We start from the raw sequence: 72,089 nt of genomic DNA on the forward strand, positions 1-72,089 counted from the left end.
AATATGCATTCAACATGATTTTTGTATGCGACTATCAAATAAGACAAGTATATCTTAGAATTTCTAGCAAATACTAGTGCTAGAAATATACTGTTACCATCAAATGAAATACCAATATATTTTGGCTATACATGTATACTTCGTTAATCTTTAATTGTCGGTTTGACAAAGTAGATTTGTTTTATGGGAAAATCGAATACCAATCTATAGCTTAATACTAACATGAAGGTGAATTCTAATATTTGGCAATATGTTAGTTCCTTCCATAGAGAAAGTGCAACAATTTCTTTGGAGTTTCCTCAAGAATTATTTGGGCTACACATTGGTTCTACAAACCAAAATGTCCAAGAACAATTTTTATTTTTCTCTCACGCGTGAGCTATAGGTAACCCACGAGCTTGATGGCAAAACACTACAACTCCAAGGTCAAGCACCGAAACTTCAAGGTGGGAGATCTGGTATTATGAAGAGTGCTTGGCGGTACGAAGGATGCATCCCTGGGAAAGCTGGGTCCTAACTGGGAAGGCCCATACAGAATTATCTCATGGCATAGGAAAGGAACGTACTACTTGGAGACGTTAGACGGAAGGAAGTTGGGCCATCCCTGGAACATGGAGCACCTGAAGAAGTACTACCAGTAGTGCGACAGTTATAAGACAATGTCTGCTGCCTTATTTTTAGTTTAATTTTAAACATCCATAAGTTTTTACTTATTAGAGCCCAAGTTTTCTTTTCCATAAACAATTTGGTATGTTGAACTGATATAATGAGAGGAATTTTTATCTAAAAAATATGAAATGCATGGCGTTAAAATTCTACAAGTCCACAACATGGACGGATCATCCCAAAGGGATGAGAAACCTAGTTCACAAAGTGGACGACTCTCAAATCCACTGGTCCACAAAGTGGACGGATCATCCAATGGATGAAATTCTACTGGTCCCCATAGTGGACGGGTCATCTAAAGGATGAAAAATTCTACAAATCCACAACATGGACGGATCATCCCAAAGGGATGAGAAAACTAGTTCACAAAGTGGATGAGCCTCAAATCCACTGGTTCACAAAGTGGACAGATCATCCCAAAGGGATGAGAAAACTAGTTCACAAAGTGGACGAGCCTCAAATCCACTGGTTCACAAAGTGGACAGATCATCCCAAAGGGATGAAAACCTACAAGTCCACAAAGTGAACGGATCATCCAAATGATGAAAATTATACAGATCCACAAAGTGGACGGATCATCCCAAAGGGATGAAAATCTACAAGTCCACAAAGTGGACGGATCATCCAAAGGATGAAAATTCTACAGATCCACAAAGTGGACAGATCATCCCAAAGGGATAAAAACCTACAAGTCCACAAAATGGACGGATCATCCAAAGGATGAATTCCATAAAGTGGACGGATCATCCAACGGATGAAAGTTCTACAAGTCCACAAAGTGGACGGATCATCCAAAGGATGACAATTCTTCAAGTCCACGAAGTGGACGGATCATCCAAAGGATGAAGGTTCTCCAAGTCCACAAAGTGGACGGATCGTCCCAAAAGGATGAAAATTCTAGCCCACAAAGTGGACGGATCATCCAAAGGATGAAAATTCTAGCCCACAAAGTGGATGGATCATCCAAAGGATGAAAATTCTTCAAGTCCACAAAGTGGACGGATCATCCCAAAAGGATAAAAACCTGGTTCACAAAGTAGACGGGTTTCGAAAATAAATATGAAAGTCCAGCCCAAATAAAGGACGGACATCTACATTTCCTCGCAATAGACGGGGTTATCTAGAAGGGACAAACGTACATATAATGTGTGACGGAGAATAAGAAAGCAAATAAGCAATAAAAGTTAAATTATAAAACGACGGTTCAACAAGTTTGTTTACAACGGTAAGAGTTTTAAAAAAAAAAAATAGTACTACTCGTTCTTCGGCGAGGAGTTCTCAATCATCTGACCGTCGTCTGGTTGACTTGGAGGAAAAGCTTGACCTTCGTCAGCTGGAGCAGTGACGGCAAACCCTTCGTCAGTGCTTTCGGACCGGACGGACTGTGCAAGTGTTTGCCCTTGAACTTCAATTGAAATGTGGGATACGTCCAGATCAGGATACGACGATTTCACCTGACGGATGGCGTCGTCGAATCCGTCAGCAAAGGAGCTCCCAAGCTTTGTTAGAAGGAGGTCGGAGTCACGATATTCCTGGACGGCTATCTCTTTCGCATTGGAGAGTTTAGACTTTGTCTCCGTCAACTCCTTCTCCTTGTCCCTCAAAATTTCGCGCAAGTGCTCGTTCTCCTTTTCCACCTCACCTCTGACCTGCTCCGAGCATTTGAGCTTTCTGTCCATATTGATCTTGTAGGTCTTCAGCTCGTAAAGCTCATCCTCCATCATCTTGTTCTTCTTTCTCAGACGGTCCATGGTTGTCTCGTGATTGAGACAACGGCCAAATAACCCTTTCATCATCAGCATGGCCTGGAAGCAAAATACAACGTTATGATAATGACGGGTGAGAAAGAACTTAGCAAAACTAGAGGACGGATTCAAGGTTACCTGTGCAAGGGTGAAAAGACCCGTCTCTCCCATCGCCTCTGTCGTATGGTTGCTGAGGTCCACGTAATCGTCAGTTGTCAAGATGGACGATAGCTTTTCAAGGGCATAACTGGAGTCTTCCCGAAAGAGAACGGGTGGTTTCTCCCCGGTAGGAACGGGGCCCTTCATCAAGCCTTTGCCCTTTCCATGCTTGACGGATGTTTTCTCGGCTTCCAATGCCACGACGGGCTCTGGTGTGGTCTTTTGTTTCTTTGGAGGACGTTCCATTTTTTCTGGTTGAGTCCGCTTTGACGGAACAGGTGTAGCCATCCCCTTTGCTTGACCCACCTCTTGCTTTTTCTTCGCTGCCTGTTGTTTGATGAAGGCCCTCCTCTTCGCAGCGTCCATTTCTGTAAATCAAAGACGGATGTGAAAGGCAAAGTTAAAAATACACTTAAAGAAGACGGAGATGGTTGCGACGAACTTACGTTTTCGAATTCTGTTGTCGTAACGACGGGCGGAAGATGAAGGTTCGGGTCTGTCACAATACCAATGTAGCGTATCAAGGGTGACGAGTTGTGCCCACGTCCTCTCTTGCAGTTTTGTTTTGTTGAAGATTTTTTCCAGAAAACTCCACTGCTCTAAGTTAACCTGTGGACGGTCACGAGCTGCGAAAAAGACGGTTAGACCTTTAAACATAAGATAACTTTCAAAGATTAAGTTGACGAAAACAAAAGCAATGACATACCCGACGGAGGCATTATGCCCCATGTAGTGTCACGGAATACGAAGCGACGCCTCATTTTGGGGAAGCTTCCAATCCATAAGGACCACGTGTCCTTCGTCAGAAATACAGGCCACGTGTCCACTGTCATAGTACACTAGAACTGTCCTATCTCAATATATTGCTTTATGGGTCATTCCATGGATCCGTCATGTTTCAAAGATGGATCCAAGGACTGAAGGGGGCAACTGATGGGGATAAAAAATAGGTGACGGGTATTTCTGTTGAACTGGAATGGACGGAGAGAAAGAAGACGGATTGACATCGGAGTTGACGCGAATAGGACGGTTGAATTTTATTAAGTGTCCGTCATATATGAATTAGTTATGAATTCTTCGTTGTATGTCATTTGATATGTTTTAAATCAACTTTTTCTTTATCCCCACGCAAGCGTGCACACTTGGACTTCTTGCGACACACGTTTGAGAAGACTCCTATATGGAAAGGAACTTGAGAAGGAAGTTGTATCCTAAAAGAAAGGCAATTCTACCCAATATAAATACCCCAGAAACCCTAGATATCAAGGTACGTACAATTGACCCAACTCTGGCACTCTAGGGTTGCGAAGGAATACTAACTTGACCTTCGGAGGGTTTTTGGCCGGCACCACACCGGTGCTCTCTGTTAAGGTTTCTTTGTTTTCTCTTTACAGGTATTTACTCGAGTTGGAAAGTGCTTGCAACTTACTGGTGATTTTTTCGGCTCATCATTTACCCTTCGTGAGACTTTTAGTAGGAGACCCCATGCATGCTTAATGCACCTTAACTTGAACTAGTTTTAAGCTTTTTTTTTTTTTTTTTTTTTTGAGAAGAAAAACCGAGATTCTTATTAAGAAATAGACAAATCTACTTGATAATCAGTAAATTAAGATAAACAACGGGACATCTTTTATCTACACAAAGAAACCAATAACATGACGTGCATGTCTAGTTAAGTTGTGAGCTATAGAGTTACCATCCCTACCAACATGTGAAAAACTAATACAGTGAAATAACTCTGCATGAATTTTAACATCTCGATTCAGAAGGACAAAAGAAGCCAAGGAAGAAGAGTCATCGTTCAATGCTTTCATCACTATCTCTGAACCTCCTTCGAGGTTGACCGAATCAAACCCAAGCTCTAGGGAAAGTTCTAATGCCCTTCCAGCAGCAAGAGTTTCCAGTTCCATAATAGAGAGAGAGAAAGAGGGATGTTTTGAGACATTGAAGCCATAACCATACCTCGGTTATCTCGAATGATTGCTCCAATACCAACTCTATCATCATCTCAATTGTGCATACATATGTTTTCTATTCTATCTTTGAAACCCCAAGACTGATATCTACTTAATTTCCCAAACTGGAAGACCGACTTAATTTTATCATAAAACTTTTACAAACTAACATAATAACCAATATAATTGGTATCATCACATCAATAACATAATAAATAAATTTCTTAACTATTAATTTATTTACTTGTATTTAAAACTTCACACATCAATTTATAAATAAATAAAAAGGCTTAGTTATTTGGTTTATTTGCAATATCCATCCTCAACATCACTCCATATAATTCTCCAAACAATGGTCAAAAAGAAATTCTTTTGAAAATATTAGTTTATCCTCTTCCAATATGCTTTGCATATATTACATTTTGAGCTATATGGTGCCATATCTTTATAAAAAAATATTTCAGCGCGTGGTTTAATTATCGGTCATGCATGCATGTCTACTCGTTCTTTGCTTTCTTACCACATGAAAAATGAAAATGTCACACTAATTAAGCATATATATCTCTTGGCGCTCACTTATTAATTTGTAATCTTACTCTACCTTGATTTGTTTATACTTGCAGTCTCAAATGTGACCTGAGAAAAAAAGCGATGCTTCATGAAAAACCTATGTCATAATTCATATAAACAGTCTAGCCCTTATTTTAAATATACTTCTTTTTACACATATGGTATTTGAACTTCTTCCAGAACACGTAACGGTTGGAACAAAGAAGTGCCCTATTTTTTCATGACCAGGCGACCATCACCTTGTAGAAATGTTAATGCTATTGACCGGTAAGTGTTGCAGAAGCACAAACACTTAATTTGTATTGTTATTACTTGTTTTTTTTTTTTTTAATTTTTAATTTTTATAAAGAAATCTTATCATTGACAAAGACAAATTGTCCACTTCTTACTTACACATATGCATGGAATAGCTCAAATACACGAATGAACAAAAGCTCTTTTTCTCTCTAGAGCATAAACAGTTTGTATTGCTATTGAATTTGTCTTGTTATTGATAAATGTTAAATTATCAATTCTCTCAAAAATTTAAGTTAGTAAGAAATGATAAATTTAATCATTTTATAACATAATTCAAACAATAACTAACGAGTTTCCTAGAAGATTTAAGTTGACAAAAAATAATGAATTTAATTATTTAATTATTATTTTAACAGTTTTGTAAGAACACAATTCAAATTCCCAAACTATGACTGGAGGGAGATGGGCTTGAAAGGCCTTTCTTTACAATAAATTTGTAGAGGATGGGTTTGTAATCTAGATTTCAAGGATGGTTTAGACAATAAGGGAAAGAACGGGCTTTAGGCCCAATGGGACAAATTAAAGAGTTGTTTGCAAAAGTAAGACTGAGAATTCCTCCTCGGACGAAATCCAAGGATAGTTTATAATAGTATTTCCTTAAGTTTGGATACAAATATTGATTATCATATACTATTGGCTCTTTTTCTTCCTGAAAAAGCCTCTTCCTTCCTCGTATGTCTTCCCTTCTATTTATACTCTTTTCCTCCTCTTCATCATCTTCCACTTCATGGTTGCAATCCTGATTCCGGATACTTGTCCCATCCATTCTTCCCTAAAGCCCGCTGGGGTTAGGGACCAAGTTCCAAGCTCCATGCTCAGGTCCCATCCTTCCATCTATGCAGTCAGCGTATCAATTACAGAGCTTTTAATGTATGGGCGGTGGTAGCAGCTTTACTTTAGATATTCCACCGCTCTTTCTATTGTCCTCCACGTGTACTGTGTATTCCCGTAGTCATAGGATTCTTTATAACATAACCCGGGGACACTAAACTTCTCTTCCTATGTCCTCGGCTTAACAATCCGAGGACAAATCTACTCCTCGGACGTATTTGGACATTTAGATACTCCAAAATCATTTTGATGTTTTCGGATTTGGGTTTCTAGCCCAAAAGACTTCGTTGGGCTATCCTTGATAAAGTATTGGGCCCAATACCCCTACAATAGCCCCTCGAGATTCTTTATTTCTTCACCTCGGGAGGAAAATAGGATCTCGACTTAAAAACACCTTTTTATCCTGCAGAATCTTGGCAATATTGCTGACGGGAAAATAACTTTTGAATTACTCATCGCGTGTTCCCGATGCTTCGGTATGCGAAACGCCCCCGAATTAATTATTGGCGCCTCTATGTCTCCCACGTTTCAATGATGTGACACATATCCAACGGTTGAGAGCGATTCCTGTGTTGAGGCGGGAATTCGCCCGCTTCAAAACTCCTTCTGATATATAAGTACTAACTTCCTTCAAAATTCTTCACACTACAGTAACCTTATAACGTACCTGCCACACTTGCCATCTTCCCGTACCTTCTCTTTTTATCAAATACCCTGTCCGAGGTGACCGTGCCTTCTTCTTTTTTAAAGTAAGTTCTTCAATACTCTCTCCCCTCCTTATCAGCTCTTTGTTTCTTTTGTTTCTTTCCCTCCCCATCTTTTTCTTTTTTCTCTGTATCTTTCATCCTCGGCGTAGTTCTTTTTAGTTTTCTTCACACCCCCCCTTTTCAAAGATGGGTAGATTTGCGTCCCTGGTGGATTTAAACGAAAAAATAGAGCAGTTCAAGGTTATGTACAAAATCCCCTCGGACGTATCTATTAGGTACTGTAACGAGGAGGAATATTATGTAAAAAGAAAAACGGGAGAAGTTGTAATTCCGATGATTGCGTTCATCGAAGGGGGAATGAAAATTCCCATGGGAACCGTGACTAGGGATTATCTTAGGGCTTTTAGATTAGCTCTCACCCAGTGCGCCCCAAATGTCTTTAGGATTCTAGGTTCCGTAGATGCTTTAAATGAGAAGATGGACCTAGGGCTCACTCAACTGGGTTTATAACCTCCATTACCTAAGCAAAAAAGACGAATATTACCTAAAATCTAGATACCCAGAAGTTAGGCTAATTCAGTGTCTGCCTGAATCTAATAAGGGCCTAAAAAACGACTTCCTGATCGTATCAGGAAATTGGCACGACGGCCTCCCCTGTCCGACAAGGGAAGGGACTCCAGGTGAAGTTTTTTGGCTTCTATATAGAACCCTTAAAACCATTATACTATTATATACATACTATTATTTTTTGTCTTTTTACTTGTTCTTACCCTCCTCTATTTGGATAACTCTACAGATCCACACGCAGCGGATCGTCACCCTAATCTGGTCGATTTCGGACGGTTGGACAGGATCCTTCAAGCCAAGGTATTCGTGCATACAGACGGCCAACTCCGAGCGGCTCATCTGATCCTCGGCTACAATCCGATATCAAAAGCCTTTCAAGCGCCGAAGTGCGTGATCAAAGCCCACGACCCTCGCCTTCCTCGGATTAGCGTTGCCGTTGAAGGTTTTCTGCTACCGGAGGGGACTCCTATTCCTCAAGGCACTTTGGTCACCCAACCAATTCAACCACAACAACTTGTTCCAGTTGGGATTCCCATAGTCCCTTTCCCCACACAATCAGTCCCAGGTGAAGCTGCGTCTTCCCATACTACCGTAAAGGAAGAAGAAGAAGTAGTTGAGGTACCTGATTCCGAGGACGAGTTTGAAGTTTTTAATCAACCTCACTCCCCTGAAGATTCAATTCCCATCCTCGGCACCTCCACACAAGTCTCGCAGGCTACTACTCAAGAACCTGACAATATGGGCATTCAACGTAAGATTAAGCCCAGCCTAAAAGATGTCCTTGAGGGCGCTGACAAAGGCCTTAGAGTCCAAGAACCTCCTAAAGAGGTGCGCCCTCGGACTCAAGAAAAGGGTGCTGACAAAGGCCCTGAAACTAGGCTCCCTCCTCCTCCCCCTCCTTCCCAGACCCAACGCACCAACACAGCTGACCTTAAAAGGAAAAGGGATCAGTCAAAAGGAAAAGAAGTGGTGGAGGCAGGGAAGGGCTCTCTTCCCAAGGAGCCCGAGATTGAAAGGGGTAGTAAGCAGGCCCGGGCCATGCAGACCAGGTCGAAAAAGAGGATCGAACAACAGATGGCCGTGCGCGCCCCTTTGTGGCTTCCTGACATGTCCATGGATGACCAGGCTATCACCTTGGATGCGTCCATCAAAAATTCCGATGAGGGGACAGCTGCATGCGTCGCAGACGCATTGGAGTAGGCGCTTTTACTCCCTGAGGACATGGGTGAACTTAGAAGAAAAAGGGACCATAACGTTTTTATGATTTTGAAGAAAGAGCTTGCAATGGTAAGTTTTGTTCTCTAAACTTTTGCTATATTTTGTTGTTTTTTATATGTATGTATAAGTCTTGTATCTTCGTTCACAGGCCGTTCAATCTGCCCATAGGGCAGAAGAGATTGCCATCAACTCTTATAAATCCCTGAAGACCGAGGAGTCAAGGTGTGAAACCGCCTAGAAGATTTCGGACTTTCAGAAGAAGAAGTTGCAGGAGGTCTCGGCCAAGTTGGTTAAGGCAGAGAGTGAGAAGGCAGGTTTAGAGGCTGACTTAAAAACGACAACTAAACAGGCCGAGGACCAGAGATTAATGCTCCGCCAAGCCGACGACAACCTCTCTGCAGCACGGAGGCTAATTGAGGACCTCAAGAAAGACCTGATCGAGTCCGAGAGGATCAAAGAGGAGGCCATTAAGGGCAAAGAGGAAGCCCTTGAGGAGAAGGAAAGAGCTGAAAAAGCAAAGGAAGAGGCCGAGATCTCAAGGGACCGAGCTGAACAGGAAGGTTACGATGTAGGTGTGAAGGAGATAACGGAAACCTTCAAGGCTCAAGTTCCCGAGGTGTGTAGGCACTACTGCCTTCAAGTGTGGAATGAGGCACTTTCCCAAGCTGGGGTTGAAGCCTTTTCCACTCTTTGGAAAGCAGAAAATGTCTACTATCCTCCTGCAATTCAAGCTTCTACCATTCCTGAAACTGCCCAAGAAGCTGCCCAGGGATCATCTGAGGATAAGAGAGGTGATTTGGCTGAAGACTTAGCTCTTTTTGAAGATGCTCTTAAACAAGTTGATCCAGCACAAGAAAAGGCACTTGAAGACGTACAGCCCTCAAGTGACCTTCAGGAATCTTCAAAGGATGAGTTGGGTGATCAAGCTAATCCAATAACTTTGATAGATGATCCCAAAGGCAAAGGAATTGCCGTTGAGTCCTCGGTTCAGCTTCCATCTCCTCAAGACCCCAAAGGCCCTCTGAAGATTAAGCTGAAACAGTGACTGCTTCTCCATAGTTTTTGCTTGTTGCCTTTCTCTTTTTTATTTTTATTTTATTTTATTTCTAAGTGTAATTTCTAAGTGTAATTGCAAAAGTACTATTGGAATCTCATATAAGCACGAATGTTGTTTTCCTTGTTAGATGATTCTTACTTTTTGCTTTGTTTTGATCATATCACTCCAAAAGTACCATCTTTTTGCTCTTTACTAAAGTTAAAGCCATAACCTGAATTGAAATTGATACTCCAGGAAGGTTTAATATGCCAGGAACTGCATTAAGATGCATTAAGTAATTGATTCTTCATTTTGGATCTCTAGTTGAACTATGTAAAAATAAGGCATATGGTCTTTTGACTTAGGTATGCAAAGATTTGATATTTTGACAAAAAGAAAAGAAATGTTAATTCTTCCCAAGTAAATGATCCGAGGACCAGGCCTAACTAAGGTTCTGTTTAACACTTGGTAAAGAATATCAATTTAGACGAGGTATGTGGTCCGAGGATCCAGGCATACCAAGTTTCAGTTTGATACTTAAATGAAACAGTTGAAATGTTAATTTTCCCAAGTAGATGATCCGAGGACCAGACGTAACTTAGGTTCTGTTTAACACTTGGTAAAGAATATCAATTTAGACGAGGTATGTGGTCCGAGGATCCAGGCATACCAAGCTTCAGTTTGATACTTAGACGAACGAATTGAAATGTTAATTTTCCCAAAGTAGATGATCCGAGGACCAGACGTAACTTAGGTTCTGTTTAACACTTAGTAAAGAATATCAATTTAGACGAGGTATGTGGTCCGAGGATCCAGGCATACCAAGCTTCAGTTTGATACTTAGACGAACGAATTGAAATGTTAATTTCCCAAAGTAGATGATCCGAGGACCAGACGTAACTTAGGTTCTGTTTAACACTTAGTAAAGAATATCAATTTAGACGAGGTATGTGGTCCGAGGATCCAGGCATACCAAGCTTCAGTTTGATACTTAGTTGAACGAAGATAATGAACGTAATGTAGTTCACAACAAAAAACGACCGAAGTGCCTTTTATTTAGTAATAGTACCTTCGTAGATTATTTACATTCCAGGGACGTTGTACAACACGTTCGTCCAAATCTTCCAGATTGTAGGCCCCTATTCCTGCGACCGAAGTAATACGATAAGGTCCTTCCCAATTGGGCCCCAATTTTCCCCACGCAGGATTCTTCGTCGTGCCCAAAACTTTCCTTAATACTAAGTCGCCAGGTCCAAGAGGTCGAAGTTTTACATGAGAATCATACCCTTGCTTGAGCTTATGTTGATAATAAGCTAGTTGAACCATGGCGTTCTCTCGTCGTTCCTCAACTAAGTCTAAGTTTCTCATTAATAGATCATCATTGCTATCTGGAATGAAGGAGCTTTTCTTCAGGTTGGGAACCCAGTTTCTAAGGGTATTACTGCCTCGGCTCCATAAGTCATGGCGAAGGGTGTTTCATCTGTGGATCTTCGTGGTGTAGTTCGATACGTCCACAAGACATGTGGCAGTTCTTCCACCCACCTCCCCTTGGCGTCACCCAACCTCTTTTTGAGTCCGCTCACTATTACTTTGTTGACAGCCTCGGCTTGCCCATTTCCTTGGGGATAAGCCGGAGTGGAATATCTATTCGTGATGCCCAGATCACAACAGTATTTCTGAAAGGCTTTGCTATCAAATTGTAAACCATTATCTAAAATGAGAGTATGAGGGATGCCAAACTTGGTAACGATATTCTTCCATACAAACTTTTTTGCTTCCATGTCTCTGATATTTGATAATGGCTCGGCTTCAACCCATTTGGTGAAATAATCTGTTCCCACGAGGAGCCACCGTCTGTTTCCTGTTGCTTTGGGGAAGGGTCCAACAATGTCCAAGCCCCATTGAGCAAAAGGCCAAGGGCTAGATAGAGGATTCAGGACTCCCCCTAGTTGATGTATATTTGGAGCGAATCTTTGACATTGGTCACACTTCTTCGCATAATCTTGCGCCTCCCTCTGCATATTTGGCCACCAATAGCCCTGAGTAAGGGCTCTGTGAGCTAAAGACCTTCCCCTTGTGTGACTTCCGCAAATCCCTTCGTGTAACTCTTCCAAAAGTAGCTTCGTTGCCTCGGGGTGCATACATAACAAATATGGTCCCGAAAAGGAACGTTTGTATAATTTCTGGTCCTCGGATAACCAGAAACGAGTGGCTTTCCTGCGAACTTTATCTGCTTCAGCTTTTTCTCCAGGCAGGATGTCATTTCTAAGAAATGTTATTATTTGATCCATCCAACTAGGCCCTGTCCTAATTTGAAGAATTCGAGTGGAGTTACCATCCGTCCCAGTGGGTTTCAACAGATCTTCAACAAGGATAACTCGTGGTAGACTTTGTGCCGAGGATGTTGCGAGCGTGGCTAATGAGTCGGCATGGGTATTGCCACATCTGGATACATGTAATAGTAAAAAAGACTCAAATTTAGATTACATATACCTGACCTGGGTTAGGTATTCTCGCATTCTGGAATCCCTTGCTTCTAGCTTCCCTTCTACTTGGCCTACCACCAATAGTGAATCTGAGAACATTTGCACCGTCTTTCCTCCCATTTTATGAACCATGTTCATCCCTGCGAGGACGGCCTCATACTCTGCTTCGTTGTTGGTGGCCGAGAATCCTAATCTCAAAGATTTCTCAAAATTAATTCCCTCTGGGGATATCAAAACTAGTCCTATACCAGATCCCCTCTGATTTGCTGCTCCATCAACATGTACTTTCCATAATGGAGGCTCTTCGCACGAAATCATGCCTACTGACTTTTTACCCATGCCTTCTTCATAGTCTTCTAACGAAGGCTCAGCAAATTCCGCCACAAGGTCCGCGATGACCTGCCCCTTTATAGAGGTGCGAGGCATATATTTGATATCGAAAGCTCCTAGGACAGTTCCCCATTTGGCAATTCTTCCCATATAATCTGCACTTCGCAGAATTGATTTAAGAGGGAGTTGTGTAAGAACAACAACCGTATGAGACTGGAAGTAATGGGGAAGTCTTCGTGTAGCATGTACCACCGCCAAGATAGCTTTTTCCAGTGGCAAATAACTCAACTCGGCCTCATGCAGAGATTTGCTTACATAATAAACCGGTCTCTGGATATTATTGTCATCTTGGATAAGAACCAAACTAACTGCATGGTTAGCCACTGCAATATATGCAAACAGAATTTCATCAACTTCTGGTCGAGACATAACTGGCGGTCGCGAGAGATATTCTTTAAGCTGTTGGAAAGCCATCGCGCACTCCTCGGTCCATTCAAAACCCTTCCATTTATTCAATAATTGAAAGAAAGGTCTGCATTTGTCCGCGGACCGAGATATAAATCGGTTGAGAGCAGTAGTCATACCTGTTAGCCTCTACACTTCTTTAGGATTCCGAGGTGGGTGTAAGCTGTTTATTGCCTTAACCTGAGCAGGATTCACTTCAATTCCCCGGTGAGTCACCATATAACCTAGAAACTTGCCCGATCCCACACCAAAAGAGCATTTAGAGGAATTGAGCCGCAATTTATACTCTCTTAGCCTTTGAAAAGTGTTGCTCAGATCTTCCGGATGTGCAGAAACTTCTTTACTCTTTACCACCATATCGTCCACGTATACCTCAATAGTTTTTCCTAGCTGTGCCTCAAACATTCTCGTCATCATTCTTTGGTAGGTAGCCCCTGCGTTTTTCAAACCAAAGGGCATTACCTTATAATGATAATTTCCCGTAGGAGTGACGAATGCAGTCTTCTCCTGGTCCTCAACGGCCAAAGGTATCTGGTGATAACCTTGGAAAGCATCAAGAAAACTCATCCGAGGATGTCCAACAGTAGCGTCAACCAATTGATCAATTCGAGGCATTGGGAATGAGTCCTTCGGGCAAGCCTTGTTTAAATCTGTGAAGTCTACACAAACTCTCCACTTCCCATTCTTCTTTTTCACCACCACCGTATGGGCTAACCATTCAGGATAAAACACTTCTTTGATAGCACCTGCCTTTTTAAGTTTGAGCACTTCCTCTTTTACGGCTTCGGAATGTTCTTTAGAGGACCTCCGAGGTGGTTGCCTCCTCGGTACCACAGTTGGATTGACCTTTAAATGATGACATATGAAGCTCGGATCAACCCCAGGGGCCTCATACGCATTCCAAGCAAATACATCCATATTTTTCCTTAAAAATAAAATCAGCTCCATCTTCTCTTCCTGTGGCAATTGAACTCCAACCTGAAAGAACTTCTCAGGGTCATTATCTATGAGAATTTTCTCCAATTCTTCATATACCGCTTCATCTACCTTGGCTGCGGCAAGAGACTTTGATTGCTATGCTTCTCCGTTAGCCGAGGCCGAGGAATCTGGCTCTGGTCGACGCAGAATTGCAGCCGTGACACACTGTCGAGCCACAGATTGACTCCCAAGTAATTCCACCACCTGGTCTCCAGAATGAAATTTAACCTTGACATGCAAGGTTGAGGAAACAGCCCCTAACGCATGCAGCCAAGGTCTCGCTACAATAGCCGTATAGGGAGAATAAGCATCGACCACGATGAAATCTATGTCTACCACCTCCGGACCTGATTGCACAGGTAGTCTAATTTGTCCCTTCGGAACGACAGCTCTCCCTTCGAAGCGTATCAAGGGTGAGTCATATGCCATAAGATCTTCAACTCTTAAATTCAAGCCTCTAAATAGGTCAGGGTACATGATATCTGCGCCACTGCCTTGATCAACCATTACCCTCTTTACATCATAGTTCCCTATTCTGAGGGTTACCACTAAGGCATCATCATGAGGCTGGATAGTCCCCATCTTGTCCTCCTCAGAGAAACTTAGGACTGGTAGGATGCTTGCCTTAATCCTCTTCGGCTGATCCCGTGACTCTTCGGCCAATGTTCGAGCCACTGACATTACCCTGAAAGGAGCTGAGCCAGTCCTTCCAGGTGCTGCAAAAATGACATTGATAGTACCTAGAGGAGGTCTCGACGAAGGGCCGTCGTGGTTTGCTACTCCTGATTGGTTTCCTCGCCCATTAGGTTGGTACAGGAACTGCTTCAGCTTTCCCTCCTTAACCAATTGTTCCAAATGATTCCACAAAGTGCGACAATCCTCGGTGGTATGACCCCTCTAAAGAACTTGTTTACATCGACAAAGACAAATTGTCCACCTAGACATGGAATAGATCAAATACACGAATGAAAAAAAGAAGCCCTTTCTCTCTCCACTAGAAAGTACTCTCCACTAAAGTTAATTAATATAGAGAAAAATGCTTCAACCACTAATGAAGTGGAGAAATTCTCTTGTATGTTTGGTTTAGAAGCAGACATGTAATTGTAAACCTAATAACCATCTATCTTTGTTCCAATTTACAAAATATGTGCAAACAGATTAAGAAGAACAACCAAAAAGACAAAAAATCTTCTGCTTGGTTTTTGCGGACCAAAATCATCCATTCACATATATTTACAAATTAAGAAAAGTAGAATAAGTATTTCTTAATCCATTTTGGTGGTTACCATTTAAAAAAAAAAAAATCTATTTTGGTGGTTGTAGCTCAAATTCGATAGCACCATATGCTTGAATACACATAGTAGTTTGAGTATATAGAATCTTTCTCCAAGGATTGTAATTATTCCACTCATCGCACTACAATAAAGTGTAGTTATTTCAACCCTTTTTTATCGAGGGTTTACTAAAATCTGTCGATACAACCTATAAATAAAAATGCAGAGGGCTTTATTACTAAACTTTATTTCAAATGTTATTTGGTCCCTCAAAATAAGTTAAAGCACCCATGAAATAAATGGGAAAAAAAAAACTCACCAGTTTTTTCAGCCAACAACCCTCGGTAAAATATTACAAATTTTTCAGCCCTTGAAAAAAGCCCACAACTAAATTTAAAACTATAGTCGTATTATATAGATTTAAAACAAATTATCTAACAAAACACACAGCTCTTATCACTCTCAGAGCATAGAAATCGCAGAGCTCGACGATCATGAAGGGAGAGGAGATCTCATAGCTCGTCGATCATGGAGATCTCATAGAGCTCGACGATCATCGATTTTGTACGTAATCGCATAGCTCCGATTAGGTACGAGTTCATCTCGATGATCATCGATTTTGTACGTAATCGCAGAGCTCGACGATCACCGTTTCTCAGCTCCGATTAGGTACGAACACAAACCTTAATTTCGTCTTTGATTTTTTTGTTTTTTTGGTTTACCCACACTTTTTCATCAATTTCCCCATGATTTCGTTTCACATTTCGTTTTACTTGTAATGCGATTGATCTAGGGTTTCATTTCTCACTAAAAATTTCCATAACTGTCAAATCAAATGCTAGGTGTTCCTCTTTTCATTGTGATTCCTAAGCTATAGTTCTCGAACCTACTAGAAAATTAAAGAAAAAAGAAAAGAAGAAGAAAGAGTGCGATTATGTGAACTTTAACAGATTGTGTGATTTTTTTAATGCCAACTTTTACCACACTTCATACAGAACTGATCTGAACCTTTGTGTGTCTTTGATTATAGAATTATGTTAATATTGATTCTTTCTTTGTCTCTTTTTGGAATTTTCACAATTTGATGAATTTTTTTTTATTCGAATTTTGTAGAATGTGATTGTGTAATTAGGAGCTTGTTTTTGAGCTAAATTGGATTCAATTTTTGCAGAGAAGTTTACGCGGTTTCGATCGTTGGACCTTTCCCTACTGCTGTGACTAATCTCTTGGATCTCACTAGGTTGTAAGTTCCTTTATCTGTGTGTTGAACGAAATGTGTATCTGTTTATTTGGTTTTGGAGTAATTGGATTTTTTAGTTGCTTTGGATGAATTAGATTTAAGTGTTAGTAGCTAATTTATCAGAAAATGTAGGTGGTATTACAACATTGTAATGAAGTAATGGAATTTTGAAAACTCACACGGTTTGTTTAGGTAAATTCCTTAGGTTTTTTACCTTAGTTTTCCTTCTCTGTTAAATTCAACTATGTGACTGTATTGACTAATAATCATGTGTAGCTTTTGGGTTGGAGTACACATGGTAAGTTTGATCTAGATCAGGTCAAAGTATTTCCCTGTATTAAGAATCGATGTGTGTGCTGTAACTTGCTTTTTTTTTTTTGCATATTTTGTTTGTGTTTTATGTTTATCACAAACAATAGTAGCTTGGTTGAGTATTAGTTTCTCACAGTGCATAATCCAAATGATGATTGAGCAGAAATTTGGTTTATGCTACATTCTGTGTCAAGGTAAGACTGCAAAATACTTCTAGAAAAATCATGGACTACTGTTGGTACTGGACTTGGAGATCTAATCCAATACACAAAGCTTGAGAATTTCTCTGGAGGAAGAAAATTATATTATAGTAATAGTTCCCAAAAGCTGCTTTTCAGTAAAAAGGCTTGCTATTCATGTTTCATCCATCTCATTTTTTGTTCATGCTTCAATTAAAAGGCATACTGAATATTATGATCTCATTGATACATGTTAGATTTTGATATATTCCTTAAATTCAATGTTCACTGAAACCACCATAGCAATAATATGATATATCCAAATGTCAACTTTATATTTTGGTTCTGTTTTCATGAAGAACATTGGGACTTTTTACATTTAAGGTGGTCTGTGAAATTTAAAAATTGGTGCCCAATCTGTTGTTATTGCATTTCTCTTATCAAAAGTTTCATATTGTATCTGTCTTTGTCCTACAGGTTTTTGTTGATCTTGAACCGAACAGGCCGGAGATCATCTCTGCAAACCACCCTTCTAGTATTATATCTCGTTACAAGTTTCCCAACTGCGCTATTCAAAATTTTAAGGTGCTTTGCAACTCTCTATATGTTACATTATTTGCTTTAGATCCTTGTCCTGCTATTAGATTTACTAAAATTGTTAATCTAAATATGCAGAGGACAAATTGGTTGTTGGGTTGCCTTTCTTGCTATTGCAGCAAACCTCTACTTCCCTCAAACCTTTCCAGGTATAAATCTATACTGGACTACAACAAATCAATTTATTCATATGTCCATTGTATAATTGCATTACATTTTAAAATTTTCTGCTCTGATTATGTATTATCTATCTGTGCAGTTTCTCGTTTTCTCCTATTTGTTATTATACCTGATTGGCTGACTGATAGACTGCGAGATGGCATTGTGAGTGGTATCGTTTGTCTAATAATTGGAGTTTCACTAGTTATAACTGAGGTTAGAGGAATTGGAGGATTGGGTAATTGTCAATGTATATTGTTTACTTGAGCTGAATTGTAGCTTAATTTTATAAATAAGTTAACTAGCTATAGACTATAGTATTAAATTGAGCTGGGTTCAGTTTATTTTTTCTGTACTTGGTAATTTGTGGATCATTGATATGTAGATTGTGATGTTTCTAGGATGCATTGAAGAAGAGTGTGTTGGAATTGATAACTACGAGGGGTAGTAAAACCGAGCTTCAACTTGGATTCAGGTTTGAATGTTTTGAAGCATTGGTTTTTGCCAATTGTTATGTTTTAATGGATTTGGTATTGTCATCAAGTTGGAGTTTTTATGTTGGTTTAACTTTTTTTATGGCATCAGGAAACCAGCCGTGGTTATAATTGTTGGTGTCAATGGAGGTGGCAAGACAACATCACTTGGTAAGACATGATATTATAGCGGTTACAAGTTCTTTGCTGAGCTTCAAGATTAAACCCCATTTGTTTTGATGTAATTTTGTAGAACCTTTGGTCAGGAAGCATAGAAACAATGAATTTAACCTTTGGTTTTGTTTTTTAAGCTTCAACTATTATCCACCTTAATCCGAAAATCATATGTTTAATTTCCATGTTCCTTAATCCTTACAGAATGTATAGAGCCACCTTCCAATGTTGCCATCTTGGAATGCATTTATTAATGCTTTGCTTTTGTCCTTCTTCTCCTTAAGGGTCCGTTTGGTTGGAGAGGTAGAAAAGTGGGGGATAAAAATGGTGAGAGAATAGAAAAGTGGAAGGATACCTTGGATGTACAGAATCATTTAAGTTAATACAATCATAAATTTCTCAGCCTTCTTGCTTTGTTGCTCTCTGTTTTCTTCTTTCTCTGATAGTGTACTTTTTATTAACATGTCGGTCATGGTTGCAATTCTAGAATTCGAGTTTGGGTCGTGATTCTAATAGGATTTGGTATATTCTTGTACTTCGTATTTCTATTCTATCACAGTGAATTCTACTGCCAAAAGGGTTTTTCTGTCAAGATATTCCCTTCGTAACCATATTATTGTGTCTCACTTTTCTGCTTCTATTTCTATCTTGCAATATGGTTGTGCACTTTATTCACTGAATTGGAACTTAATTGGCAATGTAATCAAGTTGGCGTAACATTGAGTAACACCAATCAATTGGGAAATTTAGGATATACACATCACGGTTGCTTAAAGATTGTGTTATCATTTCTTGGCCATGGAAGATTACAAAGCAAAACCTGCCAAATCTTTTGTTAGGTTTTTCTTTTTGTTGGCATATTCTGTGTCAAAATTTTCTTGTAATTATCATTCACATACTTTGTATTTTGGTTTTAGTAGGTTGATTTGTAAATTGGTTGAAGTTCAAGTACTGAAAATTGAAGTTTCTGCAAGGAGAACTTCGATTGAGTGAAATTGGATCTTGGTCCTGCGAGTTTGAAACATATCTGGCATTTTAAATTCAGTTGAAGACGTTGCCCAACTTTTGGTCGATCAAAACGGTCAGAACAGCAGAGCAATCAGGTACGAACTTCTCTGTTGTTTCAGCAATTATAGGTCTCATTTCCTATGAAATTAAACCATAATTAACATCTACAAGTTGACAAAAACCTAGCAAATTGTGAGAGCGCGCCAAACACTTGGCCTTTCTCTCTACTTTCTCTCTCTCACCATAGTCAAATACTTGAGAGGAGATCAATTCCTTCTCACCCATCACTACCTTTGGTCCTTTGTGTAATGAGGGTTGTTTGAAGCTTGGGAATCATTGGAGCTGCTACATATTCAACCAAGGAGACTTAGAGATTGCAACTGGAGCTCAATTGTGGATCTGACAACTAGATTAAAGAAAAGACTTAGTAAAGTTAGTTGATAGTAGGAGCTTGGATGACATGAGCATATAGATAGCACTAGGCTTGGAGAGTTTTGTGTGTATCTTGTACTACAACTATTCATTAGAATAGACCATTTTGGTGATTGTGCCGCAGAGAGTTTTTTCCACCCGTTTTGTGGGTTTTCCTCATCAATAACACAACTAGTGTTATTTTTGCCTCTTTGGTATTGTGAATTTAATTTTTGCCTCTTAGTTGAATTCTTTCTTACATCTACCTTTGAGGTTGATGTACTTGGGCTTGTGACTTGTTTGATTAGAGTAATTTGTATTCTTAACTAAGTGTTTTAGGTAGTGAGTAACAAGCCTCCCTGATGGAATTTCTCTATATATTTGTTTACAAAGAGGAGATAGAGAAAGAAAAAGCTCATGAGCGATACATGAGGCTGCAAGAACAAGGAAAAACTGAAAATTAGGGTTCTTAGCTAAGCTGAGCTAATTCCTCCTGAAAATTAGGGTTCTTAGCTATTCATTTTTTATCTGTACTAGGGTTTTTGTTTCTGAGCTGATTTGTTAGTTTCTTGCGCTCTAGTTTTGTTTTTGTTTTTTTTTATTTATTTATTCCAATTTGTCTAATTCTGTAGGTCTTCCATTGTTACCTTCTTCTCAGCTCTCAGCTCGATCGGACGCCAAATCTGAGTTTTTCAATCTGTGTCTAATTCAGGTAATTTTTTTTTTTCATTTCGATACCCTTTTGGTGGAATTGGATTTGTAAAATGCTAAAATGATATATTGGGCAATTTATATTGAGAGTTCGGATCTTTGAACTTGTTAACTTCTTTGTTTGTATTATATGATCTTATATAAATCAGAGTGCAATTCACTTTTTTCTGACTTCATTTATTGTGTAATTAAAGATGGGAGTTTAGTTTGTTTAATAAAATTGAATTCTAATAAGGAGTATGTTGGTTTTTTTTTTCATGATTTTTGAAGATGGGTTTGTTTTTGTTTTGGGTTTTGCAGATTTTTTCTTTCTTTCTTTTGCAGTTTGTGATGCCATTATTGATTCGTATTAGAATTGTTAGCTTAATTACTCATGATGAATGCTTGCTGAGTTGTTAATCTGCATTAGTTTTTAATGTTGCTGTTATGGCCTTCTCTTTGCCAAAAAATGGGAGTTTGGGTTGTTGAACAAAATTGACTTCTACTAAGGGGTATGTTGGTTTTTTTCATGATTTTTGGAGATGGGTTTGTTTTTGTTTTGGGTTTTACAGATTTAAAAAAAAATTATTATTATTATTATTATTATTTTAATTTTTTGTGGTTCATGATGCCATCATTGATTCAATAATAGAATCTTAACTTTAATTACTCAGAATGAATGCTTGTTGAGTTATTACTCTGCATTAGTCTTTAATGTTACTGTTTTGACTTTCTCTTTGCCAAAAAAATGGGAATTTAGGTTGTTGAACAAAATTGACTTCTACTATGGAGTATGTTGGATTTTCCAAGGTTTTGGAGGTGGTTTTGTATTTGTTTTAGGTTTTACATTTTTTTTTTCTTTCTTTTGTGGTTCATGATGCCATCATTGATTCATATTAGAATTGTTAGCTCATAATGAATGTTTGCTGAGTGATCATTCTGCATTAGCTTTTTATGTTACAATTTTGACCTTCTCTTTGCCAAAAAAAAGGGAGTTTAGGTTGTTGAACAAAATTGACTTCTACTAAGAATTATGTTGGTTTTTTCATGATTTTGGAGATGAGTTTGTTGTTGTGTTGGGTTTTAGAGATCTTTTTCTTACTTTTGTGGTTTATGATGCCATAATTGATTCGTATTACAATGTTGGCTTAATTACTCATAATGAATGCTTCCTGAGTTATTACTCTACATTAGTTTTTAATGTTTCTGTTTTGACCTTCTCTTTGCCATGTCTTCTAGTCTTATTTCGACTCTTTCCACCTAAATTTGCTTTTGCAATCATAACAACTATTTTTGTTTCCATTTCCAGCTGTGATTATCCATGAATGATGTTCGGTTGTTTTTATAATATGAAAGTGCTTTTCATTCAAAGCAGTGCTTTTATGTTAGCTCAACTTGTAGCTTGTCCTGCTTGGCAAAGAGAGTACAACAAAAATAGAGCGTGTGGTAGGAGGAGTGCAAGTATTGTAAAGTGGAAAAAGGATATAGATGATACCCTTTTGTGTTAAATTTTATTTCTTATCCTCCCTTTTTGTAAAGTGGAAAAAGGACATTGAGGTGTGTATAGGTTGAGGAATTTTGAGGTAGTATTTGCTTCACGCATGTTTATATATGTTAACTTATAAGCTTGGTTGTTATACTTGGTGAAAGTTTGTAATTGTTTACGCAAACCTTCTTTTAGAATGTTGATGGCCTATTTATTATGGCTTATAATTTGGATTGTGGAATCATAAAATGGATACTGTTAGTTATGGATTTTAGAGTTTTAGGATAATATAATGCATTTGAGCTATTTATTTATGACTGCGATTGTGTATAATCTTAGAATTTTATCAATTGCTTGTCATTTTTAAGGGCATGAATTTTTATCAAGTTCAAACTAGAAAAATTTTAAAGCAAAGATGATGGTATGTCGGGGGATGTGAGTGCCAAATTGATGGCAGTGAGGAAGGAGATATGTGTGTGTGAGGGACTTTGGTCTTGTATTCCAATGGCTTTAATGGAGGATTTTGATGGGTCAAAGTAAAAACACTATATAGTAAGGGTAGACACTGACCCCAAAAAAAATACAAAGTACGCCTCATGTAACTGTACCATTAACGGCTGCCCACCTTATTAGGTTGTATTGCATTAAGAAACTGAGTCCTGGATTTTTCAAATTTATTGCTATTGAATGTATTTTAGGTTGCTTTCTTTAATTAGCCAAAGGCATTAGTTCATTAAAGTGGAATGTAATGCAAATTATATTGTTTTTCCTTTTCTCAGCTCAAGCTGGATGTGAGAACTGAATCCTGAATTTTAGCTGATTAGCTCTACTAGTTAGGTGGTCTTCACATTGAAAAATATATAAAGAAAAGTATAAAAAAGTAGAGAAGGAAAAGTACCTACCGTTTGTTGAGATTGAACTATAGTTAATATTCATGAATTACTTTAATGCCCGTACTTTTCTTCTTTCTTAACAGTGTAGTAATGTATTATAGCTCAATCAGAGAACTTTAGCACTTTTGTTTCTCAAAATGACAAAAAAAAAAAAAACTTTAGCACTTTTTCCTTTTTTTTTTATAAATGCAAACCTTAGCACTTAAGCATATTAAATAATCCTAGTAATTGCCTTGTGGTTGTGTTCAAAGTGTAAATTCAGCCAATCACATTATGCCAATCACATTATGCTCATGTTGTTATTTTTATGAATTCCATTGTAATTTACATTATTTCATTAATATGGGTTTTTATATTTTTATCATTCCATAAATATAAAACTATTATGTTAATATGAGATAATTGTTAAATGCTACTCGTACAAATGGCCAACCTTGATTAGTTTGTCGAGGCTCCCTCTTTACTAATATCCAATGTCAATATATGATCGACATTTATTCCTCATTTGATCACCTTAAGGGTCTACCATTATAATAAACTTTCATCTGAGTAGGAGCCACGTTAGAGTCCTTCCATAGTATCCCATATGCCTTTTGGGATATGATTTTACAAATTCTCTTTTGTAACGCACAACTGAAATTATGACCTTTTTTATTTCAAAATCGTAGAAACAGTCACTTGCACCTTGCTTCATTTATAGTGAGGAAATTTTGTTTATACAAATGAATATGAATTGGATGCCTCCTCTAGTTGACAATAAGCTTTTATCTATTGTATTATATAATGTCTCAAACTCTACATTGAAATATTCTTTTATGCAGGTTTTTCCATTGGATTTAGTACTCTTTTCCGGTTGAGGACAACTTAAGGTGTGTCTCTCATTGAAGATTTTTAAAAACTTTTAATTCAACTTTAGATGGAACGGAATTGGGTAAAGCTCAGGAATAGAGCTCTTCCCGATTATAGACAAGGAATTAAAGACTTCCTTGATTTTGCATTTGAGCATACAACAATGGGGGATAAAATTTATTGTCCGTGTAAAAAATGCAATAACTACTTTGCAAAGACTAGAGATGATGTTGAGGCTGATTTGCTTACTATTGGTATTCTCCGAAGTTATACTCGTTGGTTTAGACATGGTGAGGAGAGACATTTTCAAACATGTGATAGTTTAGATAGTGATGATGAGTCAGATGGGGATGGCTTGAGTGAGATGGTAGAAGATTATTATGCAGCCTTTAATGCAGCCAGTAATGTAGTTGGAGATTCGAGTGGCGATGGTACTCCTGAAGAGCCTAATGATGATGCAGCTAACTTTTTTCTAAAACTAGGGGATAACGAGCAGAAACTTTTTCAAGATTGCAAGTATACAAAACTGTCTTTCATTGTGAAGTTACTTCATATTAAATGCCTTAGTGGTTGGACAAACAAATCGTTTACTCTATTGCTTCAATTGTTGAATGATGCGCTTTCTAAAGTTATTGTAGAGTTGCCAAATTCATTATATGAGGCAAAGAAGATGATTCGGGATTTGGGTCTTGATTATGTGAAGATAGATGCTTGTGAAAGTAATTGTATGTTGTATTGGAAGGAAAATTCCAACAGAAGTGAGTGTCAAGTTTGTGGCCTCTCAAGATGGAAATCAAGTGAAGGGAGCGTAAGGGGTAAAAAAGTCCCTCACAAGGTATTGCGTTATTTCCCAATAACACAAAGGCTCAAGAGGTTTTTCTTGTCAAAAAAGACAGCCTCCTACATGACTTGGCATCATGATAAGCGTGTTGATGATGGTCTATTAAGACATCCAGCTGACTCTAAGGCATGGAAAATTTTTGATGAGATACACGAGTCATTTTCTTCTGAGAAGCGCAATGTTAGGTTGGGTTTAGCAAGTGATGGGTTTAATCCATATGGAAACATGAGCACCACTCATAGCACATGGCCCATTGTCCTTGTTCCGTATAATTTACCACCGTGGATGTGTATGAAGCAATCTTATTTTATGCTAGCATTGCTCATTCCAGGACCGAAAGGTCTGGGAATTAAAATTGATATTTATTTGCAACCATTAATTGATGAGCTGAACAAATTATGGGAAGTTGGTGTTACTACTTTTGACTCCTCTAGAAATCAAAATTTCAATATGCGTGCAGCAGTTTTATGGACAATTAATGACTTCCCAGCATATAGGATTCTTTCTGGTTGGAATACAATGGGTGCTTTGGCATGTCCTTCTTGTCATAATGAAACAAGTTCTTCCTATTTGCAAAATGGAAGAAAGTTTTGTTTCATGGGGCATTGACGCTTCTTGCCAATCAAGCATAGATGGAGATTGGAATCTAAGAAATTTGATGGTAAGAAAGAGATTGGTTTATCCCCTAAACAACTATCTGGAGATGATGTGCTTAGTCAATTATGTGATCTTGAATTCTTGATATTTAGGAACGGTGCGAAGAAGAGAAAACATGATGAGTTAAATGAAAAAGATAATTGGTTGAAGAAGAGTATATTTTTCAAATTACCATATTGGAGAACCTTATTATTGAGAAATAATTTAGATGTTATGCACATTGAGAAGAATTTGTGTGATAGTATAATCGGGACATTGATGAGTACTAAGAAAAAAACAAAAGATAACTTGAATTCTCGTCTTGATCTAAAATCCATGGGCATTAGGGAGGAACTACATCCAATATCGTGTGGGGAATATTTAAAGCTCCCATCTGCATGTTATACTTTATCTGTCGACGAGCAAAGAGATTTTTGTGGATTCTTAAAGGAGGTAAAGTTTCCTGATGGTTATTCCTCAAACATTGCTAGATGTGTGAATCTAAAAGACCGGAAGATATCTGGACTTAAGAGCCATGATTGCCATATCTTATTAGAGACCTTACTTCCTTTAGCAATTGATGGATTGCTGCCAGAAGAAGTGTCTGCAAAAGTGTCTAAACCACTAATTGTGCTGAGTAATTTTTTTAAAGCACTTTGCTCAAAGGTGCTAAGTGTGGATGACTTGGAGAAAATGGAATCTCAAATTTCAATAGCACTTTGTCAGTTGGAAATGATATTCCCTCCATCATTTTTTGATGTTATGATGCATTTACCTATTCACCTAGCTGGTGAAGCTATGATTGCTGGACCTGTCCAATATAGGTGGATGTACCCGATAGAAAGATACTTGCAAACACTAAAGAATTATGTTCGTAATCCTGCCTATCCAGAGGGTTCTATTGCAGAAGGGTATTTGATAGATGAATGCTTGACATTTTGCTCAAGATACTTTCATGGTATTGAGACTCGATTTAATCGAGTTGAACGAAATTGGGATGGAGATCGTTTACAGCCATATGAAGGATTGCCCATTTTTTCTCCAAGTGGTCGTGCTTTAGGTAGGGGATATGTCTCACGTCAACTTAGTCAAGAAGAGTGGATGCAAGCACATTTATATGTCTTGAAAAACTGCGATGAAGTGCTCCCATATATTGAGTAAGTTGAAATGTAGTTAATATTAATTTCTCATAGAGTTCACTTTCTTCTTAAACTTCTAAGTTGTTTACAATGTAATTGCATCTTTTGTTATCTAGGGAGCACAAGTACATGATTCAACAAGCAAGTGTTAAGAATGTAGAGAATCGACATAAAAAACAGTTTCGAGAGTGGTTTGAAAGTCACGTAAGTTCTATCTATATGGAAATTATTATAATTGTTCTATATGTTTAATTTGAGTCAATTATAATGATGTATTGATTTTGAACTTGTTTTGAATAGATTACTCAATTATATGATGAAAGGAAAGTGAGCAAGCAACTCTTTGATTTGGCTCGTGGACCATTAGAAAAAGTTGTATGTTATAATGGGTATATTGTCAATGGTTTTAGATTTCGAAAAAATGAAGTCGATTGTAGCAGAAGAACTCAAAGTTATGGAGTCTTGGTAAAAGGAGATGCAAGTACGGGCAATCGTGATTATTACGGTGTTTTAATTGATATCATTGAGTTACACTACATGGGAGGCAATAAAATTGCAATGTTTAAATGTGAATGGAGGGATGTTGACCATTGTGGTAGAGGAATTATGGTTGACAAGTATGGCCGAACTCTTGTGAATGTAACACGTTCATTAAAGAGTAATGAACCTTTCGTGTTAGCATGCCAAGCCGAGCAAGTATTTTATGTGAAAAGCATAAGGAATCCTCAGTGCCATTTTGTTATAAAAACAGAACCTCGAAATTATTACAATATGCCATCTCCAAAGGAGGAAAATGATGATGATGAAGAAGATGATGATCAAGAGCCATACCAACAGAATGATTCACATGGGCATCAAATGGGTTTCACAAGTATTGATGATCAAGATGATGCTATTATTTCATTAGATAGGGTGGACATACCTAGCAGACTTGTGGATATGGATGATGTTGATATGAATGATGTTGATATGAATTAATGAGATTAAACATTTCAAAATGATTGTAATTTATTTACTTGAAAGTTATGTTCTTGACTTATCTAGATAGTTACATGTTCATTTGTTTTATATCGTGTATTTATGTATATGTTTCATTTATATGGTAATATGCGTGTATTGACTAAACTAATTAAATATGCATATGATAAATAGTGCTAACATATATTGGATTGATCAAAGTAAGGGGATTCTATTAATGGCAAACGAAGGTAGCAAAGGAGGAGTTGACACAAGTGGTGCTAATGGAAGTAGAAATAATCTGACTCATCAAGGTAAGTTTTAAATTATGCTTTCAAGTTTTTTAATACTATATTGAAGATACTATTCTAGTAAGTTGAGGTGATCTTTATTTTTATTTTTCTCCCCATAGGGAAGAAGAAAGGGCGTGGGCCTACTCGGAATCTTAAACTGGCCAAAGAGTTCAAGGGAGGGGAAAGATATGAGATTGATTGGTTGAATGGAAGACCTGTAGGGCCTCATTCTCGTGATTTAATAAATGAATGTACAACACTTGTTAGGGCACAACAAAATGTACCTCTAAAGTTCACAGATTGGAAAAAAGTACCATACATCAACAAGAGGAAGCTTTTTGATAAAGTATTGGTAAGTAGTATAATAAAATCTAGTAGCAGCTTCTATGATTTTTTTATTTGTGTATTTATGTTTAATTCTATTGTAGGAGTATTTCAAAGTTGAGGGTCGAGAGCAAGAGGTTTGGCGACAAATGGGTAGCTCTTACTCAAATTATCGTGACTCCCTAAAAAAAAAGTGGTTTAAGCCATATGGTGAAGCAATTGAAGAGGCACGAGCAAATGTTCCACCCGGACTCGAGAAGGATGATTGGAATTGTCTCGTGGATTTGTGGAGCCAGAAAGATTATATGGTACCATTACAAAGAATTTTTTATCAAATTTATTCTTAACTATTGTCTTGTGGATTTGTTAGTTTATGGGACTGACTTATCATTCTTAAATGTAGGACTTGTGTTTGAAAAACAAGGAAAATCGGGACAAAAACGATATTATTCACACTTCTGGTTCAAAAAGTTTCCAACAACGTAGAGCGGAAGAGGTATATCTAAGCAAAATGCTTACTATCCACAATTCCAAATATAATTGTTAGTTTCATATATGGGGTGTGATTGTTGTTACTTTCATTAGTTAGCAAAGCCATTTTTATTTCTCACTATTCTATTTGTTTTTTCAAATGGTAGAAAGAGAAGACAGGTCATAGCCCTAATAAAATTGAATTATTTGACATCACCCATGTGCAAGCTAATGGGCAAGCAGTAAATGAATCAACACAAGATGCATTGGTATGAAATCTTCTAATTATATTAATATAGATAGTATATTTTTATGTGGTTTTGTTGCAAGTTACTTTTCTTTTTAGGTGGCATTGAGGAATCTTACTACTCAAGTGAATGAGGGGGCATTGCAAATATCTCAAGATCAAATGTTTGTGGAGGTGTTTGGACCTGAGCGTCATGGACGAGTTCGTGGCTATGGGGCTGGAGTCACTCCTACCATGTTATGGGGTTCCTCCTCATCTAGAATGTATGATCTTGAGAAGAGACTCCAAGAATCTGAACAAAAACGCTTAGAATCTAAACACAAACGAATAGAGGCTGATGCAGAGTTGAAAGGAGAAGTAAAGCACCTCAAAAGCATGCTCGAACAACAAGCTATTCAAATGGTAGAACAAAGAAGACATTTTGAGGAACAACAAGCTAGTCAAATGGCTGAACAAAGAGCACATTATGACAATATGATGATGCGGATGTTCAGTTATATCACCTCGCAATCAGCCCAATCTAGTAGTGATCACTAAGGTATGAAGATTAACTCAAGCTAGTGACTGTTTTAGTACTATTGGATAAATTTGGATTGACTTGTTGAGTTGTTTACACTGAGTTGTTATATATATTTCCTTATTGGGGTTTGAGACTTTAAGTCATGATAAATTGTATCTCTTGTAGTCTAAATTACCTATTATTACAAAAGTTAAAACTATTAAAATATGATAAATTTAATTATTTAATTACATAATTCTAAATTCTAACATCATCATTAATTTTTTTATTAGTCAATAGATTTTTGCTTAGTTTCATGATAATTAGCTTGATTATGTGAATTAGTGATTTATCTCTCATGGGTTTTCTTGGGAATTTAAGGTCCCAAAGAAATTTTTCCTTGATTGTTTTTGAGATTCCATTGATTTGGATGATGTTGTTTCATGAATCTTCGGAAGGTTAACCATGTCTGTTTAGTTAAGTTATTGGGAAATTGTTTCTTTCATTGAAAGTTTACTTGCTTTTCCAGATAAGAATTATTGTTGAACCAAAGGCAAACCTGGGAAAATCTTGAGACATTGGAATTGAATGTGTAGGCAAAGCGGCTGTAAATTGGAACTTAATTTGTTCGTATGCTCCTAATAGAAAAACGCTTGGCCTCCCTTTTATTTTGATTTGTGCATAATGTTAAAACATGCTTCTATTCTTGTTGAGACAGGATTCTTATTTGTGTAAATTTATCTTATAAATATTCTGGCCCTTTAGATTTTGGTCCTGTAATTGGTTAAAGATAATTTAATGTGAAGGATTTTTCTGATAGGTCCCTTGCTTGAATGGGGCAAAATTATTTGTGATTGTAAATTCCTAAATTAATGTCACATAAAAATGCTTGTTGATGTTAATGGTCCTCCCATTTTGAGGAAGCTCCTCCGTTGATGAGTGATCTCATATCCTATTGCCTTGTGGAGCAGCGTTGCTGCCATTACCTCTTGGGACTGGCCAGGAGACATACGTCACTTTAACAACATTTTGTTTTGATTTTTTTTTTTTTTGGTTCTGTTTATTTTTATTGTCTGAATACCTATATCAAAAAGATGATAAAGATAAATTCAAATCTAATGCGTGGATGATGATCAAGTTATTTACAGGCTTTTGCTTAAAATTTAAAACTTGCCTTGTCCTTTGGAATATTTTGTAGCACATAGTTACTATTGTTAGTTCATATGTGTAATATCTAGAAACTTATGTGAACAGTATATTTTCTATTCCAGCTGATGAGCAAATGCAAGAAAGCGTACTTGCTGGCAGAGGAGTCATGTTTTACCGATTATTGGAAGCTGTACATTTTGTTTAGGTTAGAATGGTTATGACAAATAATGATGTTCCTGTTGGTAAATTATGATTGTTTGTTTGGTTGTGTGCATATATGATAACATATATAACTATTAAAATTAACTTTTGAATAGTTTTTGAATTACAAGGGAAAGTATGATAGTAATTATTTGACTTAAAAAAATTTTGAATAGTTTTTGATGATTATAAAGGAAAGTTGATTAGTTAAAGAGTTTTGTAGTGATGTTGTCAAGTTCTTTCCAATATGGCTCACAAGCAATTGATAGTTTTACAGGTTCCTCCTGGGCTGGACAGCAAGGCTAGCACAACCATAAACAAGGGGAGGATATACATATCCAAGACCAGCACACAAAACGTCTTAGATTCATACCTTTATAAGAATCATTGAGGGATTTGTGTAGTTTTTGATTCTGCTAAACTGATAAGTGATAGGCCTAGACCTGTGTGTCTGTTAAAGCTATGGTATATTAAAATTTTTCGGGGGGATTTTATAGATGCTTCTCTCCCCTAATGATTGTTTGATCATACAGGATTGTTGATACTTTTCACTCTGTGTATTTGGGTTCTTGTGCAATCCTTTAATTTCTTGTTTTAAGCTTTCTTAATCAATTGCCAGGTTTATAGTTGACATCAATTTGCCACCACTTGCTACCATGTCTAACTTCATGAATGTATATATATATATATATATATATAGAGTGCATGATTGTGTTTTTTTTTTTAAATAAAATAAAATCTTATTTTGAGGGTCAAGAGACCCCTTAAATAACCTTATTTATCAAGGGTTGTAAGTATAAATCTTTTAAACTTTGGTTAAAGGTTATTTAAGGGCCTCTTGACCCTCAAAATAAGATTAGAGCACTTGTTTTGAGGGGCACGAAGGCTCTCAAAATTTCTTTTTCGACGGTATATGTTTCAAAGGTTATCAAGGGTCGGTTGGACTCTTAAAATAACTTCTTTCAAGGTTTTTTAATACTTTTTTTAGGGGTTTTGACCCTTGAAAAAAGTCTAATTTGTTGTAGTGTCGTACATGACTATTAGCCCCATAAACCATCCAATCAATAAAGTAAAGAAACATATTAACTCAATTCGACTACCTCCATCCATAAGAACTCAATCCTTTCTATCACATCGGAAACCAAAGAAGATAATCAGGAATATATTGATTGGAGTATGAGCCCAAAGAGATTTAATGTAAACCTAACAATGATGGTATGGTGGTAAATAGGATCACATTTAGCTATAGGGCTAACGTATGATAATATGAACATGGAACTTATTCTATTTGTTGTCCGTGAAACATTATATGATTAATTGTTAGCTATTTGAAGAGTTTTGGACACCCACATTAATACGTTCACACAAAAAGGTTATAATATTGTTACAAAAAGTGCTTCAAAATCCTAAATCTCAATTTTTGATATGATCGGGAGCATACAATTTTTTTTTTTTTTTTTCACAAATAGAGTTCCACATTTCATTCTAATTATGTCTGTAACATTACCTGGAACAATATTTCGGCTGTCCACTTGCTAATGTTGCACATGTCATAATCTAAATCCACAAGCTTGTAGAACTAGAAAGCTCTTTAAGCCACCAATTTGGTCTAATTGTAAGAATAATAAAACAAAAACTACAAGAAATGAGAACCCTCTACATCTTGCAAAGTTGGGTGGAATCAATGCTGGACCTCATTCCTTATGCTATAGTATAGATTGCTGACAATTACAAAAACCCATTGACGGATCAAAACAAATTATTTCACCCTTAAAGGAATCCAGGGCATAGATTGCTGACAATTACAAAAACCCATTGACGGATCAAAACAAATTATTTCACCCTTAAAGGAATCCAGGGCATAGATTGCTGACAATTACAAAAACCCATTGACGGATCAAAACAAATTATTTCACCCTTAAAGGAATCCAGGGCATAGAATCGTGTACACCCACCCATCCATGATCCGTCTCTTCAATAATATTAAACAAAAAGAAAAAATATACTCTCTCCCATTCACCTCAAAGCAAAATTAAAAAGAAAAAAAAATGGAAAAAGAAAAAGAAAGACTACTTTCTTCTTCCATGCATATAAATACCCTACTTCATATATTGTTAAACAGGTACTCACACATATATTCAACCCTTTTACTTAGTAGAATAGGTCCAGTGTCCTACTTTGAAAAGGGTATTGATACATAGTCTTAGAATTACAATGATAGGGTGGCAAGATGTTTACAAAGTTGTGGTTGCCATGGCACCACTCTATGTTGCACTGATTTTAGGGTATGGTTCCGTCAGGTCGTGGAAAATATTTACTCGTGATCAATGTGATGCAGTGAACCGGTTTGTTTGCTTTTTCACTCTCCCACTCTTCACCTTTGAGTTCACAGCCAATGCTGATCCTTTCAAATGGAACTTTCTATTCATTGGTGCTGATGCCATTTCCAAGTTCATTATAGTTGTGGTGCTTGCCATTTGGGCCAAGTGCAGTAGCAAAGGAAGCTATCGTTGGTCTATAACTAGCTTCTCTTTGTGTACTTTAACTAATTCTCTTGTTGTAGGGGTGCCTTTACTAAAGGCTATGTATGGTCAAAATGCTGTGGATCTGGTTGTTCAATCATCTATTGTCCAGGCAATCATATGGCTCACCCTTCTCTTGTTCGTCTTGGAATTTCGACGAACTGGGATTAATTTTTCTGCCGACGAAAGTATAAAAAATTCTCAAGTTCAATCTGCGGTTGAATCGGGAAAAGATTTAGAGGGAAGCACAGAGACTGTCGCGAGTACTGGTCCGTCTTTCTGGTATTTGATGAGGACGGTATGGTTGAAGCTAGCAATGAATCCAAACTCCTATGCTTGTATTGTAGGCATTACTTGGGCTTTTATTGCAAATAGGTATGTCGTAAATAGTTCTTTTAAACGTGAGCATTTATTCAATATTTTAGGATTACAAATACGTGTTACTCTCTTCTTTTATATAATCATAAATTCTATTAATTAAATTTATTGTGAGATCTACTATTTATATAAGAGGAAGAAAAATATTATATCACTATACTTTTTAAAAACCTATTTTTGATTGAAAGCTATGTTATGGTTTAATAGGGACGATAATTATTAATACTAGAGGTTTTCTCTTCAAATGTTTGTAGGTGGCATATTAAGATGCCTAGCATCTTGGAGGGATCTATATTGATCATGTCAAAGGCAGGGACAGGCACTGCCATGTTCAGCATGGGTAAGATTAATTTTTATTTTTAACCATTTAACTCTTTTGTAATATTTTCTAAAAATTGATAGAAGAATTATTATTCTCTACAAAAACTGCATTTATAATGGATTAAATCTCAAACTCCTTACATGAATAAGAAGAGAAATTCCACTGAGTTGGAAGATTATTAATCATTTCACTGTTTATAATTGCGTGTCATTATTATGCGGAAAAAAAAGATTAGAAAAATTATATGAATAATTTTATTTATTATTGGTCAAAAAGCTCGGTGGTATTAATAGGTTGAAATTACTAGAGAAAAAAGTTTACTAAAATTCATCGGAGTTCATTGACACAATTTTTTAATTTAATAACTTAGATAAAAAGAAAAATGGTATTATTGGTTGGATATTTATAATTATGGATAGATTTAATCATCAACTATTTGGGGACATAAAATTTGTTTTTTAAAATATTGAGATGATATATTGTTAATGATGTGATATTAATAGTAGATTTCGAATGGGTTTTAGTTAGCTCAACTGGTAAAAATTCTGATAGTTGAATAATAGATCTGGGGTTCAATTCCCGTCTATATTGTCTTGGTTTAATGATAAAAAATTATCTTTGAAAGCCGACGCTATAGGTTGAATCTCTCTCTCTCTATATATATAACTCCAGATTGACCAATACACACCTACATAATATATCATTTTATGGGGGTTTAATCATTATGTGCAGGGATCTTCATGGCACTCCAAGAAAAGCTGATTGTTTGTGGCCCAAGCCTCACTCTGTTTGGGATGCTTTTGAGGTTTATTGCTGGACCAGCCACCATGGCTATCGGCTCTTACGCTGTGGGTTTGCATGGTGACGCTTTACGAGTCGCCATCATTCAGGTAATCTTTTTTATTTATTTTTTTTTTTTTTTTATATATGTGACTTGGTCATTGGAATATATTAATCTTAGTATATTTCCCCAAGTGATGCTATTAATTACCTCCATTTAATTAGGTTTAGGGCATATCTTTATTAAAGAAAAGAAGAAGAGGAAGATAATTGGTGTAACCATATACTTAAAATAGCACCAAGAGTATAACACGTCGAAGATTGAACGGATTCAACAACTTAAGTTTTATATGCTGGATTTCAGCCACTCAATTTGTGTTCTTTTAGTTTTAGATGTTGAAAAGGATAAAGAGAGAATAACCTGCTTGGTGTAGGAAAGTGCTTAATCGAATTCATGACGTTTTTCTTATTTAAAAAAACATTTAAAGAATTTTATTTTTTGGCCACTAATCTTTGTAGTCAAAGTGATATCCCTTTTCATTAAGGGATCTTGAGATTAGTCTCAAACCTCAATTTTGGAGGGTTTCAATTTTTTAATAGACTGCTACTTTTTAAAGTTGTTTAAGTGTGCGTTTGAATTAGCTCTTTAATAAAAATTGATAGAAGTAAAATTATGACAAAAATTAGTTATTCCTAAAAATGAGGTTTAAAAAAAAAAAAATAGAAACAGCCTCAAAATTTTGAAAAAAGCTTAAAAAAATATTGATGATAGGATTTCAGTCAGTTTTTGATGGAAACTTGTGAGGTTTTGAAAATTGAAATGCATTTTAATTAGGAAAATTGAATAAAAGAAAAGAGTAATAATATACTGTTTATGTGTGAGAAATGATTAAAAACAGTGTGTAAAAGTTTGATTAAGTCATTGTTCGACAATATGGCCATTAGGATAGATCCCAATAACCAACAATAACCAAAAATAGGAAAAGAAAGACTGGACTAAGATGTTTTACAAAATTATATATGTAACAAAAGAATAATACATAATACGTAGTCTCTTGTCACTACCCTAGTATAATATTAAATTATGTCAAACCTAAGTACATAAACTATTTATTACGAAGTCAAAGACTGACTATTTTGTTAATTTTATTTATTTATTTTTGCGAACACTATTTTGTAAAATTTGGTAGTCAAGTTAGAAGCTTGCATGGATGCATCAGCATCTTGAAAGGGGGGAGAATTAAGAATGTTATTAAGTGATCCAGCTCTACGTGTTATTCATGTCATGACTCATGGGAGAGTAAAACAGACTCACCCAAGAATGGAGGATAGATTTTATTAAAAAGCTTCAAACTGTGGTGTAGCTTGTTGTCAGCAATTATAGTAAGCGAGTTGAACATAATTGAGATATTAAAACTTTGTTAATTTATTTTCTTATCAAGCTCAAGTAACAGTCTATATTATCTGCTTCTCAAAAAAAAAAAAAAAAAAAAAAAAAAAAAACAGTCTAAATCTAACATATTTCTAATAATATTTACTCCATTGCACAACCATATTATATCCAGCTTCTTCTTCTTTTTGTTTTGTTTTTTATGTTTTTTTTTTTTTTTTTATCAAAATAATTCAGTATTATAATAAAAGGGAAATTTAGATTTTTTTTCCTTGAGAGAATTTCAATTTATGGCGTCCGTTCTTAATGATAGCTCCCTGTCTATCATTAGACCATAACACCAATTAGTTTTTCGTATAGGCGAGAATTGAATGTCAGATCTCTTGTTCAATCATAAAAAATTTTATCAGTTGAGCTAACTGGAATCCCAGATCTCTTACACCTTGTTTCTCCTAATAAAGAAAAGCAAGCTATATGTCACTTACTTACAAAACTGTTAACTAATATATAAATTCTTTTTTGATTATACTAAAATCAATGCACTAATTAGGCATCACTTTAAAAAATTAATGTACTGATTAGGCATCACTTTAAGCTAGGAATTCCTCCATTAAATCTCGATGCCTTTACAGTATAAAACAGCAAGAAGACAGCTCTAAATTGACAAGTAGGATATTTTACTTTAAATTATATATCCTCTGAACGCTAAATTGTTCCTAGGCCACTACTTTGGTGAAGTAATATATCTTTCATTATTCTATGATGTTACAGGCAGCACTGCCACAATCCATTACGTCCTTCATCTTTGCTAAAGAGTATGGATTGCATGCAGAAGTACTCAGCACCGCGTAAGTTGTCCAAAAGGGCGAGCACTGCTCTCAGAAAATATAATGCAAATTATTATTATTATTATTTTTTATAGAACAAAAGTAATGACAATGACACACTCTTTATTATGCACTTACTATACACATATATACTGTTACATGAATTGAAATCATGTTTTTAAAACACAATTGCAATTAAAATTGTGAAATCTTATTTTTTGCAATTAAAATTGTGAGACTTATTTTGAAAATAAGATTTCACAATTTTAACTGAAATTGTGTATTAAAAATACAATTTCAAAAGGAAGTGTATAATAGTGAGTGTGTAATAAGATTTTTTTTAATAAAATATATAATGTAGCAGTATATTTTGCTTCACATAAAATATACAGAAATGAGACCATTTGTTACACGTGTCATGATCAGAGAAGTCCCACATGATTCTAAATGAAAATTTTGTAATAATCTTTGTAAGAAAAAGATTTCTTGCACCAAAAATCTTTAAATAGAAGCCTTAAATTGATTTATAGAAATTAAACTGAGACTCTTATATTAATTTTTTTCTCAGAAAGAAAAAAAGAGACTCTTATATTAATTTTTTTCCATTATTTATTTGCAGAGTGATCTTCGGCACGTTTGTTTCGCTACCGGTGTTGATCGCTTATTATGCAATTTTAGAGTTTATACATTGATACCCCCTCATTGAGACTAATAATGAAAAAATAAGGGGAGCAACAAAGGGATATCTAGCACTGTTGTTTAATTTTTATTTTTCCTACCTTTGTTCTTTTAAATTTAAGTATCTATTTTGAAAATACTGAAACTCAATTAGTCTAATTATTGTTGCCAAGAACTATTTCTTATAATCTTAGACACTGTAATCCTAATGTCATCATGCCATGAATACAGAAAAAATCTAAAACTGATCAGTATTGAGTGGTTGCCAAGTTCCATGACTATACATAAGTACACATCCAACTGTATTGAATATTAATGTCACCACTTTAAGTTAATTGAATAATGGAAAATGAAACTTAAAGAAAATTTTTAGAAGTACTACAAATTTCAAAAATGTATGCATAACTTGCATTCTAATAAGAACTTGCTGGAATATGAATATGAACCGTGGAAAAGTAAGAATGGTGAATGGGAATATAGTAGTTGTTGTAGGCCACTTCAAGGGGGCCTAAACCTCTACAGAGAAAGAGATAGATTAAGAGAGAGATGCACTAAACAAATGATTTATTCTTCATTATCCAAAATGCTATGGATTACAAGTATTTATACAAGTTCTTCTGCCAAATAACCAACTAACAACTTGTAACTAACTTAACTCAACTTGTTGCAATCCTACAACTAACTAAGTAAGTATGCATTTCAACGTTTGCGTTTTCCTTTTTTTTTTTTTTTAAATTATCGAGAACAGTGTTTTCACGTGGGATGTTGTTTTTCAGTTTGTCCCGTGCACTGTGCATGGGACCCACTACCTCTTTGACTAGTAAAGTTTGCACTGAAATGTGTCACACCAGTGGGTCCCGTGCATTGTTCACGGGACCCATAAACCTCTTTTTTCAGCAACTTTTTCATTAAAAATGAGTCCCACGGCACTATTCACACATTTAAAAATTATTTTGCTACAGTGTTTTTGGTTTCAGCAAAATAAACGGTATCTAAACGGACCCTAAATGTGACATTACAACAATGATTATCTATATGCTTATAAGGTTCCTAACATATTCCCTCCCCTTTAGAAAACCTTGTCCTCAAGGTTTTCTTGTAATCTTTGTGAAGGGTGATCTGCCACAACACCAATACTCTAAAGCATCTTCACCATCAAACTCACAAGAACTCCACAACAATTAATCACAGCCCATAACTTAAGCAAGTAGTTTCATTAGTGTCCGAAACCCCCCCCCCCCCCCCGGCACATAAATATTAATGGTTGGATCTTCAGTAAGTTCTTTCAAGGCCTTAAGTGTTTGATTGGCACAATTTGGACAGCCAACAATTGAGTGGGCTGCTCTATGATAACATGTTTCATGATAACAACAGTACTCATGATCAATGTTTCCATCCAAGCAAAACTATGCAAGTGGCCAAATATTTTTTGGACAACCAAGCACCACAAGCTCAAGATTGTGACATTTGTAATCAAAGATTTTTGTTGTACAATTCTCACCATGAGGAAAAGCCTTAATTTTATGAAAATTGATCAGCTCCTTTTGTCTAATTTCCATAAGACCAGTTGGAAGAAATGAGCTGTATCACACTTCCCATCATCTATCCCACTAGATGTTCTTCCAAATCATCATCATTAAACATTGGAAATGGCACTCCCAGTTCAACTTTCAGCCGCTTCTTAACCATATTGAACTCTGACACATTCAACCGAACTTAGAAGTTGATAACCATATAAATCCGATCCTTTCCTAAAAAAAAGGTCTGTTTCGATTAAGAAACTACACTTTCCGTCACATCCCTAATGACTTCAAGTTATTTCTTAAAACCACACCAATACATTTAAGGACCTTAGCTTGATGGTTAGGACCCCAAGAAACTTTCTTTTATTCCTCCTTTTTGATGAGAGTATCTTCTTCATAAGAAATAATCTCATTACTATCAAATTTAGAACGTTGATCCCAATTCATACCTAATTCCTTAAAAAGTTGTGATCGGCTTGGCTATAGAACTTGACATTCATGGTACTGCTACCACCATGAACTCATCCTTTTGGTCACGGATAGCCATCACACAGCAAATAGGATCCCCTCCATTTTTGAAAGATCTGGATGACAAAAAATCAAAAGCGTCGTCCATGACATCCCCTGCAGCATTTGTACAATTTGCATTCGTTGGTCCTTGTTCAAGACCAACATTTTTTGGTTCTTGAGGCTTCTTTAGTTCTTGAAAGACCATCATCATCACCTTCTTTATTGGCTTTATGGACTGAACTGGATATGCAAATGCAGTTTCATTCTTGGATACAATAAATGGCTACACTGGATCCTGAAAGAGTAGGCGAGACTACACATGCTATTTAAGGGCAGTGTGTACATGGACATCATCATCCACATTGACATAGAAATCAACATCTCCATTGGTAAAGGCAGATGTTAGTTCTTGGAACTTAATTTTCTCTTTTAGTTCCATCGAATCAAGAGATTGTAACTCTTCTTCAGACATGTGTTGAGAACCAAAATGTGACAAGGAAGCTCATTCCATGAAAAGTAAGGAAATATGGCTCAGCTCATGAAGTTAAGAAGGACCATGAGGGCCCAAAGGCCCAAAAAGAAGGAAAGTAAATGAAAAAGTAAAAAAGAAGAGGACCCAAACTTGGGTCACGAACGGGACCTCCATCCTCTAGGAAGCGGATGACGTAGATGACCTAGAAGATCTTGAGAATGACGTAGACGACCCTGAAAGTAGTTTGAGAAAAAGTCACTCACATGTATCCATGAAGGAAGGGAAAAAAAAAAGAAGAGGAAAGATCCGTTGGATGTCCTATCGAAATTAAGTTTTTGGGAAGCAAATAGAAGTGAAGGGACAAGTGATGGCCTCAGGTTCAGAACCTGGCAAAAGAACTGAGGGATCTCAGCCAGGGTAGAGGATATGCAACAAGGGGAAGGATGGTCAGAGGATTTCCAAGCCCACCCATTGCAAGGTGGAATCTATGTCATTTTCGGGAAAAGACCAAACCAAGAAGAGTTAAAGTCAAGGTCCCAGGGCCTTCAAAATGTTCTTTAAAAGCCTTAAGAAGAGGGCCTTAGCTGACACATGAGAAAGCCAACATGTATATTTAGATTCCTAGTAAAAATCCATTAAGTACATAGTAAACCAGGCATCATCTTTGTAACCTACTGTCCAAGCCCATGGGATCTTGAATTCATAGTAAGGGAGAAGTGGGTTGGTCAGTAGGGAAGTAATTTCTAGTGAACGAAGGAACTTATAGTTTTTCCCTTAGTTAATGTATTCACTTGGAATGCATGAACTAATGATTTACTCAGTTCTTCCGTGTACATAGCATCTCCCCACAACTTTCTCTCAAATGTCATTTTCAATCAAAGCTATCTCTTATTGCATTGAATATCCTATATACTACTTTGACTTTCCAAGAAGGCATCTTCCATTTGTAACTAAAGCCAAATACTCTTTTTGGGTTATAAATACGAAATTAAGCTAACCCTTTGCCTAATGAACTCCTTTAAATTTTTGTCAGAGGACATGATTTTACCCGGCAGACCAAGGACATCCTCATCTGGAGAAACCAGACCATGTCAACTATAAAAGAAACACCAAAACATAACAGGAGGAGGTTGAGTTCAGCATAAGGGAGGGGAGGAAAAACAAAACAAGAAAGCTAAGGATGAGGACTTTGTCCCATATCCTTGAGATCCTTCAAAATATCACTTTGCCTTTAAAGAAAACCTATACAAAAGCATACACACATTAAATCACACTCTCTCCCACAAAATCCTGTTAGGATTAGTGCCATAAAATCCTATTGTATGCCATATGTATGACATTATGTATGATATTATGTTCTATGTAATAAACTTGTTTTATTGTTATCTAAAATAATGATAGCATGAATGTTTTGGACATTATCATATAGTCCTTGAGATGCATAGTATGTGATTTAGTCACAGAAGATATAAATTACAAATTCTTTGTAAACTCAAAATCTTAGTTCGTAGTTGGTGATGAAATTGGGCATTTTATCTGTGAAGACTATAACATATCAATTAAGATGATTTGTCTTGATCATGGAAGTGAAGACTTCTAGTTGATATGTTAATATGTTTTAAGTGTATAGTGAATAATAAATTAAGATGATTTGTCTTGATCATGAGATTTATTATTCTATTAACAACTGTCAAACGAATAATAAATCTCACGACTTCTCATTTACATAAATTCTCAATCCTGAGGGAATAGTGAATCTGATCATGAAAAGTAGGTTGATTTAATATATCAGGAGTGAGATCTAGACAAACGGTCAAAACCTCAGTATGTTGGGTAACCACACGTAATGTTGAAGGAACACATATTCTCAAGATGAAATTCATAGTCTCTTTATAGAGATGTAAAATATTCCCTTGAGATAAGTTTAATGAGATTGGTTATTCAGGGTGTTAGGCTTAACCACTTTAGTAAAGAGTTACTAAAGTTTATATTTTATGAAATTAGATTTCATAAATGTACATGAATAACTTAAAAGATTAAGCTGGGTACTCAAGGATCAAGAGATAGTAATTTACAAAGTGATAGTTACACATTATGACTTTGTATTACTACGAATATTTTCATGAAGGGGTTGAATGTTTAATAAAGTCTTGGGATATAATTTATTAATAAGGCCTATAATGCAATTATATTTATATAGTGGTATTAAATATAATTAATGATAACTTTGGGCTTGTCAAGAGTTGACGGATAAGTCCATAGCCCATTGGAGCTAGAGCTTTATTTGTCCCTTTTGATCCCACTCCAAGCCACACACTAAAGCCCAAGGGCTGGCTGAAATGGCCAACCCAATTAAATAATCAGTTATTTATTTAACAAGAGTTATTAAATAAAAGTAACTACCTAAGTGCAGAAATATATATGTGATTAAAACGGAGAAAGAAAGAGAGAGTTTTTCTTAACGGAGACACTTGATTATTCTCTTGAAAGATTACATATAAAACTGATTGAGAGATCACACATCTTGGGAACATTGTGGAATTAGAGTGAAGATTGAAAGACATCTCAAGGCGAATCTTCATTTGTTTTGAATTTCACTACATCAAGGTACACTCTCTCATTCTTTGTTTCCAAAACTCAGATGTTACATGCTATCTCACATGAATGTAGTAGATCCGTTCATATTCCGCTGCGTGTTTTTGTATGAGATACAAAACTGTATTTTTCAAGTGTTTTTTCTACAATCCTCCCTACTTGACTATCTTGGAAGTAAATGTCCAAGAAAAGTTACTTGAACTTGAGTTTCAAATCCCATATGTCTTGTGCAAAAGCAATAAGTTTGTGATAATTAGGGCCACGGACCTTGTGGTTGACCCATTTTTATGAATTTCATATATATATATGTGTGTGTGTGTGTGTGTGTGTATGTTTTAGAATATATATCCTAACTTGAGGAACTAACAATTATTTGAGAATATTTGTACTGTATAATTTTTCTTATGCAAAACCTATAGAGGTAAAGGGAAATGACAAAATCCATTGCATAGTAAGCATGGAGATAGATCTTGTGGCCCAGAGAACTAGCATTTTGGGTCCCAAATTAAAGGCCTCATGCTTTAAGGAACCGGCGTTTTAGGTTCCATGGATTAAAGACCTATTAGTGCTAGGAACCGCGACATCACACTCGATGGACCACGAGATCCTGATCTAGGAGCCACTGGTGGAGGAACCACTACAACATCTTTCCCAAGGCACCATCTTGGAGGAACTGAGTGAAGGAACTTTGTTGATGAAAGTAGGAGAAAGTAGTTCGTATAATAAAAGATAAGTCCTAAAAAAGAGGGACTCACATTTAAAGGCGACTCCACTGGGGACTAGGAAAATGAGAGGGAAGAAGCAATCCCTTCGCAAGCATGGCCCCAAAGCTAGGAAACACCAAGAGGAAGGAAAGTTCTTCTTAGTGCATTCAACATCAGTGATGGGGAACTAAAAAATTGAACCATCTCCAATTCGTCCACAAGTGTCGTCCAAAACGAAGGGCCAGCCCAGCACAAGAAGGTTGTCCACAAGCAGAAGGTCGTCCACGAACATAATGATCGCCCATCAGGAAAGCGTTTGGACAATCTCCTAACACTTGGGAAATTTCCAGAAATGGATTTATCTACATAAGCTTGAAATTTGGACCACGTGGTACTATTTTGAAACATAAACAAGATCCTTATTCATCGCTATAACTTCTTAATAAGTACTTAACTTCCAATGGCAGTTGTAGAAGATAAGATTGAACATTCTAACTTCTATAGCAGTTGTGGAAGTTAAGTTTGAACCTTCTAATATCCACAAATATTGGGGAAGTTACTAAACAAGTAACCACTCCAAATCTCACTATATAAGGACTCATTCACATCAAATTGAAGTAAGTTTTCACTACTCCTAAAAAATTGGAATTCTTGAGTTCTAAGAGAAACACTAACTTAATCATCGAAGGGTTCTTGGCTGATTCAACCTGGTATCCTTTGATCTCATGTCTTTCTCTTTTCAGGCCTTTAAGACTACAATGCACCTTCAAGGGGTTTCGGACGAGATTATGTGTAGGGCCTTCCCTACCATCCTTAAAGGGATAGCACGAGTGTGGTTCAGCAAGATACCTCCAAACATTGTAAGTTCTTTAGAAGAATTGAGTAAGTTGTTTGTCAACAATTTTATTGGAGGACAAAGGCATAAGCGCTCCTTGTCGAGCCTGTTAACCATAGAGCAAGGGCAAAATGAAAGCTTGCGGTCCTTTATTACTCATTTCAACAGGGAAGTCATGACGGTAGACAAGATGGACGACAAGATGTTATTGGCAGCCTTCCATAATGGAGTTAATTTCGATTTAGTCATCCATAAGCTTTATGAGCAAGAGCCTCAAACCATGGCTGAACTCATCCATTTAGCCCAAAGCTTCATGAATGTAAAGGATGTAATCATAGCCAAGAAAAGGAAGAAAGCCAAGTGAATGGAAGCATATCTCCTACGTTATCCTGAACAGGGTCTTCATCCAAAGAAGGCCCGGACAGGAGAAAAGAAGGATAGAGACAACAAGAAGGCAGGTTCGTCTTTAGGAAGGAGTTAGCACTATACACCCTTGAATGCTCCACTTGATCAAGTACTTATGCAAATCAAGGATGACCCATAGCAATGTAGATAAATCCATTTCTGTGGCAAGAGGAATTTTGAAGGAATTAAAGTCCAGGTCAAGGTAAGCCTCCTTGGCATCAGCACGAAAATCCTCATAGCCAGGTGCATAATGATTGTCTAGAAGATTCTTGTACTCGTTTGACTTCTTGAAACCTACAATGGCTTCTTCCCGAGCCTTCTCCAAGGACGAGGTGAGCCTTAAAACTTTCCCCTCCAAGTGAGTGATACGGGTCTCCTTTTCAATGGAGTTTGCCTTGAGTTCCTCAACCTCGTTTTTCAACTTCGTCTCTATTCCTTATAGACGAGTAAGATCCTCAGTCAATATGATCACTTCCCCCTTCTTCAAAAGAACCTCATTGCTCAGCTCTTTGTTCTTCTCCTTGGCCGTCTTGGCTTCATCACACGACTCTTTAGCCTAGCTAGATGCCATATAAAACTTTGACATGGCCTACAAATGGACAAAGGAAAGTTAGAAATTTTCTTTAGATTTGAAGAAAATAAAACAAAGGTAATGAAAGTTATATACCTTGAAAAGGTCATGGATGGCAGAACGTTCAAAGTCTCTCACTGACATATTATAACATGAATTCACCTTATTGTCAGTGATGATCCTTTTGAACGTCTTCTATGCATAACCCTCGTCCCGCACCAGATTAGGAGGACGCTTAGTCTGCTCTGAAGGATGAGCCTTGCTAGAAGTTTTAGCTAGAGGAGGAAGATTCTCAGACTGGACCGGTGGAACGGTCTGGACGGAGGCCACATTTACCACTAGATCGTCAAAATCTACCGTCAGAGGAGTGAACTTTGGAACCTTGGGAGGAGGAGTCTCGTTGTACTTTTGTTTCTTGGAACCTCGATGACTTGGAAGGTCATCAAGGTCCACTGAGCTAGATATCCCCTTCCTCTTCCCTGCTTGGATGGCAGATTTCTGAACGACTGAGGGGGTAGTATCGTCCTGAACTTGAACGTCCTCATCACCACTTGTTGCAGCCTTCTCTTTGTTTTCCTTCATGGTAGCATTCTATGGCGAAGAAAACAAAATTATTAAAAAAAAAAGAAGAAAGATGGACGATACTTATTTTGAAGAGTAGTTTCTTTGTGCGCAAGGTTCTCTGTAGAAGGTACAAGACCTAGTCCCCATGCAGCTAGACGACCAAAAGTCACTAGGCAGTGGAAGGATCTCTCAGGGAAGGCATGGACTTGATCAATATGATCTAAATAAAATTTTTCCAAACATGGACGAGTAACAACTACATCAATACAAAAAAAAGGGAGGGGTTAGATGGGTAAAAAAAGTTTGAGAAAATAATTGAGAAAAATGGAAGGAAGACGACCTAGGGGGCAAGTAAAAGGAGGGAAGGGGGCATTATTCACATCAAATGGGTCCAAAGCCTGTCAAAAGAACTACGACTCTTTATCAAACTAAAAAGAGGGCCCTTAGATGAGAATTGGTAAAAACCAGCAGTTTTTAAAATAAAAAAAAAAAAATCTCCGAGGGCTTATAGCAGTAAAGGAACTCGTCCACTGTGATTGGACGATTCCCTTCCAGTGCCTCATTCCATAACACTTGCATGGCCACTATCGTACTCCAACCATTGGAGTTGAGCTGGTTTGGTCTAATAACCAACCTATGCAAGAGGCCTCTACAAAAAGAATTTAAGGGGAACCTAAGACTTGCTAAAAGATAAGATGTATATACACCTAAGCCAGAAGAAGGAGAACAACACCATTCTCCTTCGTCAGGTAGACGAGGCCTAAACTCCCTAGGAATTTGGTACCTATCTATAAGAGTTTTTAACATAGGCGTGTCTAAAAACACGCTCCCTCAGGGGCACAGCTATAAATTACATTCTCTTCTTCTTCTTCTTCTTCTTCTTCTTCTTCTTCTTTGTCTTGAAGAGGACTGGGTGGCCTTTTGGATGAGCTAGCCCCTGCCCCAGAAGCCATCCTACGTTGCATTTCCTGGAATTACTCTTAAGAAAAACAAGGAACCCCAAACGAATAATTCTCGTCTGAGAAGATACTACTACTACAGCTTGTGCTACCCTCACCACTCTAATAACTACCTTCACCTCTAGTTGACACATCCTGGTACTCGTCTATCTCTCTCTCTAGGCTACCACTAGATGCAGACATAATTGATTGGAAGAAAGATTAAGACGAAAACCTAAGGATGAGAAAAGGAAATACCTGACAAGACTAGAAGACGAAGACTAGACGAGGATCTTGGAAGGAGTGGCAGAAGAGAAATTATAAGAAAGGTGAAGGGTAAGTGAGAGAATGCACATATTTATAGGGCCTAGGGGTGAGGTCAACGAAGCGACGTGGACCATTCAGGGGGTGACACATGGCATTTTCCTTGAAAAATGGAATCGACGTAACAAGTCAACCAACGAGATTACGACACATGGCATAACCTGGAACAGTAAATTCGACCAAGGTAATGATGACACGTGGCACAACATCTAACCACTAAAATAATGGCATGTGTCAAAAGTCAACAGTAAATTCAACAGCACTCTGGACGACCCTTGGACAAGGGGCAAATGATGGGGAACTAAAAAATTGAACAATCTCCTATTCGTCCATAAGAGTCGTCCAAAGCCAAGGGCCAGCCCAGCATAAGAAGGTCGTCCATAAGCGGAAGGTCGTCCGTGAATATAAGGGTCGTCCATTAGGAAAGTGTCTGGACGATCTCCCAACACTTGGGAAATTTCTAGAAATGAATTTATCTACATAAGCTTGAAATTCGGACCACGTGGTACTATTTTGAAACATGAACAAGATCCTTATTCATCACTATAAGTACTTAACTTCCAATGGCAGTTGTAGAAGATAAGATTGAACATTCTAACTTCTATAGCAGTTGTGGAAGTTAAGTTTGAACCTTCTAACTTCCACAAATATTGGGGAAGTTACTAAACATGTAACTGCTCCAAAGCTCACTTTATAAGGACTCATCCACATCAAATTGAAGTAAGTTTTCACTACTCCTAAAAAGTTGGAATTCTTCAGTTCTAAGCGAAAAATCTAACTTAAGCATTGGAGGGTTCTTGGCTGGTTCAACCCGGTCTCCTTTGATATTGTGTCTTTTTCTTTTCAGGCCTTCTAAGCAATCACTAGCTCATTGAAGCCTAGAGCATTTAGCCTACTGATTTTATGTCTATCATCAATCAGGATCCAAAAAGTGCGGATTCCTCCAAAGAACATTCAATCGAGGGACTTTATATGGAATTTTGGAGAACTTCCCAACATAAGATAAGCTCTATGCACTGTTATTTTCTTCATTTTAATATTGTGAGCATAATGGATCATTGCCTTTCTTTTTTAAAAGAAAGTGAAAAAACTCATGCTATAACATTTAAAATTTCATAATATTGTTTCATTTCTTTTATATAAAAAAAAAAGAAGAAGAAGTAAGCAAATCAAAGAAGTTTGATGAAATGAAAATTGTATGAACCACATAGCAATGCAATTGCTTCATGTTCTGGGCTAACGAATTTTGCAGGAACTTGGTAACAACACCATATGGTGCAAGTTAGCAAAATGGAGTAGTTCCCTGATTTCAACAACGCTAAGTAGCTCATTGATTCTAGCAAAATGGAATAGTTCCCTAGCTCTAGACACGGTTCCAGCAAAAATGGAGTAGCTCCTTAATTCTAGCAAAATGGAATTGTTCCCTAATTCTAGCAAAGCTAAGTAGTTCCTTGATTCTAGAAAAATGGAATAGGTCCTGGTTCCAGCCACGGTTTCTGCAAACATGGAGTAGGTCCTTAATTCCAGCAAAATGTAATAGTACTCTGATTCCAGCAAAACTAAGTAGTTCCTTAATTCCAGCAAAATGGAATAGTTCCTTCATTCTAGCAAAGTTGAGCAGTTCCCTGTTTCTAGCAAAGTTGAGCAGTTCCCTATTTCTAGCCATAGTTCCATTTTTGTTGGAATAGTTCCCTAATTCCAACAAAATGGAATAGTTCCCTGATTCCAGCAAAGTTGAGTAGCCCCTTGATTCCAGCAAAATGAAATAGTTCTCTAATTCCAGCAAAGCTTAGTAGTTCCTTGATTCCAGCAAAATGGAATAGCTCCCTGATTCTAGCAAAGTTAAGTAGTTCCTTGATTCTAGCAAAGCTAAGCAGTTCCCTGGTTCTAGCCATGATTCCAATAAAAATGGAGTAGCTCCTTGATTCCAGCAAAATGGAATAGTTCCCAGATTCCAGTAAAATGGAATAGTTCCTTGATTCCAACAAAAGTGAGTAGTTCGTTGATTCCAGCAAACCTGAGTAGTTCCCTGGTTCCAGCCACGGTTCCAACAAAAATGGAGTAGTTTCTTAGTTCTAGCAAAAATTGAGTTGTTCCTTGATTCCATCAAAATGGAGTAGTTTCTTGATTCTAGCAAAGTAGAACAGTTCCTTGGTTCCAGTAAAGGTGTAGTAGTTCCACGGTTTCAGCAAAGTAAAATAGTTCCCAATAAAATGGAGGCATTAGGAAGTGGATAGAATTCCCACAAGACTCAACATGTAGGTGGACCACGACTTGACATGAAGTTAAAATTTCATCTAACTTGGATCAAGCATGTCGGATCAGGAAGTTGATATCATGTATGATCCACCTTCTTTAGAAGTTCATCTAACTTTCTATGATGTGTGATTGTTAAGAAACTTGGAGGAAGGGTAGAATATCACTTATAAAGGTACGTGGGATCTGAATGTAGCTTGCAGGAGGATCCTGGACCACCATCTTTCATGATAGCCTAAGAAGAAATCTTGGAGGAACGCAGGGATATGGAAAGGGAGGCACAAATCTTACTAAAGGAGGAACTAGAAGAGGTGAACCTAAAGGCCTAATCCAGGGAACCTAAGGCCTATCCTCATCAGAAGTTAGTTATTAATACAAGAAACAGAGCAACTAGTGGAACTATTGAAGACATATGAAGATATATTTGTGTGGACATATGACGTAATGCTAGGGTTGGATCCTAGTATAGTGATCCGCTCCTTCAATGTTGATATAGGAACCAAGCCCGTGATTCAACTAGCTAGAGTCTTCCATACTGAAATGGAGGCTCAAGTTACCCATGAACTTAAGAAGCTGCTAGTGGGAGGGTTCATCAAACCTATTTAGCATTTGCAGTGTCTTTCTAATGTAGTTCATGTGAAGAAGAAGAACAAGTAGATTAGATGTTGTGTGAACTTTCGCAATTTAAATAATGCATGTCCAAAGGATGAATTTCTTTTGCTTAACATCAATCTTCTTATAGATTAAGTTGTAGGGAACTCCATGTTTTCTTTCATGGATGGATACAATAGATACAATTAAAGTCGTATGGCAGCCAAGGATGCAAAAAAAAAAGAAAAGTATTTAGGACCTTGATGGAAAATTTTACTATATAGTAATGTTATTTGGCCTCAAGAATGTAAAGGCCACATACCAACGCACCATGACAGCCATCTTTCACATGATGCATCAAGAGATGGAGGACTACATAGAAGATAGCGTGATAAAGTCAAAGAGCATAGAAGGACACTTCAAGGCCCTCAAACGAGTCTTTGAATGGTGTAGCATACAGATGAATCTCTTGAAATGTTCAATCGGGATGTCTGCAAGAAAATTCCTTGGTTTTCTTGTACATTATAGAGGGATAAGTGTAAATCCAGTTAAGGCAACGGCCATAGCAATCCTAAAGAGGCTTATCGTGGTCAAGGAAGTCAAGAGCTTCATGGGAAGGGTTTCCTACATCAGAAGGTTCATACCAAGACCAGCCTTAGTCACTAGTGGACTATCCAAACTATTGAAAAAGGGGAATGCTTTCATATGAGGAGTTAAGTAACAAAATGCCTTTCGAAAACTTCAATAGATCATGTCTTCTGCCTACCTTACAAGCACCAGTCCATGGCAAACCACTATTGTTGTATATGGGATCTAGTTTCCAAGCAATTAAAGCACTGTTGGCCTAGGAAGAAGATAAAAGAAATGAACAACCCATCTACTATGTGAGTAGAGCATTGAAGGACACATAAACGAGGTGTCTCAAGATAGAAAGGGCGTGTCTGGTGTTCATCTATCCATCTCAATGACTGAAGTGTTACTTTTTAGCCCACCAATCCTATTGGTGATGAGATCTCATCTAATAAAACCCCTCCTCCATCGGCCTTTATTGCCTGGAAAAGTGGCCTAGTGGGTATTACTTTCCCAAAATGACATAGGTCTGAAGACCCCAAAAGCTGCCAAGAGCCAGGCTATAGCAAACTCACTAGCCCAGTTTCTTGAAGAAGAGTGCTCATTGAGTGAAGAGATCCTTGGAAAAGTAGCAGTGGTAGAGCTCTTTAAAAGAAATGGATTGTGAGGTATGATGGGTCAGTGACAACCACCTCAAATGGGAAGAAGGGAGTTCATGATGTCAACCTCTAACATGCATGCCTAGAGAAAGCTTTCCTCTTCCAAGATCCTTGTAAGAGGAACCCCACTTGAAGAAAGCACAGTGACAGAATTATTTTGGTGGAACTCCTCCCAACCACTAATACACCAGTAAGAGTAACTTTGGATGTCCCAAAAAAAAGAAAAAAAGAAAAAGAAGAGAAGAGTATTTCTGTGAAGAATTTGTTCATAGCCAAGAGAAGACTTAACTTTTTAGAAGTTCCTCAGAGAAGGAAATAAATCCTTAACCCTTCAAAGAAAAGAAAAAAAGTCAATTCAGTGACCCCACGAAGGCTATGAAGAAACCTTTCTAAAGATTAAATAATTCAATGGCCCTGGATGGACCATGAACCAATGTCCTAGCAATGGGAACAAATTGTAAGCATGGCCCAATAATGGTTACAAATTATAGGTATGTCCCAGTAATGGGTACAAACCATAAGCACGTCCTAGTAATGGGTACAAACCCTAAGCACATCCCAGTAATGGATACAAATAGCAGGCATGGCCCAATAATGGGTGCAGATTGTAAGTATGTCCTAGTAATGGGCACAAACTGTAAGTATGGCCTAATAATGGGTGCAGTTTACAAGTATGTCCTAGTAATGGGTACAAACGGTAAGCATGTCCCAGTAATCGGTATGAATCACAAGCATGACCCAATAATGGGTGCAGATTAAAGGTGTGTCCCAGTAATGGGTACAAACCATAAGCACGACCTAGTAATGGGTGCAAATCATAAGCACTTCCCAGTGATGGGTGCAAGCCATAAGTATGGCCCAATAATGGGTGTAGGTTATAGGTATGTCCCAATAATGGGTACAAACCATAAGCACATCTTAGTAATAGGTACAAATCATAAGCATGTCCCAGTAATGGGTACAAACAATAAATATGGCCCAACAATGGGTGCAAATTGTAAGTATGACCTAAGAATAGGTGCAAATTGTAAGCATGACCCAACAATGGGTGCAAATTGTAAGTATGGCCTAATGATAGGTGCAATTTGTAAGTATGACCCAACTATGGGTGCCAATTGTAGTTATGACCCAATATTGGGTGCAAACCGAATATAAAGGCCCAATAAGGGGTGTAAATAAAAGAGTCTCGAATGGGTATGAAAACCCAAAAGTAGGTGTATAAAATGTGCATGATTGACCTTCTTTAATGAAATTAGTTTAAAGGAACCTGAGGAAATCATCTCAAAATTTATGTGGGAGCAAGGAATGAATAACTTAAGGAATTCTAAGAATACATAACTCGAAGCCACAAAGACGTGGATAGTTTTGCAAGTCTTTACACAATGAGATTAGTCAACGATGTTGTGAAACTACTTAACAACATTTCTCTCCTCCTGTGAGATGCAAAAGTCATCAAAGGATTGGAGGTTAGCAAACTCATTTATGAAATCATTCTAATGTCCATTTTGTGACATTTTAGAAAGTGAAACACTATATTGATTATCATTCATCACACATTTTTGTTCACTTAAATGAACACTAGTTCTTGTTGATCATTAAAACCTTACTCTACATCATATCATTTGATAGCAATAGATTGATGTATGTACTCATAGATACATCAATTCAACAAGGGAAAGGTACCCTTTCGGGAAGCCCAATCATTGATGCCATGTTTGAATATATCAAAACAAAACAAAATATTGTGCAAAAGGTACCATCCCATGCACTAGCAATTTATTTATATCAATTGGAATGGAAATCCTAATATTTTGGTCTTCTTACATGACTAATTATCAAGAAACAAAAATTTGAAATTCTTACATGGTTCCATATACATTAAGTAATCTTCATTGCTATGACTTATTTGGTAATTGGCTTTTCAAGTACATACACTGGGGGCTTAAATAAGATTAAAAGTTATCTTTAGATATACCTTTTACTTGATGAAAATTTAGAAGTCTCATGTGACAAACATCTTGGTGTTATTCTTCCAAGCCATAACAAACATAATTTACAATGTATAGAATACTTTGACAAAGTTCATAAGGGCTTCCTTCACTCAAACAACTATTTTGTAAAAAAAAAAAAAATCTTGTTGAGAAAAAATGCTATCTTATATCAAGATTGAATATGCATTCAACATGATTTTTGTATGCGACTATCAAATAAGACAAGTATATCTTAGAATTTCTAGCAAATACTAGTGCTAGAAATATACTGTTACCATCAAATGAAATACCAATATATTTTGGCTATACATGTATACTTCGTTAATCTTTAATTGTTGGTTTGACAAAGTAGATTTGTTTTGTGGGAAAATCGAATACCAATCTATAGCTTAATACTAACATGAAGGTGAATTCTAATATTTGGCAATATGTTAGTTCCTTCCATAGAGAAAGTGCAACAATTTCTTTGGAGTTTCCTCAAGAATTATTTGGTCTACACATTGGTTCTACGAACCAAAATGTCCAAGAACAATTTTTATTTTTCTCTCACACGTGAGCTATAGGTAACCCACGAGCTTGAGGGGCTAAATATTAAGGACCAAAATGTGACAAGGAAGCCTATTCCATGAAAAGCAAGGAAAGACCATGGGCCTTAGCAAAAGAAGGCCCAACTCGTGAAGTTAAGAAGGACTATGTGGACCTAAAGACCGAAAAATAAGGAAAGTGAAAGAAAAAAAAAAGTAAAAAAGAAGAGGACTGAAACTTGGGCCATGAACGGGTCCTCCATCCTCTAGGAAGTCGATCCTTTGAAAGAAAGCCCAAAAATCTTGAGAAGGATGAAGACGACCTAGAAGATCCTGAGAAGGACATAGACAACCTAGAAGATGCTAAGAAGGACGTAAATGACCTAGAAGGTAGTCTGGGAACAAGTCACTCACATGAATCATTGAAAGAAGGAAAAGAAGGACAGATCCATTGTATGTCCTATTGAAATCAAGTTTTTGGGAGGCAGAGAGCAATGAAAGGGACAAGTAATGGCCTCAAGTTTAGAACCTGGCAAAGAAAAACGAGGGACCTCGGATAGGGCAGAGGACATGCAACAAGGGGAAGGATGGTCAGAGGCTTTCCAAGTTCATCCATTGCAAGGAGGAATCTATGCCATTTCTGGAAAAATACCAAACCAAGAAGAGTCAACATCTAGGTCCCAGGACCTTCAAAATGTCATTTTAAAGCCTTGAGAAGAGGGCCTTGGTTGACACATAGGAAAGCCAACATGTATATTCAAATTCCTAGCAAAAAGCCATTAAGTACCCTGCAAACTAAGCATCATCTTGGTAACTCATGGTCCAAGCCTATGGGATCTCGAATTGATAGTAAGGAAGAAGTAGTTAGGTCAGTAGGGGGGTGAAATCTGGTGAAAGGATGAACTTGTAGTTTTTCTCTTGGTTAATGTATTTGATTGGAATGCATGAACCAATGGTTTACTTAGTTCCTTCGTGTGCATGGCATCTCCCCACAACCTCCTATCAATTGTCATTTGCAATCAAAGCTGTCACCTATTGCATTGAATATCCTACCTACTCCTTTGACTTTCTTGGAAGACATCTTCCATTTGTAACTAAAGCCAAATACTCTTTTTGCGTTATAATTGTCAAACTAAGCTAACCTAATGCCTAATGAACTCCTTTAGATTCTTGTCAGAGGACATAGTTTTACCCAACAGACCGAGGAATCTTCGTCTGGAGGAGCCAAACTATGTCTACTATAATAGGAACACCAAAGCATAACAGAAGAAGGACATTCGGGGGTGTAGACACCTCATTTTGTACATGGCTAATAAACTTTAGTTCCCAATCCTAATGATGAACTTTACATGTCTACAAAATGTAATTGAAGTTATTTGATAGTTTGGAAGTAATCACGACTCAAAAGTGCTCAAATTACTTTTAAAACAATGCTAAAAAATGACATTTGCTCACTATTTTGTGCATAAATTTTGATCCACAATAAGTAGACATCCTGGGCTTCAATTTAAACACAAATTTTGCCTAATTTGGACTTAAATTAAGTAAGTTATGACCGTTTGAAGTTGGACCACCAGAGCTGTCATATTAGGGTTTTTGGGGACACATGCGTACGTATAAATCATGCATGCGTGCATTTTCCCCGACCATGTGCATGCACACTACTTTTCAGAAGCCCAGAACTTCATTTTTTAGGGCCTAAAGCCTCCCTCTTTGATGAGCCCAAGCCCCTGGACCCTTTGAAACATCCAAAAACCTCTATATGAGTCTTAAAACCCTAGTTTAAACATATAATACAACCCTACACCTCCAAACTCAAACCCTAGCTAGAGAGAGTTGATTTTTGACCTAAACTCATCTAAGAACACTCTCATCTCTGAATCTTCTACACTCATTGCCATGAGCACATTTTTTAAAACCTCTCTCTAGTGTTCATTTAAGCAAGAACTATGTTTTTCAAATCATTGAATCATAACCTTTTCAAGAACTGTTTATATTTTGATTTGTGATGATTAAGAACTATTGAAATCTTCTATTTGCCTTTGAACCTCGTTGAATCTTGTTATGTAGGCACTAAGGGGTCGGTTAAATCTCTACCAAGTTGTGATCCATAAGTGAGGTGAATCTCTTCACATGACCCTTCCTTTATTTGGGTTCTTTTATCTTGTGTTCTTGTTGTTCTTAATTTTATTTATATGTTATCCATGCTTAGAAATATGATTTGATTTATTCGTTTGCTTTGTTGTGTCTTACCGCGTTTTTAATGAAGAGTTAGATTAATATATTAGAAGCATGTTAGGCTTTGTTTGATTGTCGTTTTTTTGCTTGCTTTAAAACTGTGTTTCTGGGCATGTATGCGTATACATACAATTGGGATGCGCACGCATGCCCTATGTATGTGCACACATACTCGTGCCTAGAAATAGAAATGCAAATTTAGGGTTATTTCTTTTTTGTTTGTTTTGATTAGTTTTAATCCCATTTTTAGGTCTTGTTGAGTCTAGTTTTCACATGTTTAGCATTAGGGTTAGTAGAATAACATGTTTCACATGCTTGGATTGATAGATTAGTAATTAGGATTTATGTATTGGTTGAATCACATGAACATTCATGAGAAATTGAACATGCATTGATGTATAGGTGCTGACGTGTTATGGTACAACAAGGTAAGTGAGGTAAGTCATGCATTTTACATGAGCGTGTATTTGATTTGGTTGATGAACATAATGAGCTTTCTTGGTTGATGAACATGATGAATATGCTTGATTAATTCCCTTGATTGGTGATGCTGCCTTGGATGTGCTTGTTGCCCTTAGATATATATTGCTAGATGAATGGTAGGGTTTTATGCTATGGATGAGTGTGGGACATATACCATGTTTGGATGTTAGATGCATGTTAGTGTGTGTGAGTTTAGAATACAATATTAGAGGACTCTTTGATGCGATTAGGATTTGGAACACAATGAGTGGAGGCCGACTTTTGGGTTAGGTGGGGTTGGGTGTCTAACATCTACCCATCCTCATACCTAAACTTCGGACACGTGCTCTGGTAAAGACCAGTCCTTCCATAAAGACTCCATATTTATGGTTCCTAGACTTAAACTAGGTGGCAACTCTGATGGTGAACTAAAAATTGAACCATCTCCAATTCGTCCATAAGAGTCGTCCAAAGCAAGCAAGGTTAGCCAAACATAAGAAGGTCGTCCATCGTTAGAGGGTCATCTGTAGGCATGAGGGTCGTCCATGATGAAAACACCTGGACGACCCCTCAACACTTAGAAAATTTTAGAATGGATTTATGTACGAAAGCTTATAATTTGGACCACATTCTACTATTTTGAAGTATGAGAAAATCCATTGTTCATCATTATAAATTCCCACTAAGTACTTAACTTCCGACGACAATTGTAGAGGATAAGATTAAACAATCTAACTTCTATAGCAGTTGTAGAAGTTAAGTTTGAACCTTCTAACTTCCACACACATTAAGGAAGTTACTAAACAAGTTACCACTCTAAAAGCCCACTATATAAGGACTCATCTACATCAAATGAAAGTAAGTTTCCATTACTCCTAAAGTTGGAATTCTTGAGTTCTAGAGAAAAAACTAACTTAAGCATCGGAGGATTCTTGGCCGGTTCACCCCGGTCACCTTTAATCTTGCGTCTTTTTCTTTTCAGGCCTTCCAAATAATCACTAGCCCATTGAAGTCCGGAGCATTCAACCTACTGATTTTTTGTATATCATCAGTTGGCACCGTCTGTGGGAAAAGATTAAACTTGCGTTTTGCAATTTATCTTTCTTTAACAAAAGGCTGCATGGTTCGGACAAGATCAATGGCCATTAGTCCAGGCTACCAGGAGAGTGGGAATGCTTCTAGTCATCCTAACCATGATCGCCAGTCAGCACTTGTCATGCAACCACCTTCCATCCAAAAAATGCAGTCCGTGGCGGCGGCCATGGCAGAGTTAACCTATCAAAACCAAGAGTTAACTAGGGAGATTAATCTATGCAGACAGCGTCATGAAAGATGTGTGAAAGGATAAGCCTAAAGTCCAGAATTTAGAGAAGGAGAAAATTCTGAGCATGTGAACCACTCAAGAGGTACTACTTCACGAAGGGTGCCACACTTGGAGAGGGAGATGGATCAAATGAGGAAGGTCATGGACGAGATAAGGGAGAACATGAGAAGGACGAATCCTGTAGATGACTTAGTTCATCGAACTGATTCTCCTTTTATAGCATCAATCAACAGTCATCCCCTACCATCCAAGTTCAAAATGCCTGCATTAGATTCATACGATGGGACACGTGACCCATGTGATCATATTGCTACCTTCAAGACTACAATGCACCTTCAAGGGGTTCTGGACGAGATAATGTGTAGGGCCCTCTACCACCCTTAAAGGGCCAGCACGAGTATGGTTCAGTAAGATACCTCTAAACACTGTGGGTTACTTTGAAGAATTGAGTAAGTTATTCGTCAACAACTTTATTAGAGGACAAAGGCATCAGCGCTCTTCGTCCAGCATGTTGACTATAGAGCAAGGAGAAAATGAAAGCTTGCAGTCCTTTATTACTCGCTTCAACAGGGAAGCCTTGACAGTAGACGAGATGGCAACAAGTTGTTATTGGCAACCTTCCATAATGGAGTCAATTCTGATTTATTCATCCACAAGCTTTATGATCAAGAACCGCAGACCATGGCTGAACTCGTCCATTTAGCCTAAAGCTTCATGAATGCAGAGGATGCAATCATTGCCAAAAAGAGGAAGAGAGCTAAGCAAATGGAAGCAGATCTCCCACGCCATCCTGAATAGGGTCCTCGTCGAAAGAAGGCCCGGACGGAAAGAAGAAAGATCGAGACACCAGTAAGGCAAGTTCATCTTCAGTAAGGAGTCAGCATTATAAGTCCTTGAACACTCCACTTGATCAAGTGCTTATGCAAATCAAGGATGATCTATCTTTAAAGTGGCTGGAAAAGATGAAGGGAGATCCCAATAAGCACAATAAGAACAAGTATTTCCGCTTCCACAGAGATCACGGGCATGACACGGACGAGTGTTTTGACTTATAGCAGTAGATAGAGAATCTCATTAGACAAGGAAAATTGAGAAACATACCTTCCGGACGAAAGTTCCTATCTCTCCAATATGGGGGGCAAATGGATCCTTGCCAACCTCAACAGGGTGTCCAGCCCAAAAGCTAGAGACAAAGAAAAACTCTATCTTCCAATTTCTATCAAATGTTAAAAGTGATTTTATTAATCTACAGTCTTTACCCCTGGCTATGAACTAATAAAAGCCAAGGGACTGACTAATCTTCGAGGGTTTGTAGTAGTAGAGGAACTTGTCCACAGTGAGAGGACAATCCCCTTCGAACACTTCCCTCCACAAAACTTACATAAAGATGACCAGTCTCCATGCATTGGGATTAAATTGACATAGTCTCAAACCTAACCTAGTAAGTAACTCTAGCGAAGGCATTGAGAGGTAACCTAAGTCCCCTTAAAAGGTAATCTTTATAAACACCTATTCCAAGACGAGGATCACAACACCACTCCCTGCGAATGACTAACCTAGGGTTAAGGTCATCTGGAATTTGATACCAACTCCTAAGGGAAATAAGACTTTTTTCGTCCGTCTTGGAATGGACGCCTACAGCACAACTATATACGGTTTCTACCTCGTCTAAATCAATGGACGAAGGAACACTTATCGAGGTGCTAGCTCGCGACCCAAAAGGTGCCCTCGTCCTAAGCTATTCCTAAAGAACCTCTAAAGGAACTCCAGGAACACCAGACGTGTATTGGTCGTCCGTGGTATTCCCTCCACTACTACTGTTGCTACTCCTACTACTACTATCACTACTGGAACCACTATCACTAGTACTGTCATGGTATTCGTCTATCTCCTTATCAACACTATTGCTAGACAAGGAAATGACAACCTCAAACATCTTGAAGAAACTTGAAGGAAAACCTAAAAATGAGGATGAAGAGAATACCTGGCTCTAGATGAAGAAGGCCTAAAGTCACGGGAAGACTTCTAGACGAGGCACTGGATGACAAATGTCAAAGGAGAAAACTTAGGAAATATGAAAGGGTAGGAGAGGAATTCTACTATTTATAGGCAGCGAGATTTGGCATCTAAAATGGCACAACCAACCAGAAAAGGCCATATGGCCTTTTCCTTGAAAAGTTAAATTGATGCGACAAGTTAACCAATGAGATTATGACACGTGGCACAATCGGGAATAGTGAAATTCGACCAAAGTAATGATGACACGTGGCACCATATTTAACCACTTAAATAATGACACATGTCAAAAGTCAATAGTAAATACTACAGTAATCTAGACGACCCTTGGACAAGGGGGCAACTGATGGTGACCTAAAAATTGAACCATCTCTAATTCGTCCATAAGAGTCGTCCAGAGCATGTAAGGTTAGCCCAACATAAGAAGGTCGTCCATCATCAGAGGGTCGTCCGTGGGCATGAAGGTCATCCATGATGAAAGCACCTGGACAACCCCTCAACACTTAGAAAATTTCAAAATGGATTTATGTACGAAACCTTATAATTTGGACCACGGTCTACTATTTTAAAGTATGAGAGAAATCCTTGTTCATCGTTATAACTTCCTACTAAATACTTAACTTCCGATGACAGTTGTAGAAGATAAGATTAAACATTCTAACTACTATAGCAGTTGTAGAAGTTAATTTTGAACCTTCAAACTTCCACACATATTGAGGAAGTTACTAAACAAGTAACCACTCCAATGCCCACTATATAAGGACTCATCTACATCAAATGAAAGTAATTTTTCACTAATCCTAAAGTTGGAATTCTTGAGTTCTAGGGAAAAAACTTACTTAAGCGTCGGGGGGTTCTTGGCTGGTTCACCCTGATCACCTTTGATCTTGTGTCTTTTTCTTCTCAAGCCTTCCAAACAATCACTAGTCTATTAAAGCCCAGACCATTTAGCCTACTGATTTTCAATGTATCATCGAACTCCATTTACACCCTCTGCCATGGTCCACTTTAGACCAAGGTGTACTTCCTCCGGATTTAAGGAAACCGAAAGCCCATCGTGGGTGCTTGCACCCAAATGAGGGATTTAGAGAGTTCTAGGAGTTCAGCATGGGAGAGGGCAGGAAGAACAAAACAAGAGAGCCAAGGATGAGGACTTCATCCCATATCCTTGAGATCCCTCAAAATATCACTTAGCCTCTAAAGAAAACTTATACAAAAGCATGCACACATCATATATCACTCTCTCCCACAAAATCCTCCTCACTTTCTCCCATAAGTCTTGTGCAAAAGCAATAAGTCTGTGAAAATTGGGGCCAGGGAACTCGTGGTTGACTCATTTTTATGAAGTTTGTTTGTTCGTTTAGACCCTTTAAAGAAGATTGTTTAACCTAATATATTAACCAAGTGATTACTTAATATATTAACCAAGTGATTACTTAGATTAATTATTTAGATCTAGGTTAAACGCAAATAAATCATATCATTCAAAAAAATGGAAAATTAATAACACCATGATATGATGACTCAGGAAAACCAATGAAACAAACCGTTTCAAGGTAAAAACCTAGAGAGGATTTGACCTAGCTATCCTCAAGGTAAAGTAAATCCACTATAAGAGAATTGAAATTTTTACAATCAGATTTAACCCTAAATCTATTGCTACCTCATGTAGTAACTTACTGACACGACCACGTGCAAGCTCCCAATCCACGGACTCCTTCTTTTTTCGGATTTAAAGCAACACAAGCAACCTTACCTGTGACTTTGAGATCTCACTCAAAGGTTTAGCAACACAAACTCTCTAGTTTGTGACTCCAAGACCACCCTTGAAGGTTTAGATCATCAGCAGTTGTTGATCTTGTTGCAGCAACTTCAGATCTACTAGATCTAGTGATATGAGAATGATTTTCGATAGTGATTTTAAAAGAGGAAGGCACAATATCTTCTAGATCTCACAAGAGCACCTCCAAATTCTCTTGAAAACGTGCCTTAGGGTTTCCTTTAAATACTGTGTGAAATAGATCTAAAACCCTAATCACTTAATGGGCCAATCAGCTGTTGGGCTTAATTAAAATTCTGTAGAATCTAATTTTCTACGATTTTCGATCGGTCGGACCTAATTTTTGATCGGTCGGATCTAATTTTCGATCAATCGGATTTCACAGAATTTGAACTCTCCTTTCTGCAGCTTGAATGTTCTTGTAATTTGACTTGTAACAACTTGAGCAATGTTTAATCAAACCTATGTTGGAAAACCTGGTTTTGTATCTCATACAAAACACATAGCGGAAGCAACAAATAAGGATCTATTTCATTCATGATTGATAACGTGCACTATGTAAATTTCAAAATTTAAGAACAAGATAGCGTACCTAGGTGTGGAGAAATTCAAAAATCAATATTAGAAGCACTTGGGAACACTTTTAATCTTCACTCCAATTCCACTTTATGCCCAAGATGTGTGGTCTCTCAATCAGTTTTCAAAAGGAGAATGAAAGTGTCTCACTTTCACATACACACCGTTTCTTATCTCACTAATAAAAATTTTGTATGTTTCTCCCTTTATAACTAACTGATTATTTAATTGGTCTGGCCTATTGGGCCTTTCCAATTGGGCTTTAGTGTGTGGATTGGAGTGGGACCAAAAGGAACCAATATCCCAAGACTTTATTGTACATGCAACTCCTTCATAAAATATTCGTAGTAACACAAAGTCATGAATGTAGACTGTCACTTTATAAATTACTACATCTTATCCTTGAGTACCCGGTTTAATCATTTAAGTTATTCATCATATATTTATGAAATCCAATTTCATAAATATATACTTTAGTAATTTCTTACCAAAGTGGTTAGGCCTAACACTCTGAATAACTGAACCCATTAAACTTATCTTAAGGGAATATTTTATATCTCCGTTAAGAGATTATGAATTCCATCTTGAGAATATATGTTCCATCAACACTAAATGTGGCTGCCCAACATACTGAGGTTTTGACCGTTACTTTAGATCTCACTCCTGATATATCAAAGCAACCTACAGGTCATGATCAGGTCCATTATTCTCTCAGAATTAAAAGTTCATGCAAATAGAAGTCGTGAGATTTATTATTCATTTGACAGTCGTTAAGAGAATAATAAATCTCACAATGGTCTAGTTCAATATGTCTTAACTCTTAAAACATATTAACTAGAAGTCTCCACTTCCATGATCAAGACAAATCATCTTAGTTGATACGTTATAGTCTTTGCAGATGAAATACCCAATTTCATCACCGACTACGAACTATAAATTCTGAGTTTACAAAGAACTTGTGATTTATATCTTCTATGACTAAATCACATAAATCACATACTATGCATCTCATGGACTATATGATAATGTCCCAATATTCATGTTACCATTATTTTAGATAATAATAAAACAACTTTATTAAAAATAATATTAAGTCATACAAAATGTCATACATAGTGTCATACATTATATCATACATAGCATCATACAATAGGATTTAAGGGCACAAATCCTAACAATCTCCCACTTGCCCTAAAGACTATTGTGCACTAATCTAACTCTCATTCCCTCTAAATGTGACTTGAAAGTCTTTTGAGGCAAGGCTTTGGTAAAAGAATCTGCTAGATTATTTGCACTTTCAATCTTTGCTACCACAACATCTCCATGAGCAACAGTGTCTCGAATGATGTGGTACTTCCTCTTAATGTGCTTTCCTTTCTTGTGATTCCTTGGATCTGTGGATTGTGCAACCGCTCCACTATTGTTGCAAAACAATGTGATGGGAACTTACTCCATTCTCATAACACCAAGATCAGAAAGGAATTTCTTGATCCAAACAGCTTCCTTTGTTGCTTCACAAGTAGCAACCTACTCAGCTTCCATGGTGGAGTCCGCAATACAAGATTGCTTAACACTCCTCCAACTTATGGCTCCATCTCCCAAGGTGAAAACACATCCTAAAGTGGATTTTCTGAAATCTAGATTTGATTGAAAATCTAAATCTGTATAGCCAATGGGAATTAAACCCTCACACCGGTAAACAAGCATATAATCTCTCGTTCTCCTAAGATACTTGAGAATATGCTTTACAGCTTGCCAATATTTTGGTCCTAGATTTGATTGATATCGGCTGATCATACCAACCACTAGTCTTGCTTTAAAGGTTTCAACCTTTACATCTATCCCTCTCTTCCTCTTGTAAACCCATTTGCAACTAACAGGTTTAATGCCATTAGGCGTCTCTACAAGATCCCATACATGATTGGAATACATAGAATCTAATTCAAATTTCATAGCTTGGACCCAATGATGTGCATCTATATCATTCATTGCCTCCTCATAAGTGTAAGGATCCAATTCAGCCTCTTCTGAGATAGCTTCATAAGTTTCTCCTAAACCTATAAATCTTATAGGAGGCCGAACAATTCTCCCACTATGACAAGACACCTATGTACTAGACATCTCATGAGTAGTATCTTGTGGTGTATCTAATACAGCCACATCATCCCTAGTTTCATCCATTGGTTGTTCAACTACAGGTTTATTCATTTCAGCCAAGACAACTCTACTTCTAGGAGTAAAATTATTCATATAGTCATTTTCCAAGAATTTGGCATTTGTGCTAACAAACACTTTATTATCCTTATGACCATAGAATAAACCTCCAACTGTTCCTTTTGGATACCCTACAAAAAATACCACTTCTGTTTTAGACTGTAACTTGTCAGACTTTCCTTTCAACACATGTGCTGGACAACCCCAAATGTGGAGATGTCTCATACTAGGCTTACGCCCATTCCACAACTCTATAGGTGTTTTAGGAATAGACTTCGAAGGTACTAAATTCAGAAGATACATTGCAGTATTTAAGGCATATCCCCAAAAAGAAATTGGTAGAGTCGAATAACTCAACATGGACCTAACCATATCTAAAAGAGTCCTATTCCTTCTTTCTGCTACACCATTTTGTTGTGGAGTTCTAGGTGCAGCCAACTGGGATATAATCCCATTTTCAGTCAAGTAATCCTTAAAGTCACCAAGAAGGTATTCGCCACCTCGATCAGATCGAATGACCTTTATGTGTTTACCCAATTGATTCTCAACTTCAGCCCTAAACTCTTTGAACTTTTCAAAGGCTTCGGACTTTCATTTTATTAGGTACACATAACCAAATCTAGAGTAATCATCAGTGAAAGTAATGAAATACTCATAGCCACCTATTGCTTGGATTGACATAGGACCACATACATCTGAATGTATTAGTTCTATCAAATCTTGAGCTCTTCTACCCTTTGCATTAAAAGACCGTTTGGTCATTTTACCTTCCAAACAAGATTCGCAAACTGAAAAACCATCAAAGTCCATAGGCTGTAAAAGTCCATCTTTGATTAGTCTTTGAATCCTACTTGAATTAATATGACCTAAATGCAAGTGCCATAGATATGCATCACTAGTAGAAGGAAACTTTCTTTTTAATGATTTTACATGAGCGCTACTATCTAATTCAGAATTGTATGATTCATGCTTGTCAGGAGTTAAAATATAAAGACCATCCACAATATTGCTAGAACAGATAAACATATTATCCTTCTTTATTACAACATTGTCTTTGAGGATAACACAATATCCATGTTTACCTAAGTAAGTTGCAGAAATTAAATTCCTACGAACATTAGGTACATACAAACAGTCTTCCAATATTAAAAATCTAGATTTAAAACATAAATTAAACACTCCAACAGCTTCAACTGAAATCTTGCTCCCATCAGCCAAAGTAAGAAATAGTTCTCCCTCATTCAACTTTCTGATCTCCTGGAACCCCTGCAAAGAATTGTAGTTATGATTAGTACAACTTGAATCCACACACTAGAAATCTGTTGGATTCTGTACCAAACATATTTCAAGAAGAAATGAACTTTTCATACCCTTATTCTTGGCAGCCTTGAATGTTGGACAATTCCTCTTCCAATGTCCTTTCTCATCACAATGGAAACACTTTCCTTTGGTTTTCTTTCCTTTGTTGGCAACTCCTAAGGTAATTTGTTTACCATCTTTCTTAGTGAAGTCCTCCTTCTTCTTCTTCTTACCCTTGCCTTTCGACTTAGGTTGAGAAGTAGAAGCTTCATCCACATTGGCATCAACACTAGAATTACCAAGGATGCCTTCCGCCGCCACTAACTCATTCATTATTTCAGACAAAGAATAAATCTTTTTGTTCATATTATAATTGAGTCTGAATTCCTTAAATAATTCTGGTAGTGACTGGAGTATCATATCCACTTGGGATTCTCCATCAATGTTGGCACCTAAAACTTCCAATGTATTCAGATTAGCAATCATCCTAAGACAATGCTCCCTAACTGAACTTCCTTCAACCATTTTGGTATTATAAATTTGCCTCATAGTTTCTTGCCTTGCAGAACGGCCTTGCTCACCAAACATCTCCTTCAGACTTAGCATGATGTCCGAAGCTAGTTCTACATCCTGCATTTGATGTTGTAGAACATTTGAGATAGATGCTAGGATGTAGCACTTGGCCATCTCATTAGATTTCTGCCAACGATCATATCACTGTTTTTCCTCAAGAGGAGTATCTAATGAGGGAAAGTTAGGACATAGTTGAGTAAGCACATATTTGTGCTCTTCAGTTGTAAGAGCAATGTCCAAATTTCTTTTCCAGTCAACATAGTTGGATCTAGTCAGTTTATTTTGATTAAGAATAGCAACAAATGGGCTAAATGATGCCATGATAAAATTTGAAAATAATAAACATAAATATAATAAGTAAACTGGACATTATCAATTTAGCATACAAGCATATAATATGGAACCTTAATAAAACCATAAAATAATATATGCAACGACAACACAATCTCATATTCAATATCCCTCAGCATAGAGTGAACATTAAATATTATGATTGATTGAGAACTATTCTCATTATTAGTGCTATCATGATAACTCTTATCAAACACTAATAATATGTCGTTTTACATTTAGCCTCTAAGTAATAATAGTAAGAACTCAGCATAGAGGATACTATAATACTTAGTCTAGTGTATACCATTGTCTAGAATCATGTGTAGCCACATTTAATCCCTTAACAGACTTATTTTGTAGTACCATGATAAAACACCCTCCGCATGAAATGCAAAACTCGAAGCTAAGACAAGGTGTTTATCAAACCACTATAAACCAGGAAATTCAATCTTGTAGGACCATGAAATAAATACTCTCCGCATGGAATGCTAAGCTCAAGGCAAAAACAAAGTATATATTTCACACTACTATGAACTAACAATAGAGGCCATGAGATCCAACCCTTGTATCTCTCTCCCACTAGATATTTTAAATTAAGGGTTTTAAGATGAAAAACCATAATAATGCTAGACACTTTGAAAATATAATCCTAATCTCATTAGGAACAAATTTCATTAAACTAGTCTTAACATATATAAATATATATAACGTAATAAAAACCCTTATTATATATAAAAATCCATATTATATTATATATAATATAGTATACAAATTAATATATGTAATGTATATATATATATATAGATTGCATGCCATCAAGGATTTACGGATGATACATGCAAATGATGCATATAGAAACTTTTATAATATTGCATGCAAGACAATTGAATCCATGGTGTAGCCAAGCCGTGCAACTATATTCCAAGCCATGCAATGACAATCCGTGGAATTACGTTCAAGCCATGCAAACCATGCATGAAGTCCAAGCCGTGTATTGATGATTCACAAATATGGTAGTTACAAAACAATTACTTGAATAATCAATAACTACCATAAAACAATGCAATCCGTACAGATTCATGGCAATATATCAATGGCCATCACAAAGACACGGTACAATATTCAATCTCACTTGCAATATATATTACAAACTAAGTTTTCCATTAATGGTTATTGAATGAATAACCAATCCGTACACTCTTCGTGTCATGCAAAACAATATATTGCATATATTGATCAATGCACACAAGGTTTATGGAACAATATCTTTATGCAGAAATTTGAAAACACAAAGATAACGGTTTTCTAAAATTCTAAAATCCAATCACACGCTATACAATCATGAAATGAAAACCTGGCTCTGATACCAATTGTTGGAAAAAATGGTTTTGTATCTCATACAAAACACATAGCGGAAGCAACAAATAAGGATCTATTTCATTCATGATTGATAACGTGCACTATGTAAATTTCAGAATTTAAGAACAATATAGTGTACCTTGGTGTGGAGAAATTCAAAAACTAAGATTAGAAGCACTTGGGAACACTTTTAATCTTCACTCCAATTCCACTTTACGCCCAAGATGTGTGGTCTCTCAATCAGTTTTCAAAAGGAGAATGAAAGTGTCTCACTTTCACATACACACCGTTTCTTATCTCACTAATAAAAATTCAGTATATTTCTCCCTTTATTACTAACTGATTATCTAATTGGGCTGACCTATTGTGCCTTTCCAATTGGGTTTTAGTGTGTAGCTTGGAGTGGGACCAAAAGGGACCAATAAGACACTAGCTCCAATGGGCCTTGGGCTTTTCCGTCAACTCTTGACAAGTCCAAAGTTACCATTAATTATATTTAATATCACTATATAAATATAATTGAACTCTAGGCCTTATTAATAAATTATATCCCAAGACTTTATTATACATGCAACATCTTCATAAAATATTCGTAATAACACAAAGTCATGAATGTAGACTGCCACTTTGTAAATTACTATATCTTATCCTTGAGTATCCGGTTTAATCATTTAAGTTATTCATCATATATTTATGAAATCCAATTTCATGAATATATACTTTAGTAATTTCTTACCAAAGTGGTTAGGCCTAACACTCTGAATAACTGAACCCATTAAACTTATCTCAAGGGAATATTTTACATCTCCGTTAAGAGATTATGAATTCCATCTTGAGAATATATGTTCCATCAACACTAAATGTGGCTGCCCAATATACTAAGGTTTTGACCATTACTTTAGATCTCACTCCTGATATATCAAAGCAACCTACACGTCATGATCAGGTCCATTATTCTCTCAGGATTAAGAGTTCATGCAAATAGAAGTCGTGAGATTTATTATTCATTTGACAATCATTAGGAGAATAATAAATCTCACAACGGTCCAGTTCAATGTCATACACAATGTCATACATAGTATCATACACAATATCATACATAGCATCATACAATAGGATTTAAGGGCACAAATCCTAATAACCTATAGATCTAGGAACCTATATCTAGACAAGTTTGTGCTCACGGGTTGCCAATTATTCTAAACTTTTAGAACCTAACAAAGTTCATATATATGTGTGTGTGTGTGTGTTTTGGAATGTATATTTTAACATGAGGAACTAACAATTATTTGAGAATATTTGTATTATATAGTTGTTCTTATGCAAAACCTACAGAGGTAAAGAGAAATGACAAAATACATTGCATAGTAGGCATGGAGAAAGATCATGTGGCCTAAGGAACCAGCATTTCGGGTCCCCAAATTAAAGTCCTCGTTGTTCAAGGAACTAGCATTTTGGATTCCATGGATTAAAAACCTAATAACCCTGGGAACCATGACATCACACTTGGGGAACCACGAGATCACGATATAGGAGCCACTGGTGGAGGAACCACTGCAACATCTTTCTTAAGGATCCATCAAGAAGGAACCAAGTGAAGGAACTCTGTTGTAGAAAGTAGCAAAAAGTAGTTTGTACAATAAAAGATAAGACCTAAATATTTTATATTTTAAACTCCTTTCTATTGCGAATATTATAGCTGTAAAACTTGTAAGCTCTTTGGGAGTATAATATAGCAAAAGATTGTAGGAGTGTAAAACCAAGAAGGGTCCCTTCTGGAGTTGGTTACAAATTTTGAAATGCTAAAATGTATGTTGGGACATTCAATTCTGAATCATTTTCCCTTCTTCTTCTGAGGTTTAGAGTCTATCTGATTGTTTATAAATGCCAGATTTTTTATTAATTAATTTGACACTATCATAAAGCAAATGTGCTACTTCCTACAGGAAAGATTTTGGACATTTTTTTATAGTACTAGCTCTAGAAGGGTTGTAAACTCTTTGGGAGTACACTTCTAAAGAATAACAGGTCATTTTACGACATTTAAACACTTGTAGTGATACTTTATTGCTTAGTACTTTATTGCTTAGGAGAAATCATATTCTTTGTCTTGTGGAGTTCTATGTGGCTTGTGCACATATTGGTTCATATAACGATCCTAATAGGCCGCGGAGAACAAGACCCAGTTCACCCAACTTCTACTCCAGCCTCTTCTTAGTGACTCAAGATCCGATACCAGCATTGGGCCTGAGAACTGTCTAAAAAAGAGGGACTCACAACATGTTCTCAAGATCCTCTTGCAATCTCATGATCGATGACTCTAATACCAAATGATAAGAAATTGTTGGAATATCTAGACCTCCATAGAGAAAGAGAGAGATTAAGATAGAGAAATACACTAAACAATTGGTTTATTCTTCAATGGATTACAAGTATTTATACAAGTTTCTTAGTCAAATAAACAACTAACAACTTGTAAATAACTAACTAACTAAATGCAACATTACGACTTGTTGTAGTCCTACAACTAACTAATTAACTAAATGCAACATTACAACAATGATTATCTACATGCCTATATAGGATTACAATCGGAAGCTTTTAGTAGCTAGGTTTTTGGTATTCTAAATTATGTATTACATGAACCCTAAATAGGATTATGTAATATCAATCCATGTGATTAAACAACCAAGTATATAAGGCTGGCTCTTACTCTTGTATGAGATATCCAGAGAATAATAATTAGGAGTGTACATGGGTCAGGTTTAGGGATTTTTTTAATCCAACCTAGCCCAACACAGGGGTCCAACCCAATCCACATGGATCAGGTTGGACCTAGGAGTTGGACAAATTTTTTTTTAATTACTATTATTATTATTATAAATTGGGCATTAGAATAACACCATCACAAACTATTTTTAATTTTAATAGTGCTTCAAGGTTCAAGCCAACACACATAACAAATTACTCGATCTGCAGTGCCTACCAGTTTTTGGCTAGGATGGAAAGAAGCTTGCTACCCAATTGTTCTAACTCAGGGAGGAGTCACCTTCTGTGGAAAGGTATTTGGAATTTATAGGTTCCTCGTACAGTTAAACACATGATTTGGCAAGCAACTAATGAAGCTATCCCAACACTTTGCAATTTGTGGCGAAGAAATGTGGTCAAATCTGTCCTTTGTCCAGGGTGCAAGGCAGCAAGTGAAAAGACAGTTCATGCTCCCCGGAGTTGTCATTCGCTCCTTGTTATATGGGAATCCGATGAGGTGTTAAAGAAATTACTCGAGTATAAATTTATTTTCTTCGCTGATCTTTTGGAGATGATTTTCATTAGGAGGGATCATATTGAGGTCAACCTCTTAGCCATGATGTTTTGGTTAATCTGGAATAAGAGGAACTCTAACAGACTAGGTAGCTCTTATACTGAAACTCATCTGATTCGAATTAAAGCAGGGACTTACCTTCAAGATTTCCTGTCTGCTCAAGTCTCCAAAAATTGATCACCTCCAGAAATGAATAGAGTTGTTCGGTGGATCCCTCCAGAAATGAATCTTCCTTACGCTATTCAGATAGTCAGTTTTTGAATTAAAGCTTGTTTTTTGGAGCCTTTTTGGTAACTCAAATCAGATAGTCAGTTTTTGAATTAAAGCTTTTTTTTTTGGAACCTTTTTAGTAAAATTGCATTTTTGTGAAACTCAAATATGGGAAATATTCCTATAAAAAAATTATCGAGAAAATTAAGGAGGGGGGGGGGGGGGTTTAAAATGTGATAATGACAATAGGATCACATATTACACTATTTTAAGGGAAATGATCCTTACCTATGGAAATTCGGATTTCAATACCAATTAAGCACCCTTATGGCCATACCCGGTTTCTTGACCAAAAATCTGAAGAAAAACAAAAATCCCTTTTCACCTCCTTTTTATTTCGTCTTGGTAATTAAAGTGTCAAATACAAGTTAATTTTTTTTTTCTAAGCTATAAAAAAAAATTCTAAAACAAACTAATTTAAACATTCTAAATATGTACAAATTATCAAATAAGTTAAGGAAAAAAAAAAGATTGATGTAATCTTGCAAATTACTTCATATGCATTTTATAGGAAGGTTGACATGCACAAACAAAATCAATTAGTAATAATGGTGCAGGGGGTCTGGAAGTGGCACCCTTGTCAAGACAGGCTCGACTAATCTTCAAATTGGGCCCGGTCCAGCCAAGATACCTGACACGACCGAAGTATAGTTAAACCCGAGGAGTTCCCCTATGGCTGAGGAGTCACCATAAGGGGTGTCCTAGGAGAGACGAGGAGGAAGCCATCCGAACTGAGAACTAGAGAACCAAGGAAGGACGTAGTGACATGCAGGTGAGAGGGAGAGGAAAATTCCTAATAAAGCAACCATCACCTCTGCACTAAATACACTTCAACAACCTAGCCTACCGCATTAATGGCAGAATGACACCTGAACAGTGCCC

The 72,089-nt window shown here is 37.0% G+C and overlaps 4 protein-coding genes across 4 annotated transcripts; all 4 read left to right on the forward strand.

Annotated features, from left to right (window-relative positions):
* The first annotated feature begins 23,822 nt into the window (after nt 1–23,822).
* LOC142605788 (uncharacterized) lies at nt 23,823–27,349 on the forward strand. The gene is made up of 4 exons (XM_075777226.1): nt 23,823–25,127; nt 25,224–26,389; nt 26,488–26,575; nt 26,672–27,349. The coding sequence occupies exons 1-4, from the start codon at nt 23,823–23,825 to the stop codon at nt 27,347–27,349; spliced, it is 3,237 nt and encodes a 1,078-aa protein (XP_075633341.1).
* A 217-nt stretch (nt 27,350–27,566) lies between these two features.
* On the forward strand, nt 27,567–31,063 carry LOC142605789 (uncharacterized). The gene is made up of 7 exons (XM_075777227.1): nt 27,567–27,642; nt 27,741–27,973; nt 28,050–28,253; nt 28,349–28,441; nt 28,584–28,685; nt 28,763–29,201; nt 30,790–31,063. The coding sequence occupies exons 1-6, from the start codon at nt 27,567–27,569 to the stop codon at nt 29,198–29,200; spliced, it is 1,146 nt and encodes a 381-aa protein (XP_075633342.1). The 3' UTR covers nt 29,201; nt 30,790–31,063.
* Nucleotides 31,064–32,631: 1,568 nt separating this feature from the next.
* LOC142607080 (auxin efflux carrier component 5-like) lies at nt 32,632–37,661 on the forward strand. Its single transcript, XM_075778496.1, has 5 exons — nt 32,632–33,409; nt 33,667–33,752; nt 34,467–34,624; nt 36,676–36,752; nt 37,351–37,661. Exons 1-5 carry the CDS (start codon nt 32,727–32,729, stop codon nt 37,421–37,423), a joined length of 1,077 nt encoding a protein of 358 aa, XP_075634611.1. The 5' UTR covers nt 32,632–32,726; the 3' UTR covers nt 37,424–37,661.
* Nucleotides 37,662–43,971: 6,310 nt separating this feature from the next.
* On the forward strand, nt 43,972–44,412 carry LOC142605790 (uncharacterized). Its single transcript, XM_075777228.1, has one exon. It carries the CDS (start codon nt 43,972–43,974, stop codon nt 44,410–44,412), a length of 441 nt encoding a protein of 146 aa, XP_075633343.1.
* The last annotated feature ends 27,677 nt before the right edge of the window (nt 44,413–72,089 follow it).

This window comes from Castanea sativa, chromosome 8 (genome assembly GCF_040712315.1).
Source record: "Castanea sativa cultivar Marrone di Chiusa Pesio chromosome 8, ASM4071231v1".
NCBI lineage: Eukaryota > Viridiplantae > Streptophyta > Magnoliopsida > Fagales > Fagaceae > Castanea > Castanea sativa.

Excerpts from the sequence above, each read along its gene's own strand:
- LOC142605788 (XM_075777226.1), top strand. The coding sequence starts at position 23,823 with ATGGAACGGAATTGGGTAAAGCTCAGGAATAGAGCTCTTCCCGATTAT. Across the intron at positions 25,128-25,223 it reads GGAATACAATGGGTGCTTTG|CATAGATGGAGATTGGAATC; the intron begins GCATGTCCTTCT and ends TTGCCAATCAAG. Across the intron at positions 26,390-26,487 it reads GAAGTGCTCCCATATATTGA|GGAGCACAAGTACATGATTC; the intron begins GTAAGTTGAAAT and ends TTTGTTATCTAG.
- LOC142607080 (XM_075778496.1), top strand. The coding sequence starts at position 32,727 with ATGATAGGGTGGCAAGATGTTTACAAAGTTGTGGTTGCCATGGCACCA. Across the intron at positions 33,410-33,666 it reads TGGGCTTTTATTGCAAATAG|GTGGCATATTAAGATGCCTA; the intron begins GTATGTCGTAAA and ends AAATGTTTGTAG. Across the intron at positions 33,753-34,466 it reads CACTGCCATGTTCAGCATGG|GGATCTTCATGGCACTCCAA; the intron begins GTAAGATTAATT and ends CATTATGTGCAG.
- LOC142605789 (XM_075777227.1), top strand. The coding sequence starts at position 27,567 with ATGGCAAACGAAGGTAGCAAAGGAGGAGTTGACACAAGTGGTGCTAAT. Across the intron at positions 27,643-27,740 it reads AAATAATCTGACTCATCAAG|GGAAGAAGAAAGGGCGTGGG; the intron begins GTAAGTTTTAAA and ends TTCTCCCCATAG. Across the intron at positions 27,974-28,049 it reads AGCTTTTTGATAAAGTATTG|GAGTATTTCAAAGTTGAGGG; the intron begins GTAAGTAGTATA and ends ATTCTATTGTAG.
- LOC142605790 (XM_075777228.1), top strand. The coding sequence starts at position 43,972 with ATGCACCTTCAAGGGGTTTCGGACGAGATTATGTGTAGGGCCTTCCCT.